At 40.5% G+C, this 60,948-nt stretch overlaps 4 gene segments (V, D, J or C); 3 read left to right on the forward strand and 1 right to left on the reverse strand.

Annotated features, from left to right (window-relative positions):
- Positions 1-2,401, forward strand: part of LOC141301466 (Ig kappa chain V region 3547-like) — a 3,032-nt gene extending 631 nt beyond the window's left edge. Inside the window, 1 exon segment of the V gene segment in view lies at positions 2,076-2,401. Within this exon segment, the coding sequence occupies positions 2,076-2,401 (326 nt within the window).
- A 46,951-nt stretch (positions 2,402-49,352) lies between these two features.
- LOC141301468 (immunoglobulin lambda constant 7-like) lies at positions 49,353-50,342 on the reverse strand. The segment is given in 2 exon segments: positions 49,353-49,666; positions 50,339-50,342. Coding segments are annotated over 2 exon segments (318 nt in total).
- Positions 50,343-54,659: 4,317 nt separating this feature from the next.
- On the forward strand, positions 54,660-55,115 carry LOC141301469 (Ig kappa chain V-V region MOPC 173-like). The segment is given in 2 exon segments: positions 54,660-54,708; positions 54,802-55,115. Coding segments are annotated over 2 exon segments (363 nt in total).
- Positions 55,116-60,218: 5,103 nt separating this feature from the next.
- On the forward strand, positions 60,219-60,686 carry LOC141301470 (immunoglobulin kappa variable 3D-15-like). The segment is given in 2 exon segments: positions 60,219-60,267; positions 60,370-60,686. Coding segments are annotated over 2 exon segments (366 nt in total).
- Positions 60,687-60,948: the final 262 nt, after the last annotated feature.

Here is a 60,948-nt window from a genome sequence, read left to right on the forward strand (position 1 = left end):
GTGTGGTCCTCAAGAGAGCGTTCCCCTTGCCTCAGGAGGATGAGGAGAACAGTAGGGTCCATGGGGAGAAAATCAAAAAACGGGAAAATAAATGCAGGGAAAGGTGCCGGAATAAACTGTTTAGGTCTGTCTTTCTGTAACGAGTTGACATGCTGGACGAACGAGACGAGATACAGGATACAATAACAAAGATATTTAATATAAATGTGTATAACATCATCATCCTCATCTGGACATTACTCTGCTGTATACAAGGTACATAATGCGAGTTTGGATAAAGAAGTATGAATAATGAAGTAGGCTAACATATACTGTATATTATAATATGGAACCAAATGTTTGTATTTGCTTTGATGTACAAACATGAATCCTATACATTTCTCTCTCAGGCTCCAGTGGACAGATCACCGTTACTCAAACTCCTGCAGTTCAAACAACTGAACTAGGAAAGACTGTTGTGATGAGATGCACCGCCAGCACTCCTTTAACAGGCTGCAACACACCATGTCTGTCCTGGTACTTACAGAAACCTGGAGAAGCTCCTAAACTCCTCATTTATAGAGTTAACAGCCTCCAGTCAGGAACTCCATCTAGATTCAGTGGCAGTGGATCTGGCAGTGATTTCACTCTGACCATCAGAGGAGTCCAGACTGAAGATACAGGAGATTATTACTGTCAGAGTGTACACTATCCAAACAGTCAATATGTGTTCACACAGTGATAAAGAGTCGTACAAAAACCTCCGTCAGTCAGAGTCACAGTGACTGCACTGATACAGCTAAGAGATACTGCAGCTGCTGATGAGAGGATGACAAACACCACAATGAATCAAGAGTATTACATATTTCAACATTTATTTACTATTCATTTATAAAATAATAAAGTTGTGAAGCATCAGGCAGAGAGGCAAACAACAGAATAACAGTAAAAGTTCAGGTGAATGTAATGATTGGTGGTTTAGTTGAGAAGTAGCAGAAGGAGTGACAATACCAAATAAATATAATATAATCATACTGTATTTCACTTACTAGATTTCACTCTGTCTATGTTTTAAAAAAAAAAGTTTTGGTGCTTGTTCATGCAAAACATTCTGCCACAATATTAGCTGTAACCATTTTCCAAGGTTCCACTTTTCTTTAAAATTGTGGGATGTTTGGATTTGACTGGAGGTTATTAAAATCGTCAGTACGAATATTTTTATAAGAGACTCACTGATCAAGTCTCACCAGTAACTTATTGTCTGGCTAATCTGATTCTTTTTTACTGTTATTCACACACAATTTCTACATGGATGGATGTACTACATTTAATATTGTCCATCAATATTGATGAATTAGAGCAAACCTCATCTCTCCATAATCAAGAGTGTAGATATTGAACATCTTCAGCCATGGCTCAGCTCAGTGCTGCTGATCTTTGTGGGAAATCTCTCAACAGTGTTTGCCCTTTAAAAATAAATAAATAAATAAAATAAAATAGAAATGTACATTTTGTAAAACCTTGTTCGGGTCAGTATGTTTGAAATACCTATTTGATGTATTTTAAATAATCATTAAGAATCCATTTTCAATTTCATATTTTTTTTAAAGAAATGCTAGATATTTATTTTTGTATGTTCATACTTTTATGATAACATGTACTTTTTAAATAAAAATCAATTATGAATAAAACAATGTGTGAAATATAAGTATTATTATATGAATAACTTACAAGCTGATTGAGTGGCTCATTTTTAAGTTGAAACAACAAAGCACACATTGTAGAGAGTGTCTGTCTGTTTTCAAATAGCTCACATTTCCAAAGAGAGACACTTTGCATGAGAGTGTTTATAGTGCTGTGAGTTTAACACTTCATGACTGACAGCAGAACAGAACACAATCTTCATCATCACACAAGACAAAACAACAACAATAAACAACATCCTCATCCTCATCTGGACCATTGCAGCTTTTATTCAAGGTGGGATATTACGTTTTGATATGAATAATAGGCTATTGTTGTTTTTTACCATGTTAATAAACCAGTATTCTGCTATAAAAGTGATTTTCAGACTGACTTTATGTTCTCTTCTTCAGAATGCAGAGGCATCACTCTGACCCAACCTGAAGTTAAAACTGTCCAACAGGGTCAAACAGCTACAATAGAGTGTCATATAGATGTAGGGATATATGGTGACAACTTAGCCTGGTATCAGCAGAAACCTGGACAAGCTCCTAAACTCCTCATTTATGCCATAAACAGCCTCCAGTCAGGAACTCAATCTAGATTCAGTGGCAGTGGAACAGTGAATACTGGAAAAGATTTCACTCTGACCATCAGTGGAGTCCAGACTGAAGATACAGGAGATTATTACTGTCAAAGTTTCCACTATCCAAACAGTAAATATGTCTTCACACAGTGATAAAGAGTCGTACAAAAACCTCCCTCAGTCAGAGTCACAGTGACTGCACTGATACAGCTGAGAGATACTGCAGCTGCTGATTTGTGAGTCTCTGTTTGGATCTTATCTTAGATGTGTTTTTCTCACACAACTTCACCATGAATGATATTTGATTCATCACTTAAAATGTTCCACCACAAAGTAATATGCTAACAATTTACAAATATGTCATAAGTTATCTTAAAAAATACACTGTAACAAGATTACTGTGAAATTTACAGCAACTTGCTGGCAGCAATTGGCAAGTAAGTTGCTGTAATATATTCCACAGTATGCTGACTGTAAGTTTAATCACATTAATTTACTGTACTACTGTAATTTGTATACAGGGAATATCACAGTACCATAATTGCATTCAGATTAATAGAATGCTCTTTTTGAATGAATTAATTCATGAATAAATAATTTGTTAACAAATAGTAATTAGTATACTGTACTATAATGAACATTACTGCTTTAATTGTGTGTATAAATAAAAATAACATTTATTGACTTTAAATTGTGAAAATACATAAAATAGCATAGCATACAATACATTTCAATTTTGTATTTTTCAGTGTGTAAACATTTTTTTTTTATTTTGCATAAACCTAAAAATGTATAGATTCTACCTATAAAATCTTTAGCTCCAGTACAGGGTATATATCAAACATTACATGATAAACCAGAAAATAGTTTTCATTACTGCCGCTTGTCAGAAAATTTAAAATAACAGCAATATCAATTGATTTTATTTTGAGTTAAGAAGCTAACTTAGCAAAGTGTTTTCAATATATTTTTTTATATCAGTGAAAATAAACAATTAACAAACAATTAACGTTTATACAGTGGTGGCCAAAATGATTAGAACACTAGTATTTTCACCAGCTGAAATCTCACAGAAATTCCACTGGATTATCACAATTAAGGGCATCAATTAATGTTTGGAAATGTAAACTGATATTTCCTACTTACACTGCAGCAAAAGATAGAAATAACTGACTTAAACTCATGTTTAGCTGGTAAAAACACTAGTGTTCTAATCATTTTGGCCACCAATATATATATCATTCTTCAAATATTACAGACATCAATTAAGCTTATATTTTGGTATGTTTTCTTCAAAGCATTTTAAGTAAAACAGCTCTATATGTAACAAGTGCAAACAGATGGATGTCCTGGGGCTGGAGTCTTCTTCCCTGCAGTAAAAAAAAAAAAAAATAAAAAAATGTGGAAGTTTATAAGCAAAAATAACAGCTTAATTTTATTTTAAAATATAGAAAATCAGACAGGGGTCTACATATCATCAAAAATATTTTCAATACACAAATATCAGCAAATATCAAGGAAGGAATTTTATTTCACTATTTACAGGGTATCTGCAGAATTTTTTAAGTATCAATTTATTGGCAATTTATGATCATTTTTAAGAGCTGCACAAGTAAAATAAACACAGTATGGGTGGGGTTGGACAACGTATGGTAACATATTAAGCCATAAAATGACATACAGTTCAGATAAAGGTTTTCACAAAAAACAATTCTTATACAACGGTATTTCAGCCTTTATACCATTAAAAGAGATAAATCAAGTATACAATTGAATATATTTATTTAAAATATAAATGTTACTGTCTTAATTGTTTAGATATTTAGAAGGCACATTAACTTTTCACATTTACAACTCTGTGTTTTCTGCATAAAAACATGGGTCAATAACTAATAATTTGACCATAAACAGCTGAAAAAAAATGTATTGGAAATAAAAATTCATTCTCTCTCACGAGGGGGCGCTTTAGGAGCGATGAAATATTACGGTTTCCCTAGTAACGGCTGTGTACAAAGCAGCACCGCCGTTTTATCAGGCATTATATGTTTAATTTAAGGTTTAGGTTTAAGATTAAATGAAAATGCCATCGACACGATTCTGAGGACAGTCGGTTCCCTTCAGATACATTCATATAAAGACATCCGGGCTGCATTTTGACTTTGAAACATGCAGCGCGCATATTTCATTGCCTTTTTAAGTTTAATCCAGCCCTATCGCGATTCTTGTCTTTTTGTCCCTAACTGTAAAAGACCTTATAAAATTATAATTAAGACTTTTCTTATACTGTTTAATGTATTAAAAACTTTGTACAGTCTTAAATGTGAAACAACTGAATTGAGGAGTTTTTAAGGACCTACAGGAGCCCTCTCCTTTAAGATAGCCCGAGCAGGCTGGTGAAACATTTTGGCAGCCCGACTGGAAAACACAATAGGCCCGGGACACTGGGCTAGCGATTTTGCGAGCCCTGTATTGTTTGTATTATAATATCCGAAAGACAATCGATGCATTGTGACTGTGGATATGTTACTAACATGTAACCATTAAATAACAAACATTAATAATTTGATAGACGGAGGCTTACGAGATCTGATGACTTTTAGTCTGAGGCCGTTTCGCCTTTAGCCCTTTAGTCCTGAGTGACGCAGTTTTGCTGACAATTGATAGCGTTTAGTTTGTGGCGCGAAGCCATTTTAACTGATATATGAGGACTGACGCAGAGCTCGAGTAAAAAACATATTCCTATGAAAAATGTTGTGCAGTTTTAACGCCTTACCTGTTTCTGCATTTTCGTCCGTTTTAAAGCAATATCCATCGCGCAGTATTTAGCAAGAGACAAACACATGTGGCTTCAAATGGCTAATCCACAAACACATACACAGACGCACTTACAGATTAAATTAAAGTCAGCCATGTCAGTTCTTTACCGAAATAATGACTTTAGCAATAAAATGTTGCCATGCCTGAAAATATATCAAAATGCAATGCTTTTTGCAATAATATGCGAACACTTACTGGTTAATGTGGATGTCCTCCCGGTTCCACGCTCCCTCTTATGGTGGACTCTCTATCACTCACGCTCTCTGAAAGTTAAACACGCATAATGTCTCGAGTGAAAACTGTAAATATAACAATAATGACAAAAAATATGGAAAAATAAAGAGCAACTTTACCTTTCTGAGGTCAAAATAGAAAAAATACACCCATTACGTCAGTTAATCCAGTTAACCACAACTACTGTACTATGATTCACAGGAAAATATAATTTTACTGTAAAATTTCCTGCGGTTGTATTTTTACCCATGATGCATTGTCGATTTACAGCAACATACTGTATACATATTCTACAGTATGGATTTGTTCATTTTACAGTAATAATGCTCTGAAAACAGCAGTCAAACTCATTTTTGAGTGATTCTGTTCCTCTCAGAATAGAGCAGCTCCATCAGCAGATGTTCAGCATCCTCTCATGCTACAGTAAAATGCAAAATACTTAGAAAAACAATCAAGGCATGAAGATACAACATCTTAAAATATTAATTTTAAAGCATATAAGCTGTGTAAAAGCATTCATGCAGTCATATCTGATGTTGCTGGTGAAAAGCAGAGTAGATGTCAGATGAGAGTAAAGCTCAGAGTGGAGAATGAATGGAGTCTCATTTGCTGCATTATAGACATCAGTGAGAATCCAGAGGAGAGAGTGAGTGGATCTACTCTAAACACTGATCTCTCCTCACTTCTCCTCACAGTTTACTGAGAGCCTCATGAGAGAGTCAGGCTGCTGCTCCAGATGTTCAGACCGTCCTTCTGCAGGACTCCAGCACTGCTGTCCTGAGACCTGATGCTCCTGAACACCTTCAGCTCCGGCTTCGGTCTGAAGGGACACCTGTGTTTGTCTCACATCAGTGCTGCTGATCTTTGTAGACATCTCTTCACGCTCAATGTAGGAGAGATAATGCCAGCTCTGCTCTATTTCAAATCGAGAGAAAGAGAGAGAGAGAGAGAGAGAGAGAGAGAGAGAGAGAGAGAGAGAGAGAGAGAGAAATTGCTTATACATTTTATATAAAAAAAGGTTGTTCAAAATCAATTGTCATTGATTTCATTAATTTCTAAAATACATTTTCAATGAATATTCAATTGCATGTTTTTAATATAATTTATAATGTACCTATAGAGTTATTTTTTAACACAGAAAACAATTGTGAATAAATTATGAGGGAACAAATAGAATATGTGAATAATATACGTATGAATACAAGCTAAATGAGAATAGTTTCGGGTACATTTATCTGTTAAAACAACAACTCATTATTGTCTGTCTGTTTTCTATAGTTCATATTCATATTATTAGCATTTAAAGCTTCTCATGAACATTAATGAAATAATTAATCTGAGACAGACAGCTGCCTGTTCTGTGTGTGAAGAGCATTTAGAGACACTTTGCATGAGAGTGTTTATAGTGCTGTGAGTTTAACACTTCATGACTGACAGCAGAACAGAACAGACTCTTCATCATCACACAAGACAAAACAACAACAATGAACAACATCATCATCCTCATCTGGACACTCACACTGTTTGCTCAAGGTTTGTGTAGTAAAGTTTTAACAAAGAAATACATTTTTTGACTTAATTATTAATCTTATTTATTAATCATTTGCAGTTGTTTCTTAATTTTATTCTCATTCTTTCTTTCAGAGTGTAGAGGACAGTATACTGTAACTCAGAGTCCATCATTAATAACAGCAGCTCAAGGACAAGAAGTCAGAATAAACTGTAAAACCAGCAGTAGTGTGTATAATGGTTATCGTTTAGCCTGGTATTTACAGAAACCTGGAGAAGCTCCTAAACTCCTCATATATTATGCATCAAGCCGTTACACTGGAACTCCATCTAGATTCAGTGGCAGTGGATCTGACAATGATTTCACTCTGACCATCAGTGGAGTCCAGACTGAAGATTCAGGAGATTATTACTGTCAGAGTTTACACTATCCAAACAGTAAACATGTTTTTCACACAGTGATAAGGAGTGATACAAAAACCTCCGTCAGTCAGAGTCACAGTGACTGCACTTAAACAGCTGAGAGATAATGCAGCTGCTGATGAGAGAATCACAAAAATACAATGACACACTGTATTACAGTTTTTCTCAATTGCTAAAACACTATAACCAGTCTTTTGAACTAAAATTTCAAAACTTTAACGCCATTTTTGAAAAAGCACACCCATTTCCCTAAACTATAAACACTATTCCCTGCTTTGACACATGAGTTATATTTGGTGAACTTGTACTTCAAAACTCTACACACAAATCCCTACATTTCTCAGTGCTTACACCATGAGGTCATTTAGAAAGCGCAAGCATTCAATATTGTTCACTCAAGTCTGCGAAGTTTGAGCTCAATTAGCACACAATTACCCAAGTGGAAACACTAGGAGTCAAAATTTAGCACACACCAATCAGAACCTTCGTTGGAGATAAAAGGATAAAAGTTTTTCTCAGTCACTTTGGTGCATTTCTCAGATCAGAAATGAAATATACATTTGTCTGCAGTTTCCTACATTATCAGTTGCTATTGTCATGCTGCTCAAAATGTATTATATACTGTAGTTCTCTGTGCAATAGTCTTACCCCTCAAAACATCAAGTCATTAGCTCATCGTATAAATCATTACCTAAATGCAAAATTTTTGATCTAGTTGTCCTAAACTGTCAATCATATATTCTACACATTTCTATTAGACTTTTTGTAAATTTGCCATGAATTATTCAAGTGAATCTTGACTTTCACTAATGAAGATAATATAGATCAACCAATGATAAAGCAGTTCTCTGAAATAGATACATCTCATGAACCATCTCATGAACCTTCCATTGGAAAGCATATAGACAGAGGACAACACAGGAGTTAAAAATTCTGACAGTGGACTTTCTTATTTTTATTTTCACCTTTGTGCCCATATTTCTTTTTTTTTTCTGTTTCACAATGACTCTGTGTGCTTTTATTTTATTTGTTTATTTTTTGTCAGACCACTAGTACAAGTGTAACTGTGAATCCTATCCAGTCTTTTTCAATCAATATCCCACATACAGTAATGTGTAATTTTGAAGAGGAAGAGTAGGAGGTGAAAGAGGAAGAGGAGGAGGAGAAGGAGGACGATGACGACAACAACATGGAAGAGACAGAGGAAGAGCAAGGGCAAGAAGACAAGCAGTCTCATATATTTTAGTTGATGAGTGCCAGGGTTGGATCAGGCATGCAAGAGGATTTGACCCCTGCTGCCTGGCCAGGGCTAATTTAGCCTGTGATGCTGAAGAGGTTCTTTGGCCTGTCCCAGACCAAAGACAGGATGCTGGGCCGAATAATTATTTTGTTGTTTTTTGCTGTTTTGTACTGTACTCTACAGTACATTAAATTAAGGAATAAAACACTTGCAAAGGAATAGATTTGTTGTGTTCATCATGTGAAAAGTTTTTTATTTGTATTGTTTTTGTAGGATTGTTTTGAATTTATCTCATCAGTGTGTAAAACTGTGTTGTAGTGTGTTTGTTTTTGAGGATTTGTGTGTCATGTCTGAAAGCAAAGTTTGGTTTTTCAGCAAGATTGAATTGTTTTGAGTGGAGAGCTTCATTTTGACCTCAATATAGGAAGTTTGGGGAAATGAGTTAGGAGTTGTGGATTTGTGTTTAGAGTTTTGCAAATAAGAGGCATAATTTCAAGAAATGTGTTTAAGCAATTGAGAAAAACTGTAAACATTCCATAGACTATTTATTTATATGATGAATTTAGGAAATTATGATATAATCTATTACAGATTTCGTAGAATACTCGATTCTGATTGGTCAGTCACCACATATCAAGGTTTGATATTCCCATAAAACAATTAGCTACAAACTAATAACTGGCTCATCCGAGTCACTGCCTGCATTTGGTGCTGTTCACTTGCTGGGAACATATTTTCTTTGTGGAAACTTTGGCTGGCTAACGAAATATTAAAACTCAATATTATGAGTACAATTATTTAATTAATCATGTCATACTGGTGTCTCTTTTCAAACAAACCCAGCTGCTGCCATTTTGCGATGACTGTTTTGTACACTGTAATGGATTATAAGATAACTAACTAACTGGTACGATTTGGAAACCTTTTCATCATAAATCAATATCTTTTATCGCCATAATTATTTTATGTGGTGAAATTATGTGTCTCCCTTAAATGCCTGTCTAGTTTGGACAACACTTCCTTGTAACGATTTTCTTCACAGCTCAGATCAATGTTTTATGTCTATTTATTTATGTTTGTGGCAAGAAGCCATGTACTGTAATAAGCGGGTTAATGTACATCCAGCCTGCTGCTATCGCAGAATAAAGTCCTTCAGTCTTATACAACAGCCTGACGCGAATAAAACTGTCGGGCTTTAAACGGAGGACTCTTGTACTGCAGTTTGATTATTACAGTTGAAAACATGTTCAAAATGATCTATGCTAACAACATGAAAGTTTCAGTCATTTCAGTAGAAAAAAACTTCTTTTATACATAATGTTGGTCCCTTCTTATAGTGGCCACCATCTTGAGATCACATGACCAGATGAAAACTACTCACTTTATCTTGGTAACGTTCTTTAACTTACAGTATTTCTGAATTGCTAAAACACTAAAATCCATTTGCAAAACCAAAGTTGCAAGTGTACAAACCACTTTATTGATTGAATCACACAGTTTGCAGAACTTTAAACACTCCTCATGTGGTTGGACACAACTAGCAAATCGGAATCAGTCTTTGTGCAAAACTGTAAACACATTGTCATTGACAAGGCACATGTAGCATTGTGGTGCACTTCAACTCAGAATGGCACAACACAGCCCCAAAAGTGAAACACAAGCAACACACTGTTGTCATCGGTAACACACAAGCACTCAAAAGTTAACACACCTGTTTCAAATCAGTCACGTGTTGCACCTAATCAATAATCAGGGTATAAAGCCATGTCAAATCCAAATGGCATGTGTGATTTTCACAATGGAGGGCAGGAGAGAAGGAGGAAGTGGAAGTGGAAGTGGACGAGGACGAGGAGGAGGAGGAGGAGGAGGAGGAGGAGGAAGAGACAGAGGAGGAAACAGAGGAGGAAGAGACAGAGGAGGAAACAGAGGAGGAAGAGACGGAGGAGGAGGAGGAAGAGACAGAGGAGACAGAGGAGGAAGAGACAGAGGAGGAGGAGGAAGAGACAGAGGAGGAAACAGAGGAGGAAGAGACGGAGGAGGAGGAGGAAGAGACAGAGGAGACAGAGGAGGAAGAGACAGAGGAGGAGGAGGAGGAGGAGGAAGAGACAGAGGAGGAGGAGGAGGAGGAGGAGGAAGAGAAAGAGGAGGAAGAGACAGAGGAGGAGGAGGAGGAGGAGGAAGAGACAGAGGAGGAGGAGGAAGAGACAGAGGAGGAGGAGGAGGAGACAGAGGAGGAGGAAGAGACAGAGGAGGAGGAAGAAGAAGAGCCATCATTTCCAATGAAATTCGAGCAACAATCATACACCATGTTCTGGTTCATGGAATGAGTATGAGGGAAGCAGGACTACGTGTTCAACCAAATATAAGCAGGTTCTCTGTGGCCTCCATTGTCAGGACATTCAGAGAAGAGAACAGGTAAGTGTACTATCATTTGTGGTCCCTCAAACTTACAGTACAGTATGTACAGCTGTGGAACGTCTCAGTAAATTACTGTAACATATCTCTAAAAATTGGCCCTTTTCTAGCAGTATTACAGTAAAACTAATAGTAGTACTAAAAATAATAGTATTTTATGTATTGTACATATTTGGTGACATTTCAATGCATTAGGCCTGTCTGTACAATTCTAACAAGAGGTTTTATTTGCTAGAATTGAAAGACTGCCACATGCCGGTGGAAGGAGGGGTATGTTCTCACAACAGCAGGAGACCATTATTGTCAATATGGTCCTTCAAAATAATCTCATTCGTCTGCGTGAAATACAACAGCGAGTTGAGGAAGACAATGTGAACTTTGAAGGAATCAACAGTGTTAGTCTCTCCACAATTGACCGTGTCCTGAAACGCAACCTGATAAGTCTCAAACAAGCCTACAGAGTACCATTTGAGAGAAATTCTGAAAGGGTAAAAGAGCTACGATATCAATATGTACAAGTAAGTAATCATGTCCAGAGATTAGAAAGCACTATTGAGTTACTGTACATCTTTACTGTGTTGAATGTAATGCAGCACATGTATAGCGGCATGAAGCCTGGAATGCTATGTAATTTACGTTACTTCAAAAATAATTTTTTGTTCTTTTCTATAGAGAATGTTTCAACTGGATTCCATGGAGAGGCCTCATGAGTGCATCTTCTTGGATGAAGCTGGCTTCAATCTCACCAAGAGGAGAAGGAGAGGCCGCAACATTATTGGTCAACGTGCCATTGTAGAGTTGCCAGGGCAGCGTGGTGGCAACGTGACCATATGTGCTGCCATCAGCAGCTACGGGGTTATTCACCGCCATGTGACTTTAGTGCCTTACAACACTGCCCATCTTATAACGTTTCTGTATGCTCTACAGGAAGCATTACTGAGACGTGAAGAGAGAGGTGATGAGCAGGCAGAGCATCCCATGTATGTGGTAATCTGGGACAATGTGAACTTTCACCGTGGTCCTAGAATCCATGAGTGGTTTGAAAATAACCCACGTTTTATAAATGTGTGCCTTCCACCATACTCGCCCTTCCTTAATCCCATTGAAGAATTTTTTTCTGCATGGAGGTGGAAGGTCTATGACAGAAATCCTTATGCACAGGAAAATCTCATTCAGTCAATGGATTCAGCATGTGACGACATTGGAGTGGAAGCGATTCAAGCTTGGATTCGGCATGCTAAAGGATTCTTTCCCCGTTGTTTAGCAAGGGACAGGATTGCCTGTGACGTTGATGAGGTCCTGTGGCCTGACCATGCCCAGAGGCATGATGCTGAGGCAGAATGATTCCAAGACATTGCTTGCTATCGATCTGCTGCATTTTTTGTTTGTGACTACATTTACATGTGTGCAGTATTGTGCAAATACTTCATAATAAATACATTTTTTTCCCCTGCTCTGCCCTGAGTGCAGTGTTTTGCATTTATCTCTGTATTGTGTAATGACTGCTGTGTAGTGTTTATGCATTAGCTGGATGTGTGTGTTATCTGAAAACAATGTTTGGTTTTGGGTAAAGATAACATAGTTCTGAATCAATTGTTTGATATAGCAAGACAAGTCAAAGGTTTTGACAGTGTAGCTTAAGTTTGGTGATTTGTGTTTAAGGTTTTGAGAAAGTGAGAGAAACATTCAAAAAATGTGTTTTAGCAATTCAGAAAAACTGTAATACATAAATGCATCATGCATGACTGTGAATAGGTTGTTTCTACAGCATCACTGAAAACTGAAAATGCTGCATCTACACTGATAGATGTTAATATAAAGTCAAAGATTAACATCATTTCTGTTATGGGTGACGTGCTGAACGGACGAGACGAAAGACAAGATTAACAATAAACACTATATTTTAATATATTCTTAGAGTAACAGGCAGGATAATCCACACACGTAACATTCAACGATTAAAGACCGACATAGACTGAACTCAAAGACAAACTTATAAAGGCTAACTAATGATTAAACACAGGTGACACAGATGACTAATAATTACAAGGACAGGTGCAGGGAATCACAATAATGATGGGCTAAACTAGTGATGGGAAAATGAAGCTTTTCGAAGCACCGAGGCTTTCCCATCAACTGTATCATAAAAAGGTTCGTTACTCGAAGCTTTTCAACATGTTGCACACTAATGACATCTTGTGGACAAAGGTGGAAAAAGTTGCTTTCGCGTCCCTTAAAGCCATTTTGGACAGTTTCATCAAACACATCAATTATGTCCGAAAAACAGTAATTTTACTCGAATTGATCTGTAAATAAACGTTTTATTATAAGCATGTGGTTCATGTAGGCATATATGTTCAAAGTAAATTAAGAATAATTTTGACTAATATTAGTATTAATTAAGTGCATGTGAAGCAAGGATAACTACAAAATGAATATGCACAAAATTACACATGCACATATTTGTTCGTATTATGATTTATTCTTAACATAAAGTGAATGACACTTGATGCTTGCACAAGGGGTTCGCGTTATTTGAATCAGAATATGAAGCAGTCACGTGGTTGTGTGCGAAAACGAAGCTTCGGACGTCACAGGTCACGTGGTTATGGACAAAAACGAATCAAGCTCCGGTACAGTGCTTCACATTGGCTGCGTCCGAAATCGCCTACTCAATGAGTAGGTACTAAGTACTTACTTAACGAGCGCTAAAAGAGTACCTACTCAACAGCCAAATCTCGTTGAGTATGGATGCGTTCCGCCATGTTGACGTTATCATGTGACCTATGACGTTATAACAAGCGCAACATGAAATGATATGAGCGACGGATTTAATTCGTCTATCTGTAAACATTTTGATGTTGATGAAATTTGCTTATTTTGGATTGATTTAAGTTTTTATATTTTTAACAATACTAAAATGACTAAAACCCCCAAATTTGTTGTCTTGAATATGTTAATGGGCAAAATTGTGCAAAACTAGCTTAGATCTGATTTGTTTTCCTTTTTCTTGCTGAATTTCTCTCTCCTTTCATCCCTGAAACTTAAAATAATAATAAATAAATAACAAAACAAATGCAATTTTTAATTCATTGCGATTTTATGAATATTCAAATATTTAATATTTTTTTCTGTATCTAATCTTGTACTACGTACGCAAACCTATTATAGTTATGTTTTCTGTCATGATTGTTCTTTGTTAAAGATACTTAAGTCTTTCCCTGAGTTTGTATGGAATTATCAATTCTGCAGTAATAATAATAATACAAAAATTTGAGCGACAGCCACACCTCATGGCATCAGTAACACGACAACCCTACCTAGTACGCTTTCCTCTATGTTTGCAACATCTGCACAAAAGAGACATCGATCAGCTGCTCAAAGATCTTACCTTTGGAGAAGACTGTTGATTTTACACTCGAAAAATTTAAGTATTACTACTTAGAAATTAAAATAACTTTAGAATGCATTGCTAGCCCACTCCAACACTTACCAACAATAATAATGATAAATGCTGACTAATAATTAATGATATTTTTAGTTAAACAAGCATAATGTTGTTGTTTTTTTCAATGAAGTAATGAATAAATGCATACGCTTATGAAAATGTTATATTTTATTTACTGACAACATCAGGAAACATGAATAAATTAGCAAAATAATAAAAGTAACCATGAACATAAATAAATACACATGGAACAAAGCTTTATTAAACATATTGGTCTTTTAGTCTTTTTCTACTGAGGATGAAGAGACCACAGCAACATCTGGTCCAGATGAGACAAAGGGCTTGTGGAGTGATGGAGGGTCTCATTTCCAGGATGCTGCTGTGGATTTCTCCTTTGTCACTGCACACACCAGTCTGCAGACATTTCAGATCATACAAAGATGCACAAATATAATACAAAAGCTGTCATTTTAACAGCACAATGTCATTAGATCTCTGTATTGGAAGTTACAAAATGATCAATCTTTATATTAAGTTTCGGATTTTACTTTTCCCCACAAATGCTGCAGTCACCTTTCCTTTCAGGTCCTGCTCCACCACAAAAGATCTGCAACAAAGGCACAGAAATCAAGAATCAGAAAAGTTCTGTTATAGCTATATTTGAAATGAATTTGAAGTTCAGTTAGGCCTACTATATGTACATGTATTTATTTACATTACTTACATTAATGTAAAGCAGTGACAGTGAATTCTCACATAACGTCCATCACTCACTCAGATGTTTCGTGTTGTGTGGTGCTCTAGTCTAGAACATTTTCCTGTCATTTGTTAAATAGACATTTATTAAACGTCTTTAAAATGTATATGTTTTATGTAAATCCGCTTTTGAAGACGTGCGTGTGCTACCTGAACCTTAATGTTCGCTATACGTCATAAAACATGTTTTAACAACGAAATCACAAATATATTATACTGTATAACACCTTGGCACCTTATGCAAATCAACAGTTTACGATAAAGTAGCTCAACAAATATGACTTTTAAGACAGGGAACCGTGTTTTGGTTTGTAATACTCACATTTGTAAACACCCTCGTTGCGGTTCTCAATCACGTTCGATGATGACGTTTTGGCCTCCTGTGGACTCCTGGGATTGAAAAGTATCCATTGATGAAGGCTTCAGAATCTGGGCTGAAGCAGTAGGACATCCGGGGATTTCTCGCCTACTCTTTTGTGAATACTGAGGTTTCGGACGTACTTCTTTCTTCACGTACTCTTTTTTTCCTACTATATAGTAGGTAAGTAGGCATATTCGGACGCACTTTAAGTAGACGTACGCCCGAATCTCGCGAGAATTAGTGCATTCGCCTACTAATTCTCGCCTACTCTTTTATAAATACTAAGGATTCGGACATACTTATTCGCTTGCCTACTGCTTTTCCCTACTATTTAGTAGAGAAGTAGGCGATTTCGGACGCAGCCTGTGAGATGTTTCGTTTTTTGATACAAGCTTCGGAGCTTCGGTGTCAAATGTCACATCACTAGGCTAAACCAAATGACACAGATCAACAGGGGGAGACAAGGGCGAAACCAATGACAAACAGACAGAACTGTGACAATATCAGCAATAAGTCAAAGATTAATATCATATCAGCCAGCAAAACATGAACAAAAATATATTTTACAATGAATCAATGTGTAATTTTCCCTAAATGGTTCAAAACTTTATTCTGAAAGTAAAATATTATATAAGAAGAGTGTATGAGTTTGTAAATCCTGCCCACTTGTTTGCATTGTCAGCACATGCGTCAGTGCTCTGAGAGTGTTTATAGTGCTGTGAGTTTAACACTTCATGACTGACAGCAGAACAGAACAGAATCTTCATCATCACACAAGACAAAACAACAACAATGAACAACATCATCATCCTCATTTGGATCATTTCAGCTTGTATTCAAGGTTGGATGTTTATTTTTGATATTGCTAATATGTATTGTTTTTATCATTTAAATATTCTGCTTTAAGAAGATTTGCAAAGTAATTTATTTTATTTTTTCTTCTTCAGAATCCAGAGGAGTCACTGTGACTCAGCCTAAACTTAAAACCGTCCAACAGGGTCAACGAGTTACAATAGAGTGTAGTACAGATGAGGGAATATACTATGACAACTTAGCCTGGTATCAGCAGAAACCTGGAGAAACTCCTAAACTTCTGATTCATGACATAAACAGCCTTTACTCAGGAACTCCATCTAGATTCAGTGGCAGTGGATCTAGCGGTGGAAAAGACTTTTCTCTGACCATCAGTGGAGTCCAGACTGAAGATACAGGAGATTATTACTGTCAGAGTGAACACTATCCAAACAGTAAATATGTGTTCACACAGTGATAAAGAGTCGTACAAAAACCTCCGTCAGTCAGAGTCACAGTGACTGCTCTGATACAGCTGAGAGATACTGCAGCTGCTGATGGGAGAATGCAATGCATAAAACATGACATAGTGAAGTTAAAGAGACTTTAAATTTCTAAATTTATATTAAAATAATAAAGTATATAATATTAAGGATTTTTACATTACTTATTCAATAAAGTTATTTATTATTACAGAAGTCTTGTTTTTTATTTTTTATTTTTATTTTTTTGCAGCGGCTATTTGCAATATAAGTGAAAATAGCAGTATTTTCTTAGCAATGTGCTATTTACAGTATAAGTGCAAATAGTTATAGACTCTATTTACACTATGTAAAAATAGCACGATAAAACATTATAAAACAGTATGCAATAACAACGCATTGAGTGTAGATAATTTTAATTCAGATTATTTAATGGATGCCACTTTATTGGAACAATATAAGCCTTCCCTACACCTGCCCTAACCCAACCTGACTTTATTTTTCATAATTTTCCTTCATTATTATTGAAAATAAATGTATTTCCAGTGTGATATCTTTAAAAACGAAAAAAAAAAAAAAAAAAGTTCAGCAAAAACTGTATTTGTGATCATAGATTTTTGTGATTTTACTGACATTTTGATACACATCATCCCTTTGAAATGTATTGGATTTTTCTGCGTGCTCCACGGTGAAAAAGACATACTATTAAAAAGACATAATACCCTAAACGGCCACTGGTACTATTAAATGTATTTCAAAAATATACTTAAAAAGCATGTTTATAGGGCATTTGTATCCACAATATGCTTATTTGAAGTGCATTAAAATATTGAATATAGAATTGCATATTAATGTGTTTGTAAATAGTATGCTAATAGTTGAGCTTTTAAGTCATATGCTTAACACAAGAATAATTTAAGTGAAGTTTTAGTGTATTTACAGATTTTTTTTTTTTACTCTTATTTTAATTTTACTCTTACTTAAAGTAAATTTTGTGTACTTTGTGAAAGAAGATATGAAAATGATTCAGGTTTTATAGGGTTTATTGTATACATACTTTATAACCATGTGTGGGCCTGCTGCAGTATGTTTTAAATATTTACATAACGAACATTCAATCTGCTTTTCAAAAGTAAGATAGTTTGAAAAAAACATTTTTTTTTAACTCTAATGTTTTATAAAGCACATTAATTCACTACCGCATAATACATTATAGCTATATGTACTATAAGTGTATTCTCACAATGTATAAACTTCTAATGTATTATAATAAAAAAGTGGTCAACTATGATTAAACATTTTAATAAGGATATTTAATTCTAAAAATTATAATGTGTCTCTATGCATATTATAATACATATATTCAAACATGGATGCAAAACTGTTAATCTTTTTTTTTCTCTCTCTTTCACAGGCCCTGTGATAAAGCAGTCTTTAAATTTTTATTTGTTGAAAATGCAAGTCATACTCAATGAAGTGACAATCCATTTGTGGCAATAAACTCTTCTGTTTCTTTGTTTTATTCAGCAATTTTCAAGCTTAAGTTTGCAAAAAAATAAAATAAAAAGGGCTATTCACTTTTGAAATGAGTTTTTCAGTAAAATTGCATTTTGATGCTTATATTTAGTGATGTAATATTTATATATGGCATAACTGAAATGTTCTACAAATGGTTAAAATCGGCTCCAAGAGCATTTTATTAATATTTTATTTATTATGTATTTTGGTGAAGATATTATAAATGCTTTTGTGCTTTTTTAATGTACTGCAGCATTTTATGTGTATGTTTAATCATTTATGTTAAAAGATTTTTGCACCTTTTAGACTATTTTTAATACCGAAAAAAAAAACAGCTTAATAGTAAACTAGTAATGTAATGCTTATGCATTTCTAATCAGCTGAAATGCTATTGAAATGTTATTGAATCACATTAAAATGAAGCATTTAAATATTTTTTTAAATGTATTGTAAAGTAAATACACTTAAATTGCACTAAATGTATAAGTTGTTCCAAATTTAACACAATTTTATATTTTAAAATATAGCCGAAATAGCTAAACATTTATCTAAAGCATATTTTGAAATATGCTCATTGTTACTGTTTCAAACTAATGCATTTAATATGTATGTCTAAAAAGCACTATGTAACGGAGAAACAAACTACAGAACCCATAATACATTGCAACAAGTAGGAGGAGTCAGTAGCCAGAAGGAAATGGAGGAAATCAGGCTAATTTAAATGCAGGTGTGTGTGCATGTGGGTGGAAAAAAAAATCGAACTCGAACAAACAGCCAGCTCTGGAACGTGGACTGGTCGGCGAGAAAAATGGCGGAAGGAGAAGTGGCTTGGGGAGACACCTCTGATGGCGATAATGGTCAAGATATGGAGTATCAGGAAGTAAGATACAATAAAAGGGAAAAAAGAGCAGTTTGGGTGATGGATCTGATTGTGAACAAACAAGACACACGAGAAATGAAGCTATTAAAGAGATGTCAGGAAAAGAAATCAAAGTGATTATTACTTTTGCTAAACAGACAGAACAGCAAGCCCATTCTGTCAAACTATTGAAAAATAATCGAGAAAGAGATAGGAGTACTGAAAGCTGTATCTTGTCTTAGCAATGGAAGAATAATGAGTAAATGCATGGATCAGAAGCAGAAGGAAAAAATAATGACAATGAAAATGCTAGCAGGGGCACGGATAACGTGCACATAAAGTAGGCAATAAAGTTTGAGGTGTTATTTCGGGAGTACCTCTTAATGTAAGTATGGATGATATTAAAGGCAGTCTGGGTGAAGGCACAGTCATTTCTGCTAGAAGGCTACAGATGTGGAAAGACAATAAAAAATGTGAAAGCATGAGCGTGATGATACAGTTTGAAGGGAATAATCTGCCGATAAGAGTAAAGCTAGGATTCGTAAGCTTCTCAGTGCGAGAGTACGTACCTCCGCCTTTAAGGTGTTTCAAATGCCAACGCATGGGACATACTGCTAGTATCTGTAAAGGGAAAATGCGTTGTGCAAATGCACGATTATGGCAAGTGTAAGGAGGGTGCAGAGATAAATGGTTGCAATTGCGTAGGAAGACACAGTGCAGCATATGCAGGATGCCCGGTACAACAAGAAACCCGTGAAGTACAATTCTGAGAATCCTATTCTCAGAAAGATGTAAATTCTGTGAGAAATAAACCAGATCAACATATTGTGATGAACAAAATGGATTTTGTGGCTTCTATTTGTGCGGTGGTTAATGGTACCTCGCAAGTGGAAAGGAAATCAGACAAGATAAAGATTATTGTAGGGTATGCTAATAAATTTCAGCAGAGTTATAGCAGAGGAGGTCCATGAGATTTTGAAAGAGTTAGACCAAGCATTGGGAAGGCGCTGTATGCGGATGATGGTGCTATATGGAAAAGAGGTAGGAATTTAGGAAACGTAATTAAAGGAGTACAAGATACTGTAAATGAAGTTGAAAGATGGTCAGTAGACTGGGGAATGAAGTTTTCAGTATCAAAAACTCAATATATGGTTTTCTCAAGGAAAAAGAAAATTGAACAGATTACACTGAAATTATATGACCAACTGTTAGAAAGAGTGACAGAGTTTAAATATCTTGGTTTAAAGTTAGATTGTGTTTGGCTGTTATAATTGAGTTATAACAGACTATAGCATAAGATTTACAACATTTTCAATTCAATCTGAAGTATTTATAGTTGTTTGATTAAAAAAAAGGTTAAAAATAATTTATTTTATTTAGACAAAAATTTCAAAAAGCAATCTGTGAATCTTAACAATGGTGACAATCAAAAAAGTATGTAGCAGTACATTATGGGTGCCACCAATCAAAATTCATCCATGGCTCCCATGATGCATTGTAGCATGAATAAATTATAGGCTGAATTGTCTTAGTGATCTCCTTTATTCTCACTATTTTATTTTTGTTTATTTTTTTAATGTTACTTTTAGGAGCTTGTTTTCTGATGATTAGAGATTTCTGAATATGCCGTTTGTCAACGTTTTTGAGATTCTTTTGCACAAATTGCTTTGAAAACAAAACGGAAAAACACAGTGAAATATAAACAAAAATGATTAATTTATTGCAAAATGGTTCAACAATTGTTACTAAACAGTTATATTAGTCAGTGTAAAGTGATATATTCTATAATTCTACTGTGTATGATTTTGTTATCAGATCAAGCTGCTGTAAATCCTGCCCACTTGTTTGCATTGTCAGCACATGCGTCAGTGCTCTGAGAGTGTTTAAAGTGCTGTGAGTGTAACACTTCATGACTGACAGCAGAACAGAACACAATCTTCATCATCACACAAGACAAAACAACAACAATGAACAACATCATCATCCTCATCTGGACACTCACACTGTTTGCTCAAGGTTTGTGAACGTGAACTTGATAATTCTTAATATTTTATTATTTCTTTAAAATGTGAAATGTACACAATGTCAGATTTGTGCAAATGTTATTCTTGTTCTTTCTTTCAGGGTGCAGAGGACAGATCACTGTAACTCAGAGTCCATCATTAATAACAGCAGCTCAAGAACAAGACGTCAGAATAAACTGTAAAACCAGCAGTAGAGTGGATGATGGTGTTGACTTAGCCTGGTACTTACAGAAACCTGGAGAAGCTCCTAAACTCCTCATATATTATGCAACAAGCCGTTACACTGGAACTCCATCTAGATTCAGTGGCAGCGGATCTAATAGTGATTTCACTTTGACCATCAGTGGAGTCCAGACTGAAGATACAGGAGATTATTACTGTCAGAGTGAACACTACATCAACAGTAAATATGTGTTCACACAGTGATACAGAGTCGTACAAAAACCTCCGTCAGTCAGAGTCACAGTGACTGCACTGATACAGCTGAGAGATACTGCAACTGCTGATGAGAGGATGACAAACAACACAAAGATTATAGCAAAAACTTGAGAGATTTAATGCAGTATTTATTTACTGACTTACTATACTTATTTAATAGTCGACTGCTAAGATCTTGAAAGATTTAATAAACACTTTTATTTCAGTTGATTTTCTCTAAAGCTGTGGCTGTTAGTCATTCATAGTGTTTCGGCTGGTCTTTTTTTCTTTTTTTTCTGTTCTAATTGTTCCTTTTTCCTTCAGTGATTCTACTTGTTAACAGCAGGTATCATCAATAATATTCAATAATCACATAATTAATCACTTGATTATCTAATTAACTTATATTAAATTCATTCCCATTAAACTGATTCAGTGCAAAGCTCTACCAGTGGTTCCCATATAAACACTGAGTAGTGTTAATTGTTAATTTAACACTGGGTTGTACTGAAATTCAAGTACACAAACAGCATTTTTACATCTCTTCATCCAGGTGTGGAGGGCAATGGTGATGATCTCTGTATCTTTTCTGGTGTAGTGCAGTAGATCTGAGGTGTCAGTGAGCAACAAGCAACTGATCATCATTGAGCCAATCATACTTATTGTGTTTCTGCCTGAATTAATAATATACATAAGGTGGTTAAGTAGACAGGACACAAATTCAAACTGGCCATTATCAAACATTTTAGTATAATTCTTAGTTCAGCTGTATTTCATAACATCTGGAACCAGGGCCTCATCACACTAATCATAATATAATTAATAATAACAGCAGTTTAGGTAGGTAAAAACAGACTCGGATCTGAGGTCCGGCAGGTATTGTTGGTGTGGGGAATGATTAACATTACAGTAAAACTCTAAATACTCAGAACAATCAAGACATGAAGATATAACTTCTTTGATGGCTAACTATAAAGCATATCAGTATCATATCATATCAATGTAAAAGCATTCATGCAGTCATACCTGATGTTGGTTGTGAAAAGTAGAGCAGATTACAGATGAAAGAGAGTAAAGCTCAGAGTGGAGAATGAATGGAGTCTCATTTGCTGTTGGTCTCCATTTGAGACATCAGTGAGAATCCAGAGGAGAGAGTGAGTGGATCTACTCTAAACACTGATCTCTCCTCACTTCTCCTCATAGTTTACTGTGAGCCTCATGAGAGAGTCAGGCTGCTGCTCCAGATGTTCAGACCATCCTTCTGCAGGACTCCAGCACTGCTGTCCTGAGACCTGATGCTCCTGAACACCTTCAGCTCCGGCTTTGGCCTGAAGGGACACCTGTGTTTGTCTCTCTCATCAGTGCTGCTGAGCTTTGTGGAAATCTCACTGTAGGAGAGATGATGCCACCTCTGCTCTATTTCAAATGACTTTGCACTTTACTCCGTCGTTGTCTGCCCGGTCCTGTATGCACCGTGACAGATTGCTGGACCAATGATGAACTGGGCTGAGGAAAAGCTATAGAGACTGCGGCGGGGCGGTCGGAGGTTGGAACGGTATGTGGAGGAATTCATTGAGCTCTCCCATCAGGTGAGCTGGCCCGAAGCCTCTCTCGGTGCCGTGTTTCTGTTGGGGCTGGATGAGGAGATTATCCGCTGCGATCTTCCTGTGTGTGATTTCCCCTTGATCAATCTTATCAATCCCATCCTTTATTTAAACGGCTCTAACTTTGAGGTTGAAGAAGTGAAGAGAGATTGTAGGTCTCATCATCAAGTTCCCTCTGGAGCACGCCATATTGCGCCCGCTCATCCAAAACCAGGAACCCCCACATACCGTGCCAACGGCTCGGACTGCCTGCCAAGTCCCAAACACCCCTACATCCTCCAAAGCGGCACCGCTGTCCTCAGCCCAGTACTGTCGGCCTCGTCCTCGCACTCACGGCTGCTGGTCTGCTCCCTGCGCTCAAACCCGCTGCCCGCCGCCCAGCGCTCAATACAGCTGGCTTCAGAGTTCCCAGCCAAGATTGCGGCCACACCTGAATTCCTAGCCAAGATGGCGGCCTCACCAGAATCCTCAACCAAGATGGCGGCCATGCCAGAATCCTCAACCAAGATGGCGGCCTCGCTGGAATTCCCGGCCAAGATGGCAGCCTCGCCTGACTCCCCGGCCGAGATGGCAGCTTTGCCTGAGTCCCCAGCCAAGATGGCGGCCTCGCCAGAATCCTCAACCAAGATGGCTGCCACACCTGAATTCCCAGCCAAGACGGCGGCCTCGCCAGAATCCTCGACCAAGATGGCGGCCTCGCCTGAGTCCCCGGCCAAGATGGCGGCCTCGCCTGAGTCCCCGACCAAGATGGCGGCCTCGCTGGAATCCTTAACCAAGATGGCAGCCACGCCAGAATCTTCGACCAAGATGGCGGCCTCGCCTGAGTCCCTGGTCAAGATGGCGGCCTTGCCATGGCCTATTGGTTATTTTGGTTTCTCCCTGCCCATATTTGGTCTTCCTCCTCATCAGCTTAATTCGCCCCACCTGTTTTAGTTATTTTGCTCCCCTTTATAAGTTGGCCATTTTCCCCTGTTTCACTGTCCGGCAATAATGTTTTCCTGTTCCTATGTTTTCCCCCGCATTTCTTACATTCACCCCCGTGTTCCAGTTTCTTGTCTGCCGATGTATTTTAAACCAAGGATTTATTAAAGACTTTGCACTTTAAGGCCGGGACACACCAACCCGACGATCGGCCGTCTGGCCTCGTCGGGCAGTTTGTGGGTGTCTGTGATGCGCGTTGGTTCGGTGTGTTCCGGACGTCGGCTCTTGTCGGCTTTCGTCGGTCTCGCGTCAGCCAAAGTTTGCCCGATTCGACATGTTGAATCGGTGTCGGGCTTGTCGGGGCTGTCTGGGAAAGAGAGCGCTCTGATTGGCTGTTCAGACATCGAATCAGAGCGCGTGGAGGACTTGAACGTGAAGTGACGTAACAAGCAAAGGAACGAGTCAAAAGGGAACCGGCTCGCTGTCATCATTTCGCAATTCGCACAATTTGAAACCAACTATGGCTGTGTGGAACGAAGCTATTGAAGGCGAGCTGATCAATTTGATCCAAGACAGGCCAGCGCTGTACGTCATAACGGAAAACGCCATGCAAACCGTGCAGCGGTTCTTCCGGGTTCTCTTCTTGGAATGAAAATACAGACTACTGCCATCTGCAGGTACGCCACGGTATATCTCCTCACGCATGCGCAGAAAGCACCTTCTAGTTTGTAGTCGGGTTTCGTCAGTTCGGTGTGTTCGAGCTCAGTTTAATTGCCCATACCCCCGCAGACGCAGCCGACTAGAGGCGACAAGACGGTCGGCTTTCGTCGGTGCTAGTTGGTTGGCGTCGGGTTGGTGTGTCCTGGCCTTTACACCGTCGTTACCTGCCTGTTCCTGTATGCACCGTGACAGTTATTTGGAAAAAGTTGAGGTTCAAGAGCCCAACTAAAGCAAACACTGATCTCTATCATGGTAATGTCAAATAAAACCAACATCTAAACCTCTGTAATTCTCTTCTATCTACTGTGGACAGAAATAAAGTCAATCCGGTTGGTAATATGAAGCTGTTATTGCTGTTTTATGAGTTGTATAATCAGATTTTAAGGGATTTAATGTATCCTTTATTTCAGTTGATTTAATCTACTATGTTCTTCATATGCAGCCAGCAAAACATAAACAAAAATATATTTTACAATGAATCAACATTCTGTATACTTATCACCAACTGGTTCAAAATATTACTCTGAAAGTAAAATATTATCTACAAAGATTATACTATTTTGTTAGCAGCACAAGCTGTTGTAAATCCTGCCCACTTGTTTGCATTGTCAGCACATGCGTCAGTGCTCTGAGAGTGTTTATAGTGCTGTGAGTTTAACACTTCATGACTGACAGCAGAACAGAACAGAATCTTCATCATCACACAAGACAAAACAACAACAATGAACAACATCATCATCCTCATCTGGACTCTGACTCTCTGCTTTCAGGGTAAATATTTTGTACTTAATAACATTATAGACATCTAATGTACTGTGACGTTGCCATATACTGGTCCGGAGGAGTTGGATCCATATGCAACAGCTTTATTGACACAAATCGAGAAAACAGGCAGGGTAAAATGACAGCAGACTGGTATGGTGAAGACAAGTCGAAAGGGTTAATCAGAGTCCGTGCAATAGGCCGGGGCTGGCGGATATCCAAAGGGGTGATCCGTGAAACGAGCGAGGGTCGGTTAAAATGCAGGCGGCAAAAGTTCACACAAACGATACACAGTCCGGTTGGCAATAACGGGTAGGCAGTCAGAGAAGAAAACGCGCAGGATTGCGAGCATGGCTATAACAAAACTTTGCGAGGGAAACGCCGGCGCGGCGCTCCTAAAATGTCCGAAAAGGGGAAGTGACCTGGAAGACCCGGAACCGGAAGTCAGAGTCCTAGGTACGGGGATGCTGGGAAATGTAGTGTCAAAACTCTGGTGAAGGTTCTTGCTGGCGGCGGTTGGAGGGAGCCACAGAGACCGCATTTGTGAAATGTACAGCCCAGTAACCACTAAATGAATAAACTGTCTTATTTCAGAAATCTGGGGACAAGTTAAAGTGACTCAGAATCCAGCAATAAAATCCAGCATTAAACCAGGAGAAACTGTTACAATCAGCTGTAAAACCAGTCAGACGATTTCAGGCTGTAGTGACTGTGTGTCTTTGTATCAGCAGAAACATGGAGAAACTCCTAAACTCCTCATTTATTACATAAATATATTTATATATAAATATTCAGTGGCAGTGGATCAAACTATGGAAGTGATTTCACTCTGACTATCAGTGGAGTCCAGACTGAAGATACAGGAGATTATTACTGTCTGAGTTACCACAGTGGTCCAGTGTTCACACAGTGATAAAGAGTCGTACAAAAACCTCCGACAGTCAGAGTCACAGTGACTGCACTGATACAGCTGAGAGATACTGCAGCTGCTGATGAGAGGATGACAAACAACACAATGACACAGCGTATTAAAACATTTCAGAGATGATTTATTCATGGAATACAGTTGTGAAGCATCAGGCAGAGAGTGGTCTGAATCCATGTGCAGAAGTGCATTAGTAAAAACAAAAAGGAGAATCCAGAGAGTGTTCAAAACCAGGTGATGGTCAAACAAAAGGCAAACACAGGAAGAGAGACAAACAACATTTAGAGGCCATGCAAGATCAGATTGCAAAATTTATAGGGCCGGTTTCCCGTACGGGGATTAAGCCTAGTCATAGACTAAATGTCATTTTAAACCTGGATTTATGGAAGTAGCTTTCTCACACATGGATTACAATAGTCTCAGACTTGCACTAGTCTAGATTTAAACAATCGGATTTCTAGAAGTAGGATTAGACCTAATTCAGATCTAAATGAAGTCTTAAATTAAACCTGGTCAGAAGCAGGTTTAACCTCAGATTAAAAACGTCTTGCCTCAAGGCTCACGTCCACAGTAGCAGAAAATGGATTACCTCGACTATTTCAACGACAATCAGAGACCACCACCAAGACCAGAAAGAAGGTTGCTGAAAGACAGGAGCAACCCTGCTGAAAAAACCAGCATATGCTGGTTAGGTATGTTTTGGTGCTGGGATGCTGGTTTTAGCTGGTATATGCTGGTCCTTTGCTGGTTTATGCTGGTCCCTTGCTGGTTTTTGCTGGTTTATGCTGGTCATGTTGCTGGTTAATGCTGGTCCTTTGCTGGTTTATGCTGGTCCTTGACCAGCAACATGACCATCCCTTATTTAACACACCTGACTGAGATCATTAGCTGATTAGTTCAGTTCATGGATCTCTCTCCTCATAAGCTGATGATCTCAATCAGGTGTTAAATAAGGGAAACATGCAAAATGTGCAGAGCAGGGGTCCCCCAGGACCAGGATTGAGAACCACTGCACTAAATGATTTTGATGATTTACATTTTCTTGACCGTTTCCGTATGTCAAAGGAAAATGCAACAGAAATAATTGGTTTGCTGAAGCCCAAGCTTTCAGGTGACTTAGTCAGGGGCACCCCTATTTCTCCTTCCTTACAAATATTAATTACCTTAAGGTTTTTGGCATGTGGAACCTTCCACCGTGAAACTTGGGATTTGTGTGGTGTAGGTGAATCAGTGTGCAAAATAGTACACAAAGTCTGCAGTGCTATATGTGAACTGAAAAAGGATTTCATCAAATTCCCAAATGCTGCTGAACAGGCCACCTACAAGGTAGATTTCTATGAATATGGAAACTTCCCTGGAGTCATTGGTTGTATCGATGGCTGCCATATTCCCATCAAGTGTCCCTCTACAGCAGATGCTAAGGAATTCAGAAATCGTAAAAACTGGTTTTCAATAAATGTACAAGGAGTGCGCACTCCCACTATGCAGTTCTCCAATATTGTTGCACGTTGGAAAGGTTCAACTCATGACTCAAGGATTTTCCACAACTCCTCTTTGTACGGTCAGTTTGAAACAAGACAACACTCTGGAATTCTACTTGGTGACAGTGGGTATGCACAGACAAACTTCTTGTTCACCCCTTATCTCCATCCAGTCAGACCAGAGCAACAGCGCTATAACCAAGCTCACATGCTCACCAGAGGGCTAATAGAGCGCATGTTTGGTGTATGGAAGAATCGTTTCCAGTGTCTCCGAAATACACTGGGGTTTGAACCTAGGAGGTGCTGCATTGTTATTATTGCAACAGCAGTGCTTCATAATTTTCTTAAACAGTGTGGCTGCCCAGACCCTGATATTGAAGATGATGATGACCAAAATGTCCCTATCACTGAGCTAGCCAATGACAGAAATGGACTTGCTTACAGAGATGCTTTTGCTTTGCAGCACTTCTCATAAATGAGCCTTGAGTGATACATAAATGATTGGCATAGACAGGTAAAAAAATTTCAGGAAATTATTTATTTAACTGAGATTTGGTTCCAAAGACAATTGACACTGCTGCTTCATGTCTCTCTCTTTCATAGACAACTTAAGATGAAGAATTTTCATTTTGACTTCATGTTCTTCTTTTAAATACTGTAATTTACGTTCATGGAACTCTATGGCAAGTTTCTCATGAATGGTCATCCTTTTCCCTCTTGACCTGCTGCCTGGATTAGAGACTGCTGGATGCTGACTTATGCTACTGCAGGATGTTGGTGCTGGCTGCTGCTGGATTCATTTGAGCATCTTGACTGTTTCCTGCGCCCCCCAAGTCCTGTGTCAAGTTCAGGTCATCTTTGTATGAAAAAAAATGTAGCATTACATTTGACTTCAACAATAAAGGTCATTACATAATTTTTGTTACAAGAGATGACTTGCATTTAATTATGTTGGATGGGATAGCACATGTTACTGTAAATGAGACGTGTCCTATCAAATGAATCTTTGAAAGATTCCTCACCTGAACTGTCCAAATGGTCATCATCTGGAATACCTTCCAGGGGTTGCTGACTTTCAATAATCCCAGCCAACAAGTCCCCCAACTCCTCTGTGTCTGGTGGAACTGGGAGTCCCCCACCTGTCTTGAAACGCTCTTGACGCGTAGCAGCAGTTGTTTTTTTTTTTCATGTTTATTTTTATGTTTTTCCACAGGACCTTTACAAGATAATATATACTCTGAAGTAGGAGTTCTATATAATATTGTTTTCTTTTTACATTTCATTATTGAAAACATTTATAATTGACTGATTTGTCAGAATGGGGCAACAATAAATCTTACCTGAACTTGTTGGAGTGTCCGTTTGGTTACTTTTTCATTTGAGTTGAATTCATTCAATATGGAAATCCATGCCTTCTTCTTCTTGTTTTCTGTACATGAATCATGCTGTTTGTTTACAATTACAGGATAGTTTGATACAATTTGTTTTAAAAGGGTCTTCTCAAATTCACTGAAATTTTTTGAGCGTTTTCTTCTGCCTTTATCAATTTATCAATCAAACACACTCCTTAAGACTGATGAATTACAAGTATTCCATACCAGGTTTTTATAGCAACCTCTCTTTAGCCACATGTGCATGCCATTAATCTATATCGGGTTTCCAAAAGATGATCTCACTTGTCCTTGATTACCATAATCTGAGACTCTGTAGTCTAGAACTAGTTAATCCAAATTTAAGCAACATCTCAGAAAGTCAGTTGTTTAGTGTGGATTAATTTAAGTAGAATTAGCCTAGTCCTGGTTTATTTTAAGCCCTTAACGGGAAACTGGGCCATAATGTCCAGACTCATAAAACTAAGTAAATCCACAATAGACAGTGAACAAACAATCAGGGTTTTAAATACAGTACAATCAGAGTTAAGATGAATATAACGACTGGTTTGGAAGTGCAGATTGTGTGATAATACCAAGGAAATATAATATATCACTTACTAGATTTCACATTGTATATGAATAAATAAATAAATAACTGTGTGGTGCTTGTTCATCCAAACTTGCTGCCACAAAGTTAATAATTTTCCAAGATTTGCCTTGTCTTTATAACATTGTGATGTCAAGATTTGACTGGAGATCTAAAGGAAGTGTAGGTTCCCTTCCGGGAACTCGAGCCGCGTCATGGAACGCTATGGGGAACGCCATTGGCGGGCCGCACTCTGAATCATGTCTACAACCAATGAATGACGGGGGTGACGTCACAGGCGTGGTGACGTCATCGACCAGGAAGTATAAAGCACGTGCGTTTGATGCCCGCGGCAGCTTTTGTCATTCAGCGAGAGCGCTCTGTGTCTGTCTATCTTCTAAAGCCATTGCTGTTTTTGTGTCCAGTTTGACACACTTTTATTTGAGTTAATGGCTTCTAAAAAGCAACCTTTAAAAAGAACTTTGGTGGCGAAGCACCCACATAGGCAGTGTGTCCCTCCCTGCCAACGCTACATTGTTGGTGGGGATACACACAGCCTATGTGTGGTTTGCTTGGGAGCGGGGCACGCACAGTCAGCCCTCGAAAAGACTGACTGTCCGCACTGTGAACGCCTTCCAGTGCGGGTGCTTCGCTCCCGGAAAGCCCTCTTCGAGGAGAGGGCTTTCACCAGCGTTCCCCGCGGGTCTGGCCCCGCTTCCGCCGAGGCGGAGTGGCAGCTGCACTCGTGGGGTTCGCAGCTCAATCTGCTGGAGGGTTTGGAGACGGGCAACCCCCTATCTCCGCCCTCACTCAGCGGATCGAGTGACCTCCTCCTGGATGCGGAAGCCCGCACTGCGGTTACTTCCCCCCGGGAGGAGGCTCCAGAGTTTCTCCTCTCTTCCTCCGAGGAGGTTGAGATGGAGATCCTGGAGGAGTCACAACCGCCACCACCACGCTCGCCACACTATGAGGAGCTCGTGGAGGTGCTGACAAACGCGGTCGCCAAATTAAACATCTCCTGGCCCGCGGAAGTATACCATGAGCCGCAGAGAAGCCGATTAGATGATCGCTTCCTGCGGACCAAGTCAGCACCTCACAAACGGAGCCTTCCATTTTTCCCCGATCTCCATAAAGAGCTTACGAGATCGTGGGAAAAGCCATACTCCTTCCGCCTTTTCTCCCCCGCTGAAAACTATGGTAATGTGGGGGGTGCGGAGGAGAGCGGCTACAGGACGATGCCACGGGTTGAACAGACGCTTGCGGGCTATCTGTCACCCGGCTCGGCGTCGTCCTTGAAGGCTCCGTCCTTGCCCACAAAGCCGCTTAAAGTTACATCTGGCTTGATGGGCAAGGCTTACACGGCAGCAGGTCAAGCCGGTACGTGCCTTCACACCATGGCAATTCTCCAAGCGTACCAGGCTGACCTGCTGAAGGAGTTCAGCAGCGGCGAGGAGGTTAACATCACAGAGATGCAGAAAACTGCAGATCTCGCTCTCCGCGCCACCAAGGAGTCCGCCCGCGCTGTGGGGCTGTCTATGGCAGCCCTGGTGGCCGCGGAGAGGCATCTCTGGCTGACCCTGTCCAAAGTCAAAGAGAAGGACAGGGTCACGCTCCTGGACGCCCCCCTGCAACCATCTGGCCTCTTTGGTGCTTCGGTTGACACCGTTGTCACCAGGCACCAGGAGGCCCGCAAGCAGGCGGCGGCGTTCAGGACATTCCTTCCTCGCCGTGTGTTCTCCTCTGAGGCTGCTGGACGGGAGCAGCCTCAGCCGTGCACGAGCTCCCATAGGCAGGCGCAGAAACAGAGCGTTGCCGACCGTGCTCCTCCGGCTAAACCTAGAGGACCCGGGAAGCAACGCTCTAAGTCGGGGGCTTCCTCGAAGAAGAGGCCCGACCTGAGGGTCGTCCTCCAATCGAGGAGGTCCTCGACCAAGCGGCCCTGACGGTTGTGGCTCAGGGTCGTTGAGGGCAGCCCCTCTCGAGGGAGTTTGCACCGTACCCCAAAGGTGCGGGTTTCAAACCCCCTCGGGGCCCTCAGGAGATTTGTCAGCTAACCCTGCCAGTGTTACAGGGCGCGGCGATCTCCCACGAACGTCATTCTCTAGCTGTTCCGCCAGGAAACATAGCGGCCCTGGAGAGTTCGCGACCCCCGTGGGGGTCTTCAGAGGAGCTAGTTCAGGAACTTCCTGCCAGCTCGCTGTTACAGGTCTCCGAATTAGTTCCTCAAATAAATCCAGACACCAGTCTCGAGAGGCTGGTTCCCTTAGTAAACTTTCTGGCAGCGTGGAAACTACTGCCAAATGTTTCAATGTGGGTCCTGTGTACTGTAGAGAAAGGTTACACTATTCAGTTCGGCACCAAGCCGCCACCTTTCAGCGGGGTATTTCCAACTTTAGTAAGCCCCGAGCAGGGTCTGGTAATGGAACAGGAAGTAGAAACTCTTCTGAGGAAGGAGGCCATCGAGGTGGTCCCTCCTCAAGACAGGGAATCCGGGTTCTACAGCCGGTACTTCATTGTTCCGAAGAAGGATGGGGGGCTTCGGCCCATCTTAGATCTCAGGCTTCTAAACCGCTCAGTCAGGAAACTGAAGTTCAGAATGCTTACAGTCAAGCAGGTCGTGTCACAAATCAGGTCCGAGGACTGGTTTGTCACGATAGATCTAAAAGACGCATATTTCCACGTCTCCATCCTTCTTCAACACAGGAAGTTTCTCAGGTTCGCTTTCAGGGGCGAAGCTTACCAATACAGAGTACTTCCTTTCGGCCTAGCTCTCTCTCTCCCCGAACTTTCACGAAGTGTGTGGATGCTGCGCTGGCTCCACTGTGACTCCAGGGCATCCGCATACTCAACTACATAGACGACTGGCTTATCCTAGCCAGCTCGGAGCAGTTAGCGGTTCAGCATCGAGGTGTTGTTCTCGCTCACATGAAAGAGTTGGGGTTGAGACTCAACGCCAAGAAAAGTGTGCTTTCTCCACTACAGAGGACCACTTACTTAGGCGTGGTGTGGGATTCGATCTCGATGCAGGCACGTATGTCTCCTGCCCGGATCGATTCCATACTGACTGCAGTAAAAAAAGCTAGGCCAGTCACTCACTGTCAAACAGTTCCAAGTACTGTTAGGTCTTATGGCAGCCGCTTCCAACGTAATACCTTTTGGACTGCTGCACATGAGGCCACTGCAGTGGTGGCTCAAAACCAGGGGGTTCTCCCCGAGGGGAAACCCGTTCCGCAAGATCAAGGTCACGCGGCGCTGCCTACGTGCCTTGGCCATGTGGAAGAAACCCTGGTTCCTCTCTCAGGGTCCGGTATTGGGGGCTCCTTGTCGCCGCGTCTCGCTAGCAACAGACGCCTCCCTCACCGGACGGGGAGCGGTCATGAGTGGCCGCTCAGCCCAAGGCCTGTGGAGCACTCACCACCTCTCATGGCACATAAATCGCCTAGAGCTGCTGGCTGTGCTCAAGGCCCTGAGGTGTTTCCTTCCAGACCTAAGGAACCGTCACGTGCTGGTCCGTACAGACAGCACCGCGGTAGTTTATTACATAAACCATCAAGGAGGACTCCGCTCATGCCCCTTGTACAAGCTGGCATACCGGATACTCCTTTGGTCGCAAGGGAAACTCCTCTCCCTGAGAGCAGTCCATATTCCTGGACATCTGAATGTGGATGCAGACGTCCTGTCGAGGCAGGGGCCGAGGCCCGGGGAATGGATGCTTCACCCAGAGGTGGTGAAGCAGATCTGGAGAGTGTTTGGCCAGGCACAGGTGGACCTTTTCGAGACTCGAGAGACATCGTAATGTCCCCTCTGGTACTCTCTAGTTCCTCCAGCTCCACTGGGGCTGGATGCCATGGTACAGACGTGGCCGAGGCTTCGTCTGTACGCTTTTCCCCCGATCGCTCTGCTCCCGGGAGTTCTGGAAAGGGTCCGCCGGTTTCAAGTACGGCTGTTACTAGTAGCCCCGTACTGGCCGGCCCGAGTGTGGTTTTCGGACCTAATATCTCTCCTCGACGGCTCTCCATGGGAGATTCCCGTCAGGAGGGACCTCCTATCTCAGGCCGGGGGCGCAATCTGCCACCCCCACCCAGAGAAGTGGAGGTTATGGGTGTGGCCCCTGAGGGGGCACAACTCATAGGAGCGGGTCTCTCAACCGAGGTTGTTGAGACCCTTCTCCAATCCAGAGCTCCCTCTACGAGGAAACTGTATGGCCTTAAGTGGAACTTGTTTGTGAGATGGTGCCACGAGCACCACTTAGACCCAGTTAACTGCCCGGTTGGTACAGTCCTGGAGTTTCTACAATCTCGCCTTCCCGCAGGGCTAGCTCACTCCACCCTGAAGGTTTACGTGGCGGCTATAAGTGCCTACCACGCCCCTCAAGGTGGTCTCTCAGTGGGCCGAGATCCCTTGGTCATCCGTTTCCTCCGCGGTGCACTCAGGTTGAGGCCTCGAGTGACGCCCAGGGTTCCCATGTGGGACCTGGCTGTGGTAGTAGAAGCTCTATGCAAGCCTCCATTCGAGCCCATAGAGGAGTCTACAGATCGCATACTCACTATCAAGACAGCGCTTCTGTTAGCACTCACCTCTCTCAAGAGAGTTGGGGATCTGCAGGCCCTTTCGGTGGCCCCTTCTCATTTAGAGTTTGCTCCAGGGATGGCCAAAGCCTTTCTTTACCCTAGAGTCGGGTACGTCCCGAAGGTCCCCTCCCTAGCGCCACAGCCGATAACGCTACAAGCGTTCTATCCTTCTCCATTCACGGAGCCGGATCACAGGAAGCTTAACTGCATGTGCCCAGTCAGAGCTCTAGACGCCTACGTCCACAGAGCTGCCACGTGGCGTAGAACAGAACAACTGTTTGTCTGTTACGGCCCCCCAAAGAGGGGGGGCCCGGCTTCAAAGCCTACTATTAGTAGATGGATCATCGATGCCATTACTACTGCTTATGAGTCCTCTGGTCTCCCTTCTCCCTTGGGACTCAAGGCTCACTCCACTCGAGGTCTGTCTGCCTCGAGAGCTCTGACGGCAGGTGTCCCCATCCAGGACATCTGCAATGCTGCCGGTTGGTCCTCGCCCCTGACATTCGTCAGGTACTATGAACTTGACCTCAGAGCTGCTCCAGGCTCCGCTGTCCTCTCGATTTAGCGAGACTAGGTCCAGAGAGTCAGCCACCTCCCTAGCCAGGAGGAGACTTCTCAAGGCGCATTCTTTCTGCGGAAAAAAGAAGAGAAGTCACTTTTCGCCACAAAAAAAGAGAGATCTGCATCCTTCAACCTTTTGTCCGTGGAAAACTAGACAAAAGCTCTTTCAGTCCCTCTTGTCCTGGCAGAACCCCAGACAAAGGACTAAGACTCCTCGTGAGCCCGAGGGCCGAGGGGTACCCCTCGCACTGGCTGGCAAACCAGGCAGGGGTCCACTGTTCTCGTGTGCCTGAGGGCCGAGAACTATACAGCCCTCTTGTCCGCGGAATGCTAGACAATGGCTTTATTCTCCTCGTGTTCTGGCACAGGATGCTACCAGACCGAGTGTATTTCGGTCCCTCTGGTTTCTGGCCTTTCCCAGACCAAGGACTAAGACTCCTCGTCTGCCTGAGGGCCGAGGAGTGCCTCATGCGCTGGCTGGCTACCAGGCAGAGGCCCCTACTGTCTTCCCCGTGTGCCCGAGGGCCGGGGATTGCAGTGCCCTCTTGTCCGCGTAATGCTAGACAATGGCTTATTTCCTCGCGTCCTGGCGTAGCTCCAGGCCGAGTCTTGGATCCCTCTTGTTCTGGCTGAACCCCCAGACAAAGGATCACCCTCTCCTCGTGTGCCTGCGGGCCGAGGAGCACTCTTGAGGTCGAGTTCACTGTCCTCGTGGGTCTACGGACCGAGGACTACCTACACCATCTGTCCGCGGAATGCCAGACAGTGGTCATTCGGTCCCTCTTGTTCTGGCTATCTCCCAGACAAAGGACTAAGACTCTGCGTGTGCCTGAGGGCCGCGGAGTACCTCTCGTTCTGGCCGGCGACCAGACAGAGGAAGACTACCATTCCTCGTGTGCCCGAGGGCCGAGGATTACAGGGCCTTCTTGTCCGCGGAATGCTAGACAAGGGCTCTCTCTTTTCCACCCTGGTTGAACAGACACTGCGCAGGGCTTGGAAATTATGGGGGCGTTGGTAGTCTCGTTCCCCATAGCGTTCCATGACGCGGCTCGAGTTCCCGGAAGGGAACGTCTCGGGTTACTAATGTAACCTTAGTTCCCTGAGGGAACGAGACGCCACGTCTCGGACCATAATTCCCGCACCCTGCGGCGCTTGCTTCATTCCTAAAGAGCTGCCGCGGGCGTCAAACGCACGTGCTTTATACTTCCTGGTCGATGACGTCACCGCGCCTGTGACGTCACCCCCGTCATTCATTGGTTGTAGACATGATTCAGAGTGCGGCCCGCCAATGGCGTTCCCCATAGCGTTCCATGACGCGGCGTCTCGTTCCCTCAGGGAACTAAGGTTACATTAGTAACCCGAGACGTTTTTGTTGAGCAGGTAAATCATCAGTCCTAAACAAGCACATGATTATAATAGACTTATTGACTCATGATCGAGTCTCATCTGTAATTTATTGTCTGGATAATCCAATTCTTTCATACAATTTTCACACACAACATCAGCATGGTTGGGTTTAGTTCAGCGTTCCTACTGAGTTTAGCTTTAACCTAATCATACACATTTAAGAAAGCTCAACAAGGTCTTCAGGATCCACAGAAAATCACAGGTAAGTGATGCCCTGTCCAAATATCTATACTTGCAGTCTCTGCACTTAACCACTTGACTACTCATGTGACATTTTTCCTGTATTTGGCCCAAGTGTTCAAGTGAGCATGAAGACCACAAGTGTGTGTAGAACTTTTGTAGTGGAACGCGCATTCCAGGGCCCCAGTTTATGGCAAGGGCCCCTTCCTGACCACAATAGTGGACAAAGGTTTGCCACATTTTGATTGGATCTTGGTGGATAAGCAAACTGTCCAACGCCATCAGATAAGGATGCCAGACACCTCTTAGAGGGCAGGAAGAGACCTTTGGTACAAAAACCCGGGAAGGACAGAACTTCCTATTGGTCAAGACGCAGTTCTGCCCTTCACCCACCTTGAGACTGTTTTCTAAGGTTTGGTCCTGTGATGGTCATAAAAATTCCTTTGGATCTCCAGACGCAGCAGCAGTGGGTGAAACAAAGAGAGATCATGGAGATCCATCCAAATCCATTCATAACTGTTTCCAAACCTTGAACTAGTGTAAACCACTACACACACATCTTATACTTATTCAGAGAAATAAGTATTCTCACTGACAGCAATGTGTAGTGCAACATCTTACACAACCTCAGCTGTTAATGGACAAATGAATGCATGCATCACAGTTCAATATTTTCCCATAATGTTTGGACTTAATGTGTTCATTACATGACCAAATGTTTTCTGATTGTGTTTTGGAAAGTGAGAAATGCACCAGTAAAACATTATAGACACTTTTCTAACTCTGTGTTTGGACTATGCAAATGAATTCCACAAGAGGAAAGAAGGGTGGGCTACCCCATGTTCCCCCGCTCTGATGGAACCAGCCAATCACAGCATGGAAATGGAGAAGCGCCAAATTGCAATCTCCTCAAGGCTGTTGAAATGGATTCCTGCTCCTTTTCCCACTGACTGCTCCCAGCACAACCAGTGGAAGAATTCACCGCCACCGGACTGCTCACTCAACCACAGAGAACGTAAATATCACTTCCAAACCTCTTCCAGAGACCTTGACATTTTTGTGTATTATCAGTATATGATATTTCTAATTTACATTAGATATTATATAGCTGATTGCAGTTGATAACAAATAATAGCTCATTTATTTGTTTAATGCATAGTAAGGTTCTTCACCTTATTTGTCTCAGAGTAGCAACAGTTTATCTCTCAATAAGATAACATAGCTCTGACACAGCAACACCCAACTGAATCATTCGCATTTTATGCATCTTATGCACTTTATTCCTTTTGCATTTATGGTATTGTGAAGAGTTGATCTTCACCGCTGGGAACGGCAGTTCTGGCATACACAGTATACATATACATATGCACTTACTTCATTCCAACCTCTGCGTTTTAGCCGTCAGAGAGCGGGTGCACACGTAATCTGGATGGCACACGGACATTTCACTCACTTTTCTCCCCTCTTTACAGTATACATACCCTGAATAAACCACACATACTCACTGTTGTTAGTTTGAAGTTTTATTTTCTTTCTTTTGTTGTTCGTTTTGTTTTGTGTTTGTGTGGGAAGGAGTTGGACTCCCACGTTCACCGGCCAAACCACCTGCTTATGACGTCACGCTTGCGCCGGGTCGGCGCAATGCGATCATAGTCTGACAAAACCAATGTTGATTTTTGTGTGGGGAACGGTCGTCTTTTCTGTGGAGAAAAAAAAGATATTAAATGTTAATTAGTTGTGTTATTATTATGTCTTAATGGTTTATTTTATTTTTATGTTTAATGTTTGTTTCAGAATGTGAATTGGTGTTTTATGTGATGTTTGTAGGAGCTAAAAGGAGATTAATACTTACCGATCAATGGTACCCTCCAGGTAGGGGGTGGAGCCTGGCCTATAAGAAGGGAGGCCAGGCTCATATCTGGGGCTTGTTCATCAAGTCGGTAAACGTTCTACTGCGGTGCCGTAAGCAAAACTAACCTGTGGTATATTGTGGATACTCGTTTGAATATATTATTTGTTGTTTCTTTTGTTCTTTTATTTTTATTTTTTTGTTTATTTGTACTTGTTTTTGGACTGAACACGTATGTAAATACTCTCGTCGCTGGATGGTTTTCTTTTTTTGGCGCACTGTAAATAAATCACCTTTTGTTTACTTCTACGGGTCAAGCCATCTTCTTTTTTTTGGGGGGGGGGTTTCCCACGGACCTCCCAGCAGTGGATCTGCAAGGGTCTACTGCTTCACAGTTGGTGTCAGAAGTGGGATGGCTACCCGTAGGAAAGCGCCAAAAGGGAAAATACCTGGTTTGCGTTCCCAGGCAAAGGATGTTGTCAAAGAAGATGTTGCATGGGACACGCTGGGGACATCTTCAGAGGAGGATGAGCCATCAATGGGGCTTCCAAGTGCCCAGAGTGAGCCAGGTCCATCCCATTCCAGTAAGGGCATGGTGAGCCTCATGAGAGAGTTTCTGGGTGCGCAGAAGCTAAGGGAGGACAGGTATCTTCGGGAGCTCCAAGGGTTACGAGAGTCCATTCTGCAGACAGTCAGGCCTGCAACAGTGACTCCAAGTGATACCAGGAGCATGCGGATGGAACTACCGACTCCTGCGCCACAGAGGGTATCCACAAACTATGCACCAGTTCAACTTACTGATTCACCACCAAGAGCTTCTACTCGGCCGAATTTGCCACCTCGTCGAACGGAGATGCCGGTGCCAGTTCTACAGGAGGGGGATGACATCGAGAGCTATCTTCGGCGGTTTGAGTGACTGGCCAGGGCCTGGCGGTGGCCAAGAGAGGAGTGGAGCTGTCGGTTGTTGCCACTGTTGACTGGACGGGCGTTGGAAGCATACCTTGCGATGGATGAGGATCAAGCAGATGATTACGACGACTTGAAAGATGCACTTCTGCAGAAGTTTAACATCTCACCAGAGACTTACCGTCAACGATTCTGGGCGGTGACAGTGCCAGAAGGGGAGTCTCCTACAGAAATTTATCATCGTCTGCGAAATCTCTACCAGCGCTGGGTAAGACCGGATCTGCATACCAAAGAGGAGGTTGGAGAACTCGTAATCGTGGAACAGTTACTTCGAGTGCTCCCTTTCGACAGCCGAACCTGGGTTAAGGAGCACGAGCCAACATCAGGACTGGAAGCCGCCAAGTTGGCCCAGCAGTACATGAATGCTCACAGGACTGTTCCTCATTCTCAACCCCCTAAAGGTAAAGCACGCTATACCCAACATGCTAGTGGTTGGGGGGCTGAATTGAGCCACCAACCCCAAGAGATTACAGCAGGTACACAAGGGCTTAAAATTACATCTGGTCAAAGACTCATTTGTTTTGCATGTCAGCAGCCAGGGCACAAGGCTTCAGTGTGCCCGGTAAGGAAGTCCAAGTTGACTGGATTCTGTTATGCCCCTAGGGAAAAAGACAATGTTACTGACTTTGGTGGGGTGGGGAGAGCTAGTCAAATGGTTTTGGACATTTCTGTTAATGGACACTCTCTGAAAGCTTTGCTGGACACTGGTAGTTCATTGTCTCTTATTAAGTCTTGTCATGTCTCTAATGTCAACTATGCTTCTACAACGGCAGTTCAATGTGTACATGGGGATGTAAAGCGGTATCCCCGGGCAGAAGTGTTAGTTGGTGTGCAGGACCAGGTGTACATGCTAAATGTAGCAGTAGTGGACAATCTGCCTGCCGATATGATTTTGGGAAGGGACATGCCTGTGCTGACTGATTTGCTGATTACTGATGTGAATGTTGACCAGGATGATAACCTGAAGGTTGAAGCTGATAGTAATGTGACCACTCATGACACTGAACAATCTTTTCCCGCTGTGACAAGGGCCCAAGCTAAGGCAGGTGTTCAGCCCTTGCCAGACTTGGATAGTAGTCTGCTGCAGGGCGGGACTAAAGGCCTGAGAAAGACACGCCGCCAGCGGCGCCTCATAAAGTACATGGGTACTCCATTCCCAAACCTTCCACAGAGGGTCTTGAGGTTAATGGCTGGCAGGTCCCAGAAAACATTAGTGAACTGCAACGGGAGGATGAAACTTTGAAACCGCTGTTTGCAAAAGTTGGTTGTACAAGTGATTCTAATGTAGGCAATAAACAGTATGTTTTGCAAAATGATGTGCTGTATGTGCAAATGGGTGATGTCTTACGTTTAATTGTCCCCCTGTCTTGTCGCCCCCTAGTGTTACATCTAGCACATACCGTTCCATGGGCAGGACATCTGGCCCAACACAAAACATGCACACGCATTAGTTCACGATTCTACTGGCCAACCATGTACACTGATGTCAAAACATACTGCACTACATGTTCCACATGCCAAAAGACCAGTACTGTGCGTCAGCGGGGCAGAGCTCCACTACATCCGCTACCCATCATATCTACCCCCTTTCGACGCATCGCCATGGACATTGTGGGACCGCTTGAGAAGAGCAGTGCGGGACACCAATACATCTTGGTCATCTGTGACTACGCGACAAGGTACCCGGAAGCCTTCCTACTTCGCACCATCACTACGCCGAAAGTCATCCGTGCTCTCATCCAGCTGTTCTCCCGGGTAGGCATCCAAGAGGAGATTTTAACTGACCAAGGGACGAACTTCACTTCCCGCCTGATGAAGCGGCTCCACCAGCAACTGGGTATCACAGCGGTGAGAACGAGTCCCTACCACCCACAAACTGATGGACTGGTGGAGAGGTTCAATCAGACACTGAAGAGCATGCTGCGGAAGTTTGTCACAGACACAGGACGTGACTGGGACAAGTGGCTGCCCTTTGTCTTATTTGCCTACAGGGAAGTACCCCAGGTCTCAACTGGATTCTCCCCTTTTGAACTCCTCTATGGATGGCCAGTCCAGGGCCCGCTTGATCTGTTGGAAAAAGCCTGGATGGGGCCCATTGCTGGAACAGAGGACAGAAGCATTGTAAAGTTCATCCTGGAGATGAGAGATCGGCTTGAGCACTACAGAGAACAAGCAAGGGAAAACCTGCAGCAAGCACAAGCGTCACAGAAGAAGTGGTACGATCAACAGGCACGGTTCCGTCAATTACAGTGAACTTGAGCCATCTGAATGACCCCTTAAGGGCTGAAATGCAAGACCTCTTGGATTGCTTCCCATTACTGTTTCGTCAGAGGCCTGGACGGACAGAACTGGTACAGCACAGCATCCACCTTACAGATACAACTCCTTCATGACAACGGCCATACCGAATACCAGAGAGACTACTGAAACCCTTGAAGGAGGAAATAGAGATGATGAAGCTACTCGGTGTAATCGAACCATCCAACAGTGAATGGAGTAGCCCCCTCGTCATCGTCCCGAAGAAGGATGGATTCTTGCGTGTTTGTGTCAACTTCCGCAAACTTAATGCCCAGTCAAGGTTTGATGCCTACCCGATGCCTAGAATTGATGACTTGCTGGAGCGGATAGGACAGGCCCAGTATGTCACTACCTTGGATTTGTGTAAGGGGTACTGGCAGTTGCCCCTGGATCCAAACTCTAAACCATACACTGCGTTTAGGACGTTTGGGACTGTTCCAATTTACGGTCCTACCCTTTGAGCTGCACGGGGCACCTGCGACCTTCCAACGACTCATGGATCAGGTTCTCCAGGGCTGCGAGAGGTGGTCTGCTGCATACTTGGATGATATTGTGATCTACAGCAATACATGGGCAGACCACCTAGAACATCTACGGCATACTCTGGGGAAGATCCAGGCAGCGGGCCTGTCCTTGAATGTGACAAAGTGTGAGTGGGCTAGGCAAGAGACCAGCTACCTGGGATACCATCTGGGCAATGGTGAACTGCGACCCCAGGTGTGCAAGGTGGAAGCAATTCAGCACAGTCCCCTACCTAGGACGAAAAAGGATGTGAGATCCTTCCTGGGCCTAGTGGGCTGGTACCGCAGATTCATCCCGGACTTTGCTCACATTGCAACACCACTAACAGATTTACTAACCAAGACTGGTAAGAACCCGGTGGAATGGACTGGTGCCTGTGAGGAAGCGTTCAACACCCTAAAAGAGAGGATGTGCTCCGGCCCAGTCCTACAAAGCCCCAACTTTGATCAGCGGTTCCTGGTGCAAGTGGACGCTTCAGAGAAGGGAATTGGAGCGGTACTAGCCCAGGGGACTGCGGGAGAGGAGAAGCCAGTTGTGTGCCTGAGTAGGAAGCTGTTGCCCAGAGAAACCAGGTCTTCCACGATCGAGAAGGAGTGTCTCGCAATGAAATGGTCCCTGGAATCCCTCCGCTACTACCTCTTGGGAAGAGAGTTTGACCTGGAGACGGACCATCGGGCATTGACGTGGATTCACACGATGAAAGATCACAATTCCCGCATCACGAGATGGTACCTAGCTCTCCAGCCCTACAGTTTCAAGGTATGACATAGGCCTGAGAGGCTTAACTTGGTGGCCGACTACCTGTCTCGTTACTCGGACAGTATGCGGCTTGGAGAGGGGGAAGGTGATGTGAAGAGTTGATCTTCACCGCTGGGAACGGCAGTACTGGCATACACAGTATACATATACATATACACTTACTTCATTCCAACCTCTGCGTTTTAGCCGTCAGAGAGCGGGTACACACGTAATCTGGATGGCACACGGACATTTCACTCACTTTTCTCCCCTCTTTACAGTATACATACCCTGAATAAACCACACATACTCACTGTTGTTAGTTTGAAGTTTTATTTTATTTCTTTTGTTGTTCGTTTTGTTTTGTGTTTGTGTGGGAAGGAGTCGGACTCCCACGTTCGCCGGCCAAACCAAACGATCGAGCGGCGCCCGCTTATGACGTCACGACCAAACCGAACGATCTAGCGGCACCCGCTTATGACGTCACGCTTGCGATCATAGTCTGACAAAACCAATGTTGATTTTTGTGTGGGGAACGGTCGTCTTTTCTGTGGAGAAAAAAAAAAGATATTACATGTTAATTAGTTGTGTTATTATTATGTCTTAATGGTTTATTTTATTTTTATGTTTAATGTTTGTTTCAGAATGTGTATTGGTGTTTTATGTGATGTTTGTAGGAGCTAAAAGGAGATTAATACTTACCGATCAATGGTACCCTCCAGGTAGGGGGTGGAGCCTGGCCTATAAAAGGGAGGCCAGGCTCATATCTGGGGCTTGTTCATCAAGTTGGCAAACGTGCTACTGCGGTGTCGTAAGCAAAACTAACCTGTGGTATATTCTGGATACTCGTTTGAATATATTATTTGTTGTTTCTTTTGTTCTTTTATTTTTATTTTTTTGTTTATTTGTACTTGTTTTTGGACTGAACACGTATGTAAATACTCTCGTCGATGGTTTTCTTTTTTTGGCGCACTGTAAATAAATCACCTTTCGTTTACCTCTACGGGTCAAGCCATCTTCTTTTTTTTTTTTTTTTTTTTTTTTTCCACGGACCTCCCAGCAGTAGATCTGCAAGGGTCTACTGCTTCACAGTATTCATTTAGTAGTTGTTGATTACTCTTGTCTATCTTTTGTTAATAAAATATATTTTATTACACTTGTGTCTTCCTTGTGTTGATAATACAGTGAGAGGTTCTACAAGTAAGATATCCCACCAATCTTTCTTATGTGATGTACTCATAACTGCACATTAAGTGACATGTGATCCAAGAATCATAACGTCATCTGTGATACAAGTACCCGCCATCACTACACTATTTCGCCTTCCTAGTGGGCGAAAGCAGAACTCACTACATAATTGGCGTCCCTAGGTGGGCCAAGTTAAAATGAGATGAGTCTCCTGTAAAAATTCACACTTTTCACTACCTGATGGAAGACACTTGTGTTGTAAATATGCAAGTGATTATAAAGCTTGATTTTTATTTCCGATGCTTTGCATTTTAAAATAAATTTCTAAATATCTGTTCAGTAGTCACAATTTAACTTGTGGTGCTTCTAATTGAGTGATAAAGAGCAGTTGCAAATGCTGTACAATATAAATCTACTCATCTTTGCTTCAATAAAAAGTGCAACACTGTGTTTTACTACCAAATTATATGTAATATCAGATTATTATTAATACTTAATTTACATCTGAAAGGTTTCCATGACCTTATGTGAGATCTTAGCAAAAAAGTTTCCCTATTTATTTCCAAAACATGATGCGTGATGGGATACACTTAGCCTCTTAGCCTTAGTTTGGCCAAGAATTAATAGCTAAACTCTGCAGGGCAGTGACTGTCCAGGACAGGATTTGAGGTACCCTGGTTTAGTTCATCATTCAAAACAAAGAAAACATCAGCCAGAGTCATTCAGTTGTGAGTGGCACAGATACTGAAGGACACACATCAGAGTGAATCTGTGAGTGTCTCATCACAGAGTCAACAGCTGATTCAAACATTCAGAGGTCAGTATGACTGCTGAGAGTCTCAGTGTGAACTGATGAATATGAACAAACCTCATCTCTCCATTAGTCCAACTCAACTGACTCATTTCAGAGAATAAAGTGTCAAACAGTCAAACTCATATTTGAGTGATTCTGTTCATCTCAGAATAGAGCAGCTCCATCAGCAGATGTTTAGTGTCCTCACAGGAGCTTAATTATACGGTAAAAATACATAGAGTCAACACATAGAAAAACCAATAGTGACATGGGGAAATGTTTCAGTGTTTGAGGTTCATGATTTGACTACACAGAATAGTTTCATAATTTCCTCCATCTGCAGGTGCTATCATGGTTCAATGAGTGACATTTGATTATAAAATATTAGCTTGAGTTCTGGGGCCTCGTTTGAAAAGACGTGCATAGAAGTTCCCTACAAACTATTTAGAAATTATTTCTAAATGCATTAATCTGTATAAATCTCAGTTCATCTTGATTTTGTTGTTATCTTAACATTATTATAGACAATGTTGCATTATTTTGATGGATAAATCTGCACAAAGGTTTGTACGAATGATCTTTTGTACAGATAAGAACAGTTTCACATCATTTCACCTCTTTTTTTTTTGTCTTTGTAATTCCCAATTTGTTTCACTTAGGATACTGATCATTTAGGATACAATCGTACATGCATTTCTATAAATGAAGCCTGTTACCTTTTCAAATTTAAAAAAGGCAAAAATGAATCTAAGACATAAAGATAAAATATTGTTTTATTTGCTAACTGAATTTTGAGTAAATAATATCCAGTATAATTGAAACAGGTTTTAAGATTTTAAGCTATAGATTTAAAAACATTTCACCATCTGTGCTTTGATTTTGACTTCTGTAAATATTAATCAAATTAATATTCATCTTATAAATCTCCCATTAAAAAAAAAAAAAAAAAAAACTCCAGAACACCAAACCATCATTAAACACTTTAATATCACCTCAGTTTTTAGTCTCGTGTCAAAGTGGTTCACATGTATGAATCTATATGCATTTAGAAAGCAGATAAAGCAGATTCTTTAAAATTATTATGTTTATTATCAACCAAGTAAAATAATGAAACACTCATTGCAGAGAGTGTCTGTCTAATTTCTATAGCTCATATTCATCAAGTTGTAAAGATTCTAATGTTTTGTCGAACATGCATGAAATAATTCATCTGTGGTCTGAGACTGACAGCTGTCTGTTCTGTGTGTGAAGAGCATTTACATAGAGAGACACTTTGCATGAGAGTGTTTATAGTGCTGTGAGTTTAACACTTCATGACTGACAGCAGAACAGAACAGAATCTTCATCATCACACAAGACAAAACAACAACAATGAACAACATCATCATCCTCATCTGGACACTCACACTGTTTGCTCAAGGTTTGTAGTGAAACTTTCATAACAACAGTTACAGTATTTGTTGTAAAATGTGAAATATACATCATTTTTTTTTCTATCTTTCAGAGTGTAGAGGACAGTACACTGTAACTCAGAGTCCATCATTAATAACAGCAGCTCAAGGACAAGAAGTCAGAATAAACTGTAAAACCAGCAGTAGAGTGGATAGTGGTAATCGTTTAGCCTGGTATTTACAGAAATCTGGAGAAGCTCCTAAACTCCTCATATATTATGCAACAAGCCGTTACACTGGAACTCCATCTAGATTCAGTGGCAGTGGATCTGACAGTGATTTCACTCTGACCATCAGTGGAGTCCAGACTGAAGATACAGGAGATTATTACTGTCAGAGTAGACACTGTTCTAGTAGCTGTGTGTTCACACAGTGATAAAGAGTCGTACAAAAACCTCCGTCAGTCAGAGTCACAGTGACTGCACTTACAGCTGAGAGATACTGCAGCTGCTGATGAGAGGATGACACACAACATAAAGATTATAGCAAAAACTTGAGATTTATTATAGTATTTATTTATTTACTAACTTACTATGCTTATTTAATAGACATATACAGTACATCATATCATCATTAATTAACTCTGTGATCATTGTAAAGTGTAACCAGTATTACTTTGTTTTGTGTTTCTAAATAAACAAATGGAAGAATCATCAAACAAATCACACACTGAGGCCTGATATGTGACTCACATGACAGTTTGCACTTTAAAAACTATTATTAAAATGATAAATTTCCCCAGGTCACCACAAGTTCATAATCTGACTACAGTCTGTTTCTGCAGATGTTGTCATGGTTAATGTTTATCTATCAAATATAAGCTCAAGCTTTGACCCTTTCCACCAACAAAAAGCTTCACATTGCGGTGCATGATGGGATCCAGCGTATAAAACTCATCCATGTTTTCCAGCATGCATTTTGGCTTGAATAAATTATGCAGCTTCTGCTTTTTATTATTGTTGTTGTTGTTGTTGTGACTTTTCAACAGCTTGTTTTGTGAGGTTTAGAGTGGATCTGTTTACCTGAATGTTTTGTTTATTGTCACCATTGTTGAGATTTGTGTGATGATTTTTGACGTGTCAGCAATGAAAAAATATTGCTTTTGTTGTTGCATCTATGAGAAACAATTGCTGTTCATCTGGTCACAGTGTAAATGCATCACAGTGATCTTTCTACAATAGCAGCTGCTTTTGTTTAATAAAACATTTCACAGTTGAGTAATGTCTTAACTTCACTGTTGTTTACTGAATCAATCGCCAATCTACGTAAGACAACCCAATTTTTGACAGTCATTTGAATATATTTAACAGAACTTTAGGTGATCTGGTTTTTCATCAATCTCTTTCTTTGTCAATACACAGAAGTTAATGAAAAATGGTGGTTAATGTAATGTTAAAAGATGATTAACAAACAGAAACCCAAGGCAAAGCTTTCAGATGATGTACTTTCAAACGCATGAACAAACTACAGGTAAACCTTGTTAACTCTGGTAAAAAAAATAAAATAAAAAAAAGGGCAAACTGGTTTGTAATGAGTGAAGATAGTAATGCTGTTTGTGGAGCTGTTTAATAGTTGACTGCTAAGATCTTGAAAGATTTAATAACCACTTTTATTTCAGTTGATTTTGTCTAAAGCTGTGTCTGTTAGTCATTCATAGTGTTTCTGCTGGTCTTTTTTCCTGTTCTTGTTCCTTTTTCCTTCAGTGATTCTACGTGTTAACAGCAGGTATCATCAATAATACTCAATCATCACGTAATTAATCACTTAATTATCTTATTAACTTTGGCACTGCTCTACTGTTGGTTCCCATATAAACACTGAGTAGTGTTAATTGTTAATCTGTGGGTTGTACTGAAATTCAAGACTGAATTATAGTCCACAAATATAATTCTTACATGTATTTATTTATTCAGGTGCAGAGGGCAATGGTGATGATCTCTGTATGTTTTCTGGTGTAGTGCAGTAGATCTGAGGTGTCAGTAAGAAAGAGATGTGGGATTCAATTTACGAATGAGGATTCAAACAAGCAACTGATCATCATTGAAAAAAAACCTTCATCAGTCAGAGTCACAGTGACTGCACTGATACAGCTGAGAGATACTGCAGCTGCTCTACAACACAATCACACACAACACAGACACTAATAACAATATAATAAACGGTTAACATGAATATTGTATTTCTAATAAAGAATGAGTCAGTGTTTCAAAATGGTCATCATGTTTTAAGTGTAATATATGATCCCTGTCAATCAAACTGAACAGACTGCATTCAGTCACTTCTGCTGGTGGATGTGATGCTTTCATTTGACCCACAGAAAGATTTACATTATTGCACAGTTAGTGTCAGAATGGCTGAATCTTGTTTTCTATATTTTCATGTATATTTTCACTATCTCTTATAAATCTGATGAGTTTGTCTGTGTGCTGCTTGACTACAGCAGAAGTGAAACTGGTGTGTTTCAGTCCAGATCATGTAACCAATCAAACAGTGACACTGGGAGTGTGGGCTGAAAATCCCATTTGCATTGTCAGGGTGGAGTGACTCTGATCCTCTCAGAATAGAGCAGCTCTGTCTCCAGAGACCATGTTCAAACCCCAAGAGCTTTATTTGACTAGATTTACTGCTACTGATCAAGCTTCTGGAAAACACCTGAACAAACACTACATGCATCTTCATCTGTTAGTTGAATGATGTTGTCAGACACAAATGGAGCTTGTTGAGAAGCTTTATTGAATGTTACAGCAAACACAGCAGATTGAAAGATCAGCCAGTGCTTTGACACTAGAGCTCTCTTTCAGTATTGAGTTGTAAATGACTACAGCTGCAGCACTAGACTCATGTGAATCCTGCCTGACACAGGACACTCAGATACGGCTCATCTTCAGGACACAAACATCAGCCTCTGAGCGACTAACAGTGACTCTTGGTGAACGAGGCCTCTTGAGAAGATCCATCATGTGTTACTCTGCAGACGTACAGCTCTCCCGCTTCCCAGCTTGCTTTGCTGAGGGTCAGGACACTACTGCGGCTGAAGCTGCCGTCCTGCTCGCTCTCTGCGCTGGTCACGACCCCGTCTCTGACCTCTGAGCCGTCCAGTGTCCAGGTCACCTGCGCCCCCTGTGGAGAGTAAGAGCTGAGCAGGCAGAGCAGTGCGGCTGAGTTTCCAGAGATCTGCAGAGAAGAGGGCGGCAGCAGAGACAACGAGGGCTTCACTGTGGGACCAGCTGCAGGAGACAAACACAACACATGTTCCTGTTATTATATAATCTAAAACTGCACATAGTTTGTATATTATATAATATACAATGTACACATACAGTAACAAAGTTCTTACATTTTTTAAATATGAAATATAGAACTTTTTTATAACGATTTATATATATATATATATATATATATATATATATATATATTTTTTTTTTATTATTTTTTTTTTTTTAATTATTATGATCATTTTTCAATAATCATACTAATTTAAAAGACAGGAAATAACACAACATAGCAAACTGTAGCCATAAAATAACTGCTATTTTGTGACTACAGCTCAGACCACATGGAAATTACATCATAATTCAAAAACAACAAAATCATTGTTTCTAAAATTTATATCGATTTTGCACTTTTTTTTCTGATATTATAAAACAGAATTATACGCACAACATTAGCAAAAAAGATTGAAAATCATTCCTTTTATCTGTCTCACTTTACATTAGGTGGCCTACACTACTATGCACTTACATTTTAATTGATCATTTGGTACAAGGTACTTATTGTGTACATACATGTTTTTACATTGTACTTATATATTTTTTAAAACATATATGTAATTACATTTGTAATTAATTTCTGTAATTACCACTGTTGACATACACTCCAACCCACCCTTAAACCCATACCCATACCACCAAACCTGTCTCTAACGTTACCCTTATCCCGCCTTAATAGAAGCAAAAGTGTTTTGCAATGGAATATGACCACATTAATACATTGTACTTATTTTTTGATGTAAGTACATAATAGTTAAGGCCACCTAATATAAAGTGTGACCCTTTTTTCTATGAAAATGAACTATGGACTCTATAATATGAACTATAATATAATATGAACAACATATAATGAATAAAGGAAAAATAAATACACCTGTGATAACTCATAAAACTCAAAGTGGTCCACATTATGGAAATTCGTCGTAATAATTGTTTGTTCAGAATGAATAATTCAGTTCTTCTGAAGGTCTTATTTAGACAATAACAATTTTAATTACATTTTTTATTATAGAGCTGTAGCTATTTTAACATTTTCTAAAACCAATAAATATCAATATATATATACAAGGGAAATAAATAAACTTACCGAGCACCAGTTTAGTTCCTCCACCGAAAGTCCACCACAGTGATACAATCTCATGAAACGCTCGTACAAAAACCTCTATTCCACTCGAGTGAACACAAACTCCAGCAGAGAGAGAGAGTATTTCTCATTCTTTCTCTTGTCGTTTGCTGATTTAACACATTTGAAAGAAATATATTTCATGAGCTGTGTCCTCTGAGGTGACCTTTGACCTCTTTTATCATGGATGATGTTGTGGAGTTTTTCATAATGATGCTTCTGTTCTTAATCTTGATTCAGAGAAAAACCTGCAGTTTCAGAGAAATTAATCAAAATTGCTCACATTGTTCAGTCTAGACTCAAATGAGTTGGTAAAAAAATTGAATTGAACAATCATAACATAAAATAACACTGTAATACTATTTCTGGGTTTTCTCACCTCTCTCACACACACAAACGCACTCATGATATAAGACACAATTCAGTTCAGTTAGAAGAGTTGATCTTTTTACAGATGTATTCAAATTATTGTTAACTATATTAAGTTATGTACAGTGTTGGGCAGTAGCGTCGCTACAAGTAGTGACGCTACTAGCTTAACTACATTTCTCAGTAGCGTGGTGGTAGCGTCGCTGTTTTCTGAATCAAATAGCTTTTCAGTAGCTAAGCTATTATTTTGATCAAGTAACGCGGTAGCGTCAACAAAAGCTACAAGCTATATATTGTTCTATACTTTAAGCTCAAATCGGAAATATAACTGCTACGGATCACTGATCCTGGGTCAGTAAGCGACGCCACCGCCACTAAACCTTGTGATGCCATTGGCTCATTAAACTGTCAGTCAAACCGTATTATTCCTCCCGCCTCTCTCGTGAATGAAGTGCGGCACGCAGTTTGAAGCATCTCAGCGTGTTTGCAGACTTGAGGTAAATAAAGAAGTGTTGATTGAAAGTACATTTATAAAGGCTAATGTTTTTTTTTTTTTTTTTGCATTCGAAGATATGAGAAAAGTGTGTCTTAGTCTAGCACTGGTTGTCGAGACTTTTGTTGTCGATATTTTAGCTAAATGTCAGAAAAAAACTGAGCGCCCACATAGCAACAGAAAACTGTATAATCTGCAATGCTAGTGATGGGCGCCTTGATTTTAGTATTTGAAGCAGGCTAGTGCTCTGGGAAGATCTCAAACTCAGAAGTACAAGATGGGCAGAGAGTGGGTGTCAAATTCATGGCGAAAGGCAAAATATTTCGGTTCGTTAGTAAAAACAAACAAACATAAAACGACCAGGTTCCATAGCAAAATAAGAATGAAACCGTGTTCTAGTCTAAACGAATTATAATAATCTTTGCTAATATTCTGAATACTTCAAACTGCTTTGGACTTTGCAGTAGCAAATTATGCCTTTACTATGACCAACATGACAGAATATGATATTCAGCTGTTTGGTCGCGCTGGTGTCTTACGTGTCTTACGCGCACACTATGTTCATTTGAAAAATAAAACACAGTCACCCAAAAGTTACACTAGTCAATTTAAATAGTGTGTATAACATGCAGTTCAGCATGACCACCGGTCCCGTGGCACATTTTTGCTCATCATGATATTTTCCGTCGACGTGCATGAAGTACAAAGCTTACCCAATGCATAATAATTTTGCTTCAAATACATTGCAGATATGGAAACATTTGTATTTGTCGCAAGAGAGGTAGTCTACATAAGCCCATCTTTACTTTCACATTTAATTTGTTTTGGATTGTTTAGGCAAATTTATTTATTTATTTATTTCATCATTGTTCTGTTCTGAATAAGATTAAAGTTAAAGGATTTGTTGTGGAGTGAGGGAAATAATGTCATAACATTATGCTGTAGGCCTGTTTATTTCAGAATATAATAAAATGTGACCCTGGACCACAAAACCAGTCTTAAGTCGCTGGGGTATATTTGTAGCAATAGCCAAAAATACATTGTATGGGTCAAAATTACTGATTTTTCTTTTATGTCAAAAATCATTAGGAAATTAAGTAAAGATCAAGTTACATTAAGATTTTTTTGTAAAATTCCTACTGTAAACCTATCAAAATGTAATTTTTGATTAGTAATATGCATTTTTAAGAACTTAATTTGGGCAACTTTAAAGGTGATTTTCTCAGTATTTTGATTTTTTTGCACCCTTAGATTCCAGATTTTCAAATAGATGTATCTCGGCCAAATATTGTCCTATCCTAACAAACTATACATCAATAGAAAGCTTATTTATTGAGCTTTCATATGATGTATATATCTCAGTTTTGTAAAATTTAACCTTATGACTGGTTTTGTGGTCCAGGGTCACAAATGTGACTTATAGGCCTAGCCGCTGTGACCTGTCGGTTAAATTTTTACGTTAATGCATTTTACCTTCTGCAAACGAAAATAGCCGCTTGATTCGGTTATATATTCTTACTGTCAGTTAACAAATTTACAATAGAATTTAGCTTTGCTTCCCAGATAGTAACAGAGTCTGGGCCAAATCTGGCTTACATTCCACACGTGTCTTTTATTCACAGTCTTGACTGCAAAAGTTTGTGATTTGTTTTTATTTTTGTATTTGTTATGTACTATAGATTCTGACAATTAAAAAAATCAGGCTCCTGTATTCATGAAATCAATCACTATCTTTGTTCAAACACGGCAGTAAATTAAAGTGCTGTTTTTGTGCGGTCTGTCATATTTTAGTAGCTATATACAACAAATCTACAGCGCTTCCTTTAGGCTATTTATTACGAAGCTGTCAACACTGTAAACTCTGACGACATGCAATCAGTTGACGAACACCCATCCATATATAGACTATGTTATTCAATAATATGTATAAAATTATTTTATTTACAAATTTTGTGTTTTCCCTGTTTTATTCGTTTAATATTGTGAGACTGGTGCCATTGCTTTTTTGTTTTTATTTTTTTCAAGAAAGAATTCAACCCCCCAGAATATGAGATAAATCCAGCCCTGTACATGATACAGATTTTTGTTGCCAAATTGGTTTGGAAGAGTGGTTGAATAAACAATTAAACTGAACTTGCATGCCTGTATGACTGACAATTTAATTGATCACTGAGAGAGCACTGACTTTGTATGATGTTGGTTCAATAGAAAAATGAAATTTTAAAAAATAGCTTAGATGTAGTGAACTACTTTTGCCATGATGCTGTAGCTTAGCTTGCTACATTACCAAAGGCTGTAGCTTTAGTGTAGTTAAGCTTCATTTAATGAAGAGTAACTGTTAGCTTAGCTCACTACATTTTCCAAGTAGCTTGCCCATCACTGGTTATGTATTCTTATTCTTATAATTTACATGACAGTGACATACATTAATGATATCTAGACGACAGTCAAGTAAAAATTTTAGAAACAGCTGTTTGATTAGCCCTTCCTCATTTGGGTTGCCATGCTAAAATCACATGACTAGTGGAATACTGTTCATTTTTATCTATGTATTATCATATTAGACACTGCTGATTATAGAATAAATAAATCACTGGTGAAATATGGCCGTGTGGAGGATATTTACACAACAGCTTTTGTGTGATGCTTCATTCAAGACTATATGCATCAGTATAGAGTCCAAAAACACTCATATCAGTCAACAAAAATGATAAATATCTCACAAAACTACTGTTTTTACTAAACAGATATATCAGTCATGGTAAAATTATATACTGTATTCTATATTTTTATTGTATATGATTTTGTTACCAACTCAAGCTGTTGTAAATCCTGCCCACTTGTTTGCATTGTCAGCACATGCGTCAGTGCTCTGAGAGTGTTTATAGTGCTGTGAGTTTAACACTTCATGACTGACAGCAGAACAGAACACAATCTTCATCATCACACAAGACAAAACAACAACAATGAACAACATCCTCATCCTCATGTTGACCATTGCAGTATTTATTCAAGGTAGGATGACTTTTTTGATACTGATAATATGTTATACATCAATCTAATATATAAAAGCCTAATAAGATTTGCAAACTAATTTATTTTCCTCAGAATCCAGAGGATACACTGTGACTCAACCTAAAGTTAAAACTGTCCAGCTCGGTCAAACAGCTACAATAGAGTGTAGTACGGACGTAGGGATATATAGCAACTACTTATCCTGGTATCAGCAGAAACCTGGAGAAACTCCTAAACTCCTCATATATTACACAAACAGACTCCAGTCAGGAACTCCATCTAGATTCAGTGGCAGTGGATCTAGCGGTGGAAAAGACTTTTCTCTGACCATCAGTGGAGTCCAGACTGAAGATACAGGAGATTATTACTGTCAGAGCTACCATAATGATCCAGCGTTCACACAGTGATAAAGAGTCATACATAAACCTCCGTCAGTCAGAGTCACAGTGACTGCACTGATACAGCTGAGAGATACTGCAGCTGCTAATGAGAGGATGAACAAAAAACACTATGACAATCTTTAGCAAAGTTTGATTAATCATTAATGTGTTGATTTATTTTTAAATAGAATAAATACATTTATATGCAGTTACTTTTTTTTCAAACAACAGGTGCACAATATAATAGTGACCTGAATAATTGAGATTTCTTGAAGTGAAAACAACTAAGTTAGACACACAGACATCAAGAATCAGCATAAGAATCACAGCAATGTTGACCATCAAAAAACATGTTGTAGCCAATCAAAACTCATCCATGGCCTTCCATCATGCACTGTGGCATGAATAAATTATAAGTTTTGTAATTTATATTATTCATACTATTTTATTTTTGCTGTTTTTATAACATCAGGTGTTTTCAATGATGGGCAATCATCACTTAATTAATCACCAAATTATCTCATTAACTTTAACACTGCTTCAGTGTCTATATAAGTCCACACTCTGAGTGTTAAATTAACACTGGGGATTTTGCTGAGTAACTGTCTGATTAAAATTAGTACATTAAAATAAGATAATATTTATATTACAATTTAAATTTTAATGTTTAGACATAAAAAAATAACTGGAAGTCTTAATATGCAGTTCATTTTTCTTTATAGGTCCTGTCTTCTGTCATGGGTTTTAGTTGTAAGGAGCATGCAGGCCCTAGGAAGTCCAAACAAAAAGAGTATTTAATAAATACTGTGACGAGTCTCTCTGGGCTCATCAGCGTCGCCCTGGCAACCAACGCAGCACACCTGTCCTCATCGCGGGCTGATCGGTCACAGCTGCCGATCATAATCAATTGGCTTTAAAAGCCACCACCGCTCACACTTAGACAGACGACTGTCTCATGCTGAACGTACTGGCTCTAATCCTTTGTCTCTTATCTCTCAGAAGGCAGCGAGTGACCGACAGCCCGATTGAGCACGCCTGGACACCCACCTTCACAAGCACGAGGACAACACAGGAGCACCAGCCACGAAGCAACACTCACCTTAATTCTCCCTTCACCTCTTCACGTACTTTTTAAATAAATCCACCCTCCGGGGCTTTTGTTCACTATCCACCTTGTTGTGTGTTTTCTCCCCCGTGACATCTGGTGGAGAATGCGGGCATTGCAGGAGAAATCACACACAAGTGTTGGCACTGCACCGCATTAAATTGTTTTTTTTCTTTCTGTTCACCCCCTCAGCATCGATCGGTGCCCTCTCTCCCCGTGGAAGATGGACGAACTACTGCAACGCCTCACAGAAGTAAGCATTCGCCAGCAACAGATTGTAGAACACCTGGCCACTCGGCAGGGCAGAGCTGAAGAAGAACTCGCTGCCCTTCGTGCCCAAGCTGCCCAGCCAGTTCCACTACCTGACCCCCGAATGCGGGCTGCTCGGCTGTTACCCAAGATGACGGCTCACGACGATGTTGAAGCATTCTCACAAATGTTTGAAACTACAGCCAACCGGGAGGGTTGGCCGCTTGAAGACTGGGCTTCGGCGCTGGCACCCCTGCTCACCGGTGACGCTCAGCGGGCTTATTTCTCTCTTCCCCCTGTGATCGCTGAGAACTACACGGAAGTGAAGCGCGAAATCCTCGCCAGGCTTGGTCTGTCCCCCATCTGTGCGGCGCAACAATTTCACGAGTGGGAGTTTAAAGCCCGGGTGCCAGCCCGAGCCCAAGCCGCTGAACTCGTCCGCCTAGCTCAGCATTGGCTGATGGATGGAGACCCCGACGCAGCTCAGGTAGTGGAACGAGTGGTCATCGATCGCCTCCTCCGCACCCTGCCTCGGTCCCATCGTCAGGCGGTGGGGATGAGGAACCCCGCCTCCGTCCTCGCCCTTGTGGAGGCGATCGAGCTGGCGGATGCTGTCAACCATCGGGAGGCTGGGGAGAGAGCGCCGCCGTTCCCCCGGAGGGTGGTCCAGGAGCGACGCACGCCGGAGGGCACCTCGCGCGCAGTTGGCAGATCGACGGTTCCCTCTCCAATGGACGAGCCCATGCCAGCCGCTGATCCCACGACACCTCCACGGGCATGGCTGTCGGGCTGCATCGTCCATCAGCGCGTCCCACCTGCGGCTCCAGAGGCGGACGTGAAGCTGAACAGCCAGCCCATCCGGGCGCTTCTGGACTCGGGCAGCACGGTCACCCTCGTCCAGGCCCAGCTATGTCCTCCCCACCCTGGCCAAAAGAGTTACCTACCGGAGGAAAAGGAGCTTCTGGTCATGCCCCGAACGAAGACGGAGTCTGTCCTGGAGTTGGCCCATTCCCATCCGATGGCAGGTCACCTGGGGGCAGCGAATACCATACAACGGATCCGGGACCGCTTCCACTGGCCGGGCCTGGAGGCCGATGTGAAGGGGTTCTGTAAAGCCTGCTCGACCTGCCAGCGCACGGCACCCAGGACTCCTCCCCCCAGCCCGCTGATTCCTTTACCCATCATTGAGGTGCCCTTCGAGCGGATCGGACTGGATCTTGTAGGGCCGTTGCCTAAGTCTGCCCGAGGACATGAACACATCCTCGTCATCACTTACTTTGGAGTGGCCTAGTCAAAAGTCCTGACCTGAAACAGACTCATTGCAAGTTATTGCAAATACTTGATTGCATTTGTTGCTGCTAAGGGTGGCCCAACCAGTTGTTAAGTTTAGGGGGCAAGCACTTTTTCACACAGGGCCATGTGGGTTTGGATTTTGCTTTCTCTTCATAATTAAAAACTTCATTCAAAAACTGCATGTTGTGTTTACTTGTGTTATCTTTGATTAATATTTAAATTTGTTTGATGATCTGAAAGACAGAGGTGGGACTTTCAAGTCACAAGCAAGTCTCCCAAGTCATCAAAACCCAAGTCATCAAAGAGTTAAATTTAATGAGATTAATGACTAATTAAATGATGACTGAGCATTAGTGATGAACACCTGCTGTTATTGAGAATTACAGAGGATCAGATGTTTATGTTTTATTGGTTAAAATGATGCCACCATCATGAAGATCAGTGTTGCATTTGGTTGGGCTCTTGCCCTTTGGCGCTATTGTGTGATTGCTAAATGTAACAATACATGTGCTGTTGTGAAGCAGTGAACTGAACACTCTGCAGTGAGGAGATATTAGCTGTGATTGTTTGATGAAATAATCTTGAGTTGGATTGGTTACAATCTAAATAAAAAACTGTTTTTTGTTTTGATTATACGATTAGATTTTGTGTAATTAAATGTGAGACGATTGCACATAAAGTGATAATTTTTAATGTATTTAAAATGCTTATAAATAGAAAGAAACCCTCCTAAACTTTAGACACATGGGAACATCAATAACCAGCATATGAATCTCAACAATGGTCACAATCAACAAAACGCTTAATTCTGCAATGCATGCTGGGTAAAAAACATTACTCATTAAAAACTCCTACCATACACTGCAGTATGAGTAATTATTGTCACCACTGTTGAGGATCATATGACAAGTGTTCATGCCTAAAAGCCTGAACAATAGTGAGTTTTTATTTTTAATTTAAAGCATTACAGTGGCAGTTGCTCAATAGAATTTTTTTTTTTTTTTTTAAATAGCAGTTCAGTAATGGCTAAACATCAGTCAATAAACCATAAGAATAGACAACTTCATGAATTACAAACAAAAAGCGTGAAAAAAATTGTTATGCAAAGATTTGATTCAGCAGAGCATAAATGCGTGCTATCAAACAATATCACAATTGCCTAAAAGCAAATTATTTTGAACCAGCAAAAGGGTCAAGAGACCAACTAAAGCAAACCTTGACCACAATTATGGTGACATTGTTTGTGTGTTTTTTCAGTTGATTCCATCTAAGGCTGTGGCTTTAGTCAGTTGTAGATGTTTCTCTTTTCCTCACTGATGCTGATTGTTAGCAACAGATGTTCATCACTAATGCCCAATCCGCACTTAATTAGTCAATTATCCCATTAAATTTAACTCTTTGATGACTTGGGATTTATGACATGGGAGACTTGCTTGTGACTTGAAAGTCCCACCTCTGGTATATATAAGTCCACAATTAACACTGGGAGTGTTAAATTAACACCGGGGATTTTGCTGTGAATTATTGATCAGCTTTTTCATAATGTTTATACATTCATTAATATGTCAGTCCATGTTTAATAATGAGCTTCAAGCTTCAGGTAAATTATTCAAATATTGAGAGTCACTTTGCATTGTCTGCACATGCTTCAGTGCTCTGAGTGATTGTAGTGCTGTGATAAAAGACAGAATGAATAAAATGGTATTCATTATCTTCTTGATCTTGGGAATGTATTTTCATTGCAAGACATTATAGTTCTTTTTTTTTTTTTTTTTTGCAGTTGTAATCCAAAACAGTTCTTTATTCAGTTCAGAAGGTTTAATGTCTTTTATTTGTTTGCTATAACTGTGTCTTTAAGGTTAATTTGTGGCTGCTCAGCTTAAGTAAGTGAAAAACCAATGAATATAAAAAATAAAATAAAAAAACTCTGGTAAACCTGGTGTTAAATTCAGATTATGGCATTAGCAAAACATAATCAAAACCACCAGATATTTTTATACTATATTTTGCGTTGGTTCTTTTTTTCAGCATAACAAATATAAATATATATATGATCTTCTGTGGATGTCTGACAGAAATAAAGTCAATTCGATTAGTAATGTGTGAAGCTGCTAATGCTGTTTTAGGAGTTGCTTAATCAGATCTTAAGACATTTTAATGTCTTCTTTTATTTCAGTTGATTTCATCTATTATGTTCTTCATATGCAGCCAGCAAAACATAAACAAAAATATATTTTACAATCAATCAACATATAATTATCACTAATTGATTGAAAATATTACTCTGAAAGTAAAATATTATCAATAAAGACTGTACTATTTTGTTAGCAGCTCAAGCTGTTGTAAATCCTGCCCACTTGTTTGCATTGTCAGCACATGCGTCAGTGCTCTGAGAGTGTTTATAGTGCTGTGAGTTTAACACTTCATGACTGACAGCAGAACAGAACAGACTCTTCATCATCACACAAGACAAAACAACAACAATGAACAACATCCTCATCCTCATCTGGACTCTCACACTGTTTGCTCAAGGTTTGTGTAGTAAAGTTTTAACAAAGAAATCCAATTTTTGACATGTAAATTGTTAATTATTTGCAGTTGTTTCTTAATTTTATTCTTATTCGTTCTTATCAGAGTGTAGAGGACAGTACACTGTAACTCAGAGTCCATCATTAATAACAGCAGCTAAAGGAGAAGACGTCAGAATAAACTGTAAAGCCAGCAGTAGAGTGTTGGGTGGTGATGAGTTACACTGGTACTTACAGAAACCTGGAGAAGCTCCTAAACTCCTCATATATGAGACATCAATCCGTTACACTGGAACTCCATCTAGATTCAGCGGCAGTGGATCTGGCAGTGATTTCACTTTGACCATCAGTGGAGTCCAGACTGAAGACACAGGAGATTATTACTGTCAGAGTTACCATAATGATCCAGCGTTCACACAGTGATAAAGAGTCGTACAAAAACCTCCGTCAGTCAGAGTCACAGTGACTGCACTGATACAGCTGAGAGATACTGCAGCTGCTGATGGGAGAATCACAAACAACACAGTGACACACTGTATTAAACATTTCATAGACTATTTATTTATATGATGAATTTAGGAAATTATGATATAATCTATTTCACGGCTTTGTGGAATACTCGATTCTGATTGGTCAGTCACCACATATCAAAGTTTAATATTCCCACACAGCAAAAAATCCAGAA

This window comes from Garra rufa, chromosome 25, assembly GCF_049309525.1.
Source record: "Garra rufa chromosome 25, GarRuf1.0, whole genome shotgun sequence".
In the NCBI taxonomy this organism is placed as follows: Eukaryota; Metazoa; Chordata; class Actinopteri; order Cypriniformes; family Cyprinidae; genus Garra; species Garra rufa.